This window comes from Gobio gobio (genome assembly GCF_949357685.1).
Source record: "Gobio gobio genome assembly, chromosome: 4".
NCBI lineage: Eukaryota > Metazoa > Chordata > Actinopteri > Cypriniformes > Gobionidae > Gobio > Gobio gobio.
Genome location: NC_137100.1, coordinates 48,797,102 through 48,869,190, shown reverse-complemented (window position 1 = coordinate 48,869,190; position 72,089 = coordinate 48,797,102). Strand labels below are relative to the sequence as shown.

Genomic DNA, 72,089 nt, shown 5'->3' with positions numbered 1-72,089 from the left:
CCGTCATCCTTGTGATTTAACGTTACTTCAACAGGGTGAATAAAGTTTACATTGACTAATAGTTAGTGAAACGGGAAAAAAAGCTATTTTAATGTTCCTCTACCACTTTAATGAAAATTAGCTAAGCAGGAGGACTTTACGTTAACAGCAAACTATCTTAAAATACCGAAAAGTGAGGCAACACTGAAGACTGTCGGAGGTGTTCTGGAGTTATTTTCTGGCGGTGACCGTCATCTGAGGAAACTGGTAAGCAGAAGCTGGTGATTATGACGTTATATGACTCTTATATTAAAACGTTAACCTTATATCGTTAGCAGATGGTTTAAAAAAGCAACAGTCAAGATGGTTGCGCAGTTTGTGTGCAAACACTGCAAGTTCCCTTACGAGAGTACTCTCGTATTGCGTTTTGCTGAAACGCTATGGGGGAATTCCTTTCCTCGAGATATTGAAGCAAATTTTTATCCAAAAATACCATGTGCACGCAGTGCAGCTACACAACTCTCAGCAGAAAGCAGCTGCGTGCTGATTGGCTGTGCCGCTGCAACTGCAGCAACCTATGGCGAGACCGTGGGGCGGGACGGACCAATCAGGTCCTTCCAAATTCCCGCCACAAGGGGCAACAGAATTTGCATAGCCAAGGGTATATAAGACCCACTCTCGCAAGGTTAGTCAGATTAATTCTTCTTCAGCGACTTGCAATCGTTGAGCTCCGGATCGAAGCCCGCCGTCGACACGCACCCAGCGGAATTCCCTGCAGCCCTGAGGACGACGGATTCCAACCTGGTCTCCGCCTTCAGCCGCCTGCTGTTCCAGCTGAGCCATCCGGCGTTAAAATATCCTTTATACTATGTTTATGTGTGTTTATGATGTGTGCGTTGCTGCCAACGCCACTTCTAAGAGCTTCTAGCTCTCCACCTCTCTTCTCTCGTGCCCGCCGCGTGTTTACGCCGCGAACAGAGAACATTGGTCCTCCGCCGCTTCAAATAAAGCCGAGGACAGACGGAGCGCTCCTCTTCTCTCGTTCTGTCGCGCTAATGCGCCGCGGACAGAGAATGTGATACCCCCCGCCGCTCTATGGCGCCGCGGGCATACGGAGCTCTCCCTTTCTCTCGTTCCGTCGCGCTGAGAAGCGCCGCGGACGGAGAAGGGTTTTCCCCGCCGCACTGATGACGCCGCGGGCATACAGAGTTTCACTCCTTCCTCTCTCATCCCCACCGCTCTCAAATGGCCGTGGACAGAGAACGTTATATCCCCGCTGCGGACATACAGAGCTCTCCCTTCCTCTCATTCCGTTGCGCTGAAACGCGCCGCGGACCGAGAAGGTTATATCCTCGCTGCGCTGATGACGCCGCGGACATATGGAGCTCTCCACGCGCCTCCCTCTCGCTCCTCCGCCGCTCTAAATGGCCGTGGACAGAGAATGTTATTCCCGCCGTGCTAATGGCTCCGCGGGCATACGGGGCTTTTCACTCGCTCCTTCTCTTACTCCGCCGCCCTGAAATGGCCGCTGACAGAGAATGTGATACTGCCGCCACGCGGATGGAAGATGTGCACTTCTATACACGAGTGAACTCAACATAAGCTCTCCTCACTCTTCCTTCTCTCTCGCCCCGCCGCCCTGATATGCCGCGGGCAGAGAATGCTAGAGGAGAGGCATGCGAACTCAGGCTGCTGGATATACAGAGAACGCGCTTACGTCACAGCCATTCTCGTTGCAGCGCGCGCTTGCTGCCAAAGGTAAACAGCCTTATATGGCAGCCGCGCGCACTCTGCACAGCGCGTTCGCTGACTAGAGCGCGTCATAACACGTGCTCTCCGTCTAGAGCATAACGATGTCATAAAATGGCTGCCAAGCTTGCGCCTTTTTTCCCTCAAATATCACTTCTCCCAGTTCCCCTATTCAGGCGGCTGGAGTGGTTCAACACTGTAGGTAATGTGTCCACTACATAGTGTGCACTCCTGCATAAGCACTGTTAATTCAGTGCCACAAATCACTCAATAAACCTGATATTCTCCCAGTTCCCTTAGTTCAGGTGACTGGAGATGTAACATTGCAATAACTATCCTGTGGCCAAACATGCTCAGTTGCACATTGACGCTGTTATGCGTTTACCTCTGTGAATTCGCTCGCTGGCGTACGCCGCGAATACTCTAATGTAGTGGCGCCCATTATTCAGTGCACGCCACCACACATTATTTACAATGAATCAGAGCTTTTCTAGTGGCTAGGTAGACCCGCGCCTGCAGAGCACGCGCTATCCTTTAGCCCTGCCGCTAACGTGCACGTGGACTAATCCGCAAGAATGCGTCCACTTTACAGTAACACTATCTAAACACAGTGTTACGAGTTCATCTGTAGGCAGTGTGCCAACATCAAAGTTGTACCCCTACACTCAAGCACTTCCCTATGTTCCCCAGCTCCCTGCACTCAGGCGGCTGGAAACATTATTCCTACAATCGACGAGCCCGCAAACAAACGCGCTCGCCTGTACACATGCACCATTTCCCCGGCGACACAAAGCGTTCGCCGCTATTCTGCGTTCTTCGGCCCCCTGCACTCAGGCGGCTGGGAACACTATTTCCCTATTTACTATTTATGAGCCCGTGAGCAACGTGCTCTTCTGTACACAAACACAATCCCCTTGGTAAGCGCCACTTCCAAAGCGACCCAATAAGGCGTGCGTCACCATTCAGTGCATGCCGCCTCTCACAGTGCTACTAGCACAATGCATCCGGGCTAACAGGTCCCTGTTATTCAGTGACCCGCCCCACAAATTAATTCAACCCTTGGCTTCGATAACAAGGTTACTCGCTACAGTTCGCTCACAGACTGCGGTGAGTAGAGACAGCGGTGAGAAGCGACATGAGTCACGTGCTTCGAACCGAAATATCAAACTGTTAAATTAAGGGAGCGGTGGAAACCGTGCACCCCTCACAGAGCGAGTCAGGCTTTTACAGTCGCTACTTCCTTGTGCCAAAAGAAGGGTGGTGGTCTCAGGCCATTCTAGATTTCAGACATCTGAACAAAGCCCTTATGAAGTGCCCGTTCAGAATGTTGAGAATGAAACAAATCCTCGCGCACATCCGCCCGGGTGATTGGGTTTTCACTGTGGATCTAAAGGATGCCTTTTTCCACATACAAATAGCCCCTCATTACAGGCCATTCTTGAGATTCGCCTTCGAGGGGAAAGTTTACCAATACAAGGTGCTACCTTTTTGGTCTATCTCTGACTCCCCGCACGAAGTGCATGGAAGCGGCGCTAACCCCGCTGAGGCTTCGGGGAATGAGAATTCTCAATTATCTCGACGACTGGCTCAGAATAGCTCAGTCAGAGATACAGTTGTTAAACCACAGATCTTGGCTTCTCAACCATTTAGAATGCTTGGAACTCAGAATCAACGTGGCAAAGAGTTTATTGTCTCCCACACAGAAAGTTTCGTTTCTGGGAACAGTATTGGAGATCACTGCAGATGAGCGTGCGACTGACGTCACAGCGCGCGCTCTCTGTTCAGAACCGAGCGGTTTCCCTCAGGTCCGGTGCACACATTCCTCTCAAACACTTTCAGAGGATGCTGGGTCTCATGGCCTCGGCGGCACTAGTTCTCAGACTGGGTCTATTGCACATGCGCCCCCTACAGCACTGGCTGAATCGCCGCGTTCCAGCTCACGCATGGCTCTCGGGCCGATTGCAAATCAAGGTAGACCACAGCTGTGTGTTGGCTCTGGCTCCTTGGAAAAATCCCGTCTGGTACCAGACGGGCGTGAGTTTGGGCACTGTTACGAAGTGGAAAGTTATCTCGGCAGATGCATCCAACCTAGGTTGGGGAGCCCTTCACGAGGGCAGGCCAGTCTCCGGTCTCTGGTCAGACTCGGAGAGGAGCCTTTACATAAACTGTCTAGAGATGAAAGCGGTCACGCTATCGCTAAGAGCTTTCCTTCCGTACATAAAGCACCACCATGCCCTGGTCCGAACGGACAGCAGGTCGGTGGTAGCCTATATAAATCGCCAAGGCGGTCTGAAAATTATCGATCTGCACACAATGGCGTAAGAAGTCCTAATATGGGCAGAGCACAATACGCTGAGAGTGACTCATGTGCCAGGCATTCTGAATTTGGGTCCGGACATGCTGTCCAGGTGCAATTCAGACAATTGGGGCAGTTCTTGGAGAGGCAAAAGTGGATCTTTTCGCCTCACAAGACTATGCTCAATGCCGAATATAATTCTCCAAGCACAAGGATGCGTTGGCCCACGAATGGCCCAACCTTCTTCTTTATGCTTTTTCCCCAATCTCAATGTTACCTCAAGTCATAGAGAGGATTAGGGAGAGCAGATGCGCTGTGCTTTAATAGCCCCGCTTTGGAGAAATCAACCTTGGTTCTCACTACTGAGTCAGATGTCGGATACAGATTCGTGGCCGGTCCCGCTGAGGAGAGACCTCCTCATGCAGGCGGGACGGCAGATCTGGCATCCCCGTCCCGATCGATGGGCGCTTCATGTCTGGCCCATCAGCGGGTACATGAGAACCTCTCTGAAAATTTATTGAATACCATTACTGAAGCTAGAGCCCCCGCAACCAGGCGGCTCTATTCAGACAAATGGTCAGTCTTTTCGGACTGGTGTAAAGCGCGAAGTCTGACCCCACATGATTGTGAAGTGTCAGAAGTGCTTACATTTTACAAGAGCTTCTGGACGCTGGTCGTTCCCCCTCCACGCTCAAAATTATGTGGCTGCTATAGCAGCGTATCACATTCAAGTGAACGGACTAACATTGTTCGCTTCCTTAAAGGGGCTAGAAGGCTTCACCCACCTCGCCCCCTCTTCAGTCCCTATATGGGACTTGTCCAGTGTCTTGGATGTCATGAAGAGCTCTGCACTTGAGCCTCTGCATTCGGTGAGCTTTAAGCTCCTGTCACTAAAGACCGATTTTCTGCTGGCGATCGTCAGTTAAGCGAGTGGGTGATCTGCACGCGCTCTCTGTGAGCGCCTTCGTGTCTGGAATTGGGCCAAACGACTTCAAGTCGTCCTCAAACCAAGACATAGATATGTACCTAAGTGCTTTCAACTCCGTTCAGAGCACAGGTCATTTCACTCTCAACACTTTCATCACCGATAGATGAAGAAGATGCTAATTTGCTCTGTCCTGTCAGAGCGCTGAGGATATACATAGAGCGTTCCGCTGCTTAGGCAACTGAACAGCTCTTTGTATGCTTTGGCGGCCGCACCCGAGGGTGCGCGGTTACAAAGCAGACCTTGTCACGATGGATAGTAGATGCTATCTCGCTGGCTTATGAGTCTAAAGATCTCAGCTGCCCTTTAGGCATTAAAGCCCATTCTACTAGAGGCATGGCCTCTTCGTGGGCTCACGGGCTCACCTAGGTTGGCCTGGGTTTGGTGTCGTCGGCTTTAGAGCCGTTAAGCAAGCACGGCGTTTTGCATTGGTCCCCCATAGCGTTTTAGCAAAACGCAATACGAGAGTACTCTCGTAAGGGAACGTTTCAGTTACTAACGAAACCTCGGTTCCCTAAGATGAGGGAACGAGTATTGCATTTTGCTTGCCGTGCTTGCTCACTTGCTCAGGAGTCGCTTCAGTCGATTAACCTGACTAACCTTGCGAGAGTGGGTCTTATATACCCTTGGCTATGCAAATTCTGTTGCCCCTTGTGGCGGGAATTTGGAAGGACCTAATTGGTCCGTCCCGCCCTACGGTCTCGCCATAGGTTGCTGCAGTTGCAGCGGCACAGCCAATCAGCACGCAGCTGCTTCCTGCTGAGAGTTGTGCAGCTGCACTGCGTGTACATGGTATTTTTGGATAAAAATTTGCTTCAATATCTCGAGGAAAGGAATTCCCCCATAGCGTTTTAGCAAAACGCAATACTCGTTCCCTCATCTTAGGGAACCGAGGTTACGTTAGTAACCGAAACGTTATCTGTGCGAACGCATTGCAGATTTTACCATCATATCATAATACATAGGAACCTGGCTAATTTTAGGTTCAACTGTGGTTTGCCGACTTGTCCTTGTAGTTTTCAGACTCTGTTTGCACTAAAGTCACATATGCATCGTAAGCACACATACAAAAACAACACGATCTCATGACAATGCGTATCAATAGTATGAGTGTGCAATCTCATGGAATGTATACGCCAAATGAGTGTTGGCGTGCATATGCTACACAGTTTTTCGCGTGCATATGATACGCTTTTGGGTAGGGTGGGGGGTTCTTACGTATTATACGCCATAAGGTGCGTATCATATGCACACGAAAAACGGCGTACCATATGCACGCCAACACTCATTTTGGTATACATTCCATGAGATTCTCCCAATTTGTATAGCTTGTTTTCTTTCTTCTTGCTGATGTATGTATTAATGCTATTTGAACAGCTGATTCTAGAGAATACTGATTGTAATTAGTGTCATAGTTTCTTAAACAAGACATTTCTAAATTACTATTACAGTTTTTGTATTTATGTGTCATGCATTTGAAGTTCAATTTCATTTTCATAATCATTTATCATCAAACTTCTATTTTGCAAGATAGGCAGACATACTTGGTTAGTCAAGGGGTTGTATCATAAGATATGACAAAGTGACATATAAGCATAAACTTGATTGGAGAGCACATTGAGAAGTATTTTAAAACAAGATGCAAGTATGTTCTCTATATATGAAATTAATTTCTCCCAACCTTTTGTTAATTGCTCTACTTTTAGGTCACTGCAACTCCAGTAGATGTAGAGGGAAGCCTCTCTCTGCCCAGTACCCCAAGACTGATTGCACTTGGTAAGTCTATTAAAATGCTTTTTTTAATTGATATGCTGTGATTAAAGTTGGCCAAGTCCAACATCTACCAGCAGACCGACACACGAGCTGAACGTCTGCTCTTGCGTCAACACAGATTATTATGGATATGTATCAGGTATAATACATGGAACATTTTCTTAAAGGGTTAGTTCACCCAAAAATGAAAATTCTGTCATTAATTACTCACCCTCATGTCGTTCGACACCCGTAAGACCGTTCATATTTGGAACACAAATGAAGATATTTTAGTTGAAAGCTGATGGCTGAGAAAGGCTTCAGATAGGCCTCCATTGGCATTCAGTACATTAATACTCCCAAGACCCATAAAAGGCACTTAAAACGTTGTTACAAAGTCCATCTCACCACAGTGACTCTACAATCATTTTACGATGCGATGACAATAATTTTTGTGCGCAAAAAACAAAACAAAATAACACCTTTATCCAACTTGTTCTTGTCTTCCGTGTATGCCTCCACGACGCATGCGTGAGAATATGACGTAGCGCCGGGTTTCGGGAAACCATGAAATGCACACATAAGCCCCATTTTGAGAACTACGCCGAGACCTAAAGCACGATCAATGTAGAATTCAACAGCTTACACACGCGCGTCTTCCTCTGCCTGTAAACAAATCGCTTCTGGGTCATGTGTCCGAACGCCGGATCTGCGTCATATTCTCATGCGTCGTGGAGGCACACATGGAAGACAAGAACAATTTGGATAAAGGTGTTATTTTTTGCGCACAAAAACTATTGTCGTCGCATCGTAAAATTATTGTACATTTTCTAGCTGACTAACGAGTTTATGGACACTGGATATGGTTTTTCTGAGGAAAATGTGACGTTACATAACATTTACAAGCCGTTTTACTTACATCTTTCTGCGGTTGAAACACTGATTGAGCTATTCTATGTGACATGATACAGATTTCGGTAAGTTGTACTGTATCTTTTAACACACTTTCAGAAGCTTATTCGTGTTTATTTCGTGCTGTTACTGGTATAAGGCCGAAGAGAAGATCCGTTCATGTTTGCTCCGCACTGCCGCTTCTCTTGAGCTGATCTGCGGCAGAGCGATATCACGCCACAGCGCCAAAACAGTATATGTTTTGGAATTTTGTAAAAAAATAGACGTAATTTGAAATCTGAAACATAACTCGTGGCCATGAGAAATAGATGTCGTTCTCTCAAAATATGAAGTTGAGGCCACGACATCATGATGTCGTCAACTCAACAAAATTATCTCGTGGCCACGATTAATTATCACGTTCACACGACTTAATATGACATTCCCACGAATTATTATATCGTGGCAACCACATATTATCACGTTCCCACGAGTTTATATGTTGTGGCCACGACAAAACTAAGTGAAGCGAACATGTCCCCTCCCGGTCACCGTACTGAATCACATAAGTGTTTCCCGATAAATTATCTTCATTCACAAACCACTGTTAATTTTAACAGAAAATCAAGCGTAGGCTACTGGATGTTTGAGTTGGCATGGCAGAAAGCACGCAAAGAGCTGTCCCTTTATAATCACTAAAAATGTGTCCCTCGTTTTAATTGCAATCTCGCAAAGTTCCATTATAATCTCTCTACACTGTACAATTAATTATTTATTTATATAGTACATATTGCTTTTATTAACATCAAAGTGCATACAGCACCATGTTATGACTGTTGGGAAAGCATTGGTTTGATAAATGTCTTTTTTCTTGTGCTTGCAGGTTCATTCTGAGAATAAACCCTGATGGCACCAAATGCCAATCAAAATCACAGATCAGCCGGACATCTGGAAAAAGGGTCCAGAGAAAAATCGCCAGCCTAAATCCCCTGGTTGCCCCTTTAGTTTTTTATAATAATATCTTCAGTATTACTCAGAAGTCTAGTTTTAAATATAATTCCTATAAATAATATAATATATAGTGCTTTATGTAACGTTATGTAGTGTACATGATAAAACCCGTTTAACATTTGTGTTAGCTACTTTATACAGGCCACCAGGGCACAATACAGACTTTATCAAAGAATTTGCTGATTTTCTATCAGAGTTAGTACTGGCCGTAGATATATTACTAATTGTTGGTGATTTTAATATCCGTGTAGACAACGAAAAAGACGCATTGGGATTAGCATTTAAAGACATTCTAAACTCTATTGGAGTTAGGCAACACGTGTTAGGACCCACTCATCGCCATAATCATACTTTAGACCTAATATTGTCACATGGAATAAATGTTGATACCGTTGAAATTCTGCAGCAGAGCGATGACATCTCAGATCATTACCTAGTATCATGTATACTTAATTTAGCTAAGGTTGAAAAGCCGCCCCCTCGTTTCAAAAATGGCAGGACAATCACTGCCGCCACTAAAGATTGCTTTTTAAATAATCTTCCTCATCAGTATCATCTCCTCAGCATCCCAGATAGCTTAGAAGAACTTGATGTTGCAACAGAAACTATTGACTCTCTCTTTTCCAGTACTTTAGACACAGTTGCTCCCCTGCGCTTAAAGAAGATTAAAGAAAATAGTTCAACACCGTGGTACAACGTGCACACCAGGGCCCTTAAAACAGCAGCCAGAAAAATGGAGCGCAGCTGGAAGAAAACAAAACTAGAGGTCTTTCGCAATTCGTGGAAAGAGTGCACGATGGCATACAGAAAGGCCGTAAAAACTGCTAGATCTGCTTATTTCTCGACTCTCTTGGAAGAAAACAAACACAACCCGAGGTATTTATTTGATACAGTAGCTAAATTAACCAAAAATAAAGCTTCAACCTCTGATGTTTGTAAACAGCACAGCAGTAATGACTTTATGAACTTCTTTACACGTAAGATTGATAATATTAGGAAGAAAATTTTAACCATGTAGCCGTCTAATACAGTATCACATCAGACAGAGCATTGTAGTGTCACTGAGGAAAAATTACACTCATTCACTGCTATAGGAGAAGAAGAATTGGCTAAACTCGTTAAATCATCAAAATCAACAACATGTATGCTCGACCCTGTACCGACTAGGCTATTAAAAGAGATGCTACCAGAGGTCAAAGATCCTCTTCTTAATATCATTAATTCATCTTTGTCATTAGGATATGTATCGAAAACTTTTAAGTTGGCTATTAATATACCACTTATTAAAAAAACGCAACTTGATCCTACAGAATTAGTCAATTACAGGCCAATCTCAAATCTACCCTTTCTGTCAAAAATACTTGAAAAGGCAGTGTCTTCACAATTATGTTCCTTTTTAGAAAGAAATGGTATCTGTGAGGATTTCCAGTCAGGATTTAGACCGTATCATAGTACTGAGACTGCTCTCATCAGAGTTACAAATGATTTACTCTTATCATCCGATCGTGGCTGTATCTCTCTATTAGTGCTACTCGATCTTTGCGCTGCATTCGATACTATCGACCACAACATTATTTTGAATAGACTCAAAAATGATGTAGGCATCATTGGAATTGCATTGGTATGGTTTAAATCATACCTATGTGACCGTTATCAGTTTTTAGCAGTAAATGAAGAGATGTCACACCGATCACAAGTTCAGTATGGAGTATCGCAGGGCTCAGTGCTAGGACCTTTGCCCTTCACCCTGTACATGCTACCACTGGGAGATATAATTAGGAAGCATGGCGTTAGTTTTCATTGTTATGCTGACGATACTCAGCTCTATATTTCTTCACGCCCTGACAAAACTTACCAATTCACAAGATTAACGGAATGCATAGCTGATATAAAACATTGGATGACCAGTCATTTCCTGCAACTCAATTCAGAAAAAAAATTATTTTTTAATTATTGGACAAAAAAGCTCCACAAGTAGTAACCTAGAATACTGTCTAACACTTGATGGCTGCTCTGTCAAGTCCTCATCATCAGTGAGGAACCTGGTTGTGCTCTTTGATACCAATCTTTCGTTTGAAAGCCACGTTTCTAGCATCTGTAAAACTGCATTCTACCATCTTAAAAATATATCTAAATTACAGCACATGCTCTCAATGCAAAATGCTGAACAGTTAGTTCATGCATTCATGACCTCAAGGCTAGATTTGTCAGGAGGTGAGAGAAAGGATCCAAAGGCGAAGGCAAGTTAACAGTCTTTTATTAGAGAATTAGCAAGTCGGCCACTGAGCCGTCAAACAAAGTCTTTCTCAAACAAATGCAAAACAGGCGGTAGACCCGGGTGGATGATCGGTCCGTAGAATAGAACAAAGGAGACTGGCTGATGGCCGTAGATAGTGGTGCCCACTGAGAGTCCTGGTCACAGCATTCAACGGCAGGCGAGCTGGGTAGAGCATAGACTTAACATAAGCACCTGTAGTTGGTTAGATCGGTTCGATAGCGTGAACCAGACAGGACGAGACAAGATACGAGAGGATGATAAGGAGGCGACACATCTGCAAACAGAATTAATAATCTGGCAGAGAACCAAGGATAGACAAGGACTAGAAATAGAGACTCTAATCAGAGGGGAAAGGAGGGACAGGTGTGGAATGAATGAGTCTAGCAGTAGTAACGAGGAACAGCTGAGACTAAGTGTATGCGTGCAAGTGCCCGGAGGGGAGCGTGAGTGTGAGAATGACCAGCAGAGGGGGAAAGAGAGGGAGTGACAGGATCATGACAAGATTATTGTATTGCTCTACTGGGTGGTTTCCCTGCTTGCTTAATAAACAAACTCCAGCTGGTCCAAAACGCAGCAGCTCGAGTTCTAATGCTGCGTTCACACCAAACGCGAATTGAGCGTCTGGCGCGAGTGATTTCAATGTTAAGTCAATGGAAAGGCGCGTTGACGCGCGTCTGGAGGTCCCGCGGCGCGGAAGGCGCGTTACGCGCGGCGCGAATGACGCGAATCCGCCTCATTCGCGCGTCCAGTTTGCGCGAATGGCGCGAATTGGACGCGAATTGAGCGTCTTGCGCGATACGCGCGTTACACGCGAATGGTGCTTTTGTGCATTCACGCGTTTGAAGCGAATTCGCGTCTGACGCCCGAGTTGAAAAATTTGAACTTTGGCGTCAATTCGCGCCGCGTTAACCAATCAGGAGCCTGCTCGCTGCTGTCACGTGGTAAAGTGACGTGTATGAGAAACCCTGCATAAATTAAAAACAGTACTATTGTGTCACAAAATGTAGTTTTAAGACGTTTTCAGGTGGGAATGTAGTTGTGTAAAGCTCAAATCTGTGGTTTATTTATAAAGAGAGCGCCTATTTAAAAAAAATAATCTTGTGTTTTTGGAGTTGTGAGATCCAGGCTATCACCGGGCAATCACTGCTCATAACCCCAGCGAAGGCAGCCTTTCCTCGGCCAGTCCTTCTGGCGTCTGCCGCTGGCTCTGATGTCCTGTAGTGGTTCGTCTTGTGTGGATCTAACGGGCGATCTTTGCTCTCATGAATATATAATTTGTTGTCTGCCAAATCGTTTTGACTGAGGGCAAAGAGAAGTTTCATAACTTTATATTTTAAGGATATTTAAACATACATGCAGTGAAGATAATGTAGGAGTTGCCTGGACCACATTTGTGTGGCTATTAATGCTTAATATATATGTTTAATGAAAATGAAAAGAGGCAGAGTGGTGTTTTATGACATATTTCTCCTGGAGTGCCTTGAACGCGCGTCAATTTTGCTTCCAGCGCTCGATTTCTACGCGCGTCCAATTCTCTGCTGACGCGCGAATGCATTCAAAATGTACGCGCGTGAAACTAGACGCGGTAGACGCGATTTTGACGCTCAATTCGCGTTTGGTGTGAACGCAGCATTACTAGAACCAGGAAGTATGACCATATTAGCCCGGTTCTGTCAACACTGCACTAGCTCCCTATTAAACATCGCATACATTTTAAAATCTTGCTTGTTACTTACAAAGAACTAAATGGTTTAGCTCTAAAGTACTTGAGCGGAGCTCTTAACACATTATACTCCATCACGTCTACTGCGGCCTCAAAATTCTGGCCAGTTGATAATACAGAGAATATCCAAATCAACTGCAGGCGGTCGATGCTTTTCCTATTTAGCTCCGAAACTCTGGAACAGTCTTCCTAACATTGTACAGGAAGCAGACACGCTCTGTCAGTTTAAATCTAGACTAAAAACACATCTCTTTACTATGGCATACACATAAAATACTTTTTCAATTAAATTATTGTTAGGCTGCATTAACTAGGTCAGCTGGAACCGGGAACACTTCCCATTACACCTGATGTACTCGTTAAATCATCAGAAGAATGGCATCTACGCTAATGATAGTCTCTCTGTTTTATCCAGAGGTTTACTGCAGTCAGCCGGATCCAGGCCGTATCCAGATAAGATATTGGACGTGCGCCCAGACAAGACCAACGCATGACCCTGAAGTGTCTGCAGAGACCATGTCAAGTAGACTCCCCCTAAAATTGCCTCATCGACACGGCATCCTCAATAAACCCGTCTCCGGCGTGATGACTCTGATTGTTCGAATATTACAATTTAATAATTGTTAAATCGATATGTCATCCTCAATAAACCCGTCTCTGGCGTGTTGCCTCCGATCTTTCGAATTTTGCACTTTAATAATTGTTTCATCAATACGGCATCCTCAATAAACCCGTCTCCAGCGGGATGACTCCGATCTTTCGAATATTGCAATTTAATAATTTTTTTATCAATATGGCATCCACAATAAACCCGTCTCCGGCATGATGACTCTGATATTTCGATTATTCCTATTAAATAATTATTTAATCGACACATCATCCTCAATAAACCCGTCTCCGGCTTGCTGCCTCTGATCTTTCGAATATTCCGATCTTACATGACCTGTAAAGTTGCCAGAATAATAATCATACGCTCTTTGTTAATTGGCCAGAGGAGAACTGGCGCCCCGACTGAGCCTGGTTTCTCCCAAGGTTTATTTTTCTCCATTAGGTCACCTGATGGGGTTTTGGTTTCCTTGCCACTGTCGCCTCTAGCTTGGCTTGCTCAGTTGGGGACACTAAATTTTTCAACTAAATATCCAAATCAATCTAATTATTAAACTAAATTAACCATATAAACTAAATTACTGATCTAATTACTGTTCTAATGCCCACATTGTCACTGTATGATAATTTAAATGAGCTGATGACATCACCGTTTTCTCCAGAACGGCTATACGGCTGAATAAAATTCTGTTGCATTATTTTGCTGTTTAACACTGTGAAGCTGCTTTGAAACAATCTGCATTGTTAAAAGCGCTACATAAATAAAGTTGACTTGACTTGACTTGGGTTATTGTGAACAAGTACTATACAGTATTATATATGTTTGGAATCATTTGAAACATCTCAGTGCAACTGGTACAAAGGTCTCATTTCCACAGAAGTAAAGCAAAAGGTAACAAAAGTTAAGAGTTTAGAGATATTTTGCTTATTGTGGTGGGTGTGTGTTCTGCCAATTGGTCTTTACCTCCTGTCCTCAATAAGGTGTAAATTACAGGTCTACAGGACTTGATTAATGCTAATTCCCATTGTGAACTCATGTTTACTTTTGAAAGTGGTTTCTGTCTTGGTCTGAGTATTTAAGGGATGTTGCAGAAGGGTCAGGGCGCAATCCTTTACTCAGATCAGCCTGTAATGCTGAGTGTCTTCTAGACACTGTCTACTAGACACTCAGTGTTATGTAATTGTCAGGTATCCATCTTTTACTCTTTACTTCAGAGCATTTGATGTTATGTATTGATTATCTTTGAATTGATTATGTAATTGGCATAATACATTTACCTGACTAATATAATAAATAGTTACATTTGATTTCATTCTGACTTATTCTGAAATCATTGACTCTTTGTTACCGCTGTTGGGGTAACAGCTTAGGACCCAGGACCAATAGTGAAAAATGAAGACCAAGAGTCAGGAGTGTAATTAATTAAAGAAATTTTTTACTGAAGAATAGTTTGCAGTTTCATCAGCAGAAGCCAGCTTCAAGTCTCACAAGGAGTTTGTAGGCCGCGCTCCCTCTACCAGCCTACCCGCCTCTGCCTATCGTACATACAATTTCTGAACAGTTATACTGTTTTCAAGGTCTAGCCACGTCATTACTGCAAGTTGAATGATTCTGATTGGCTCAGAGAAAATGGACAGTCATGGTAAATTTCCACACATTGTCAGTTAATCAGATTCACGTGTACAGATATCACTTGTTGATGCTTTCACCCCGCTTTCATTCGGCACGTAATGAACTTCCAGATTCTAGAGCAGGCGCCAGCTTGTCCAGAACAACAAGCCCCTCATCTTTTAGGATGCCCGTAATCCACCTCCAATACTGATCTTTAATACCGAATACTGCGCACATACACAGATAAACAGTCTCTCCAAGGTTGGTTGGTTGAGCTCTGGTCCAAACCAGAGAAAGTTTTCCAAAACACTGATAACATGTACTTTTCTCTCAATGAGAGATACAGACAATAGTTTAGACCATATTCATCTTGATTCTTTAAGGTTTCAGTAAAAGGAAATATAAAATAAAATAAAATGAAAGACAAATCCATATTTCATCTCTCGAAGCCGGGCTAAATGAGCAATCACTGTTACTGCATTCCTGTCGAGTTAGAGGAGTGTGATGCCTTCAAAATACAAACACACGACAACATGTTCTGAAATCAAGTGTTTTGGCGAAACATCACACACGCCCAGGACAGACCCTCAGTCACCACTCGGAGACCAAATACAAACTTTAGAAAATATAAAGGAAGAAACAATCATTGGTCCTATTGATTAATCAAAATCATAACTGGAAATAATCATTAAAATCATAATAATTATATAGGAGGATGAATATTGATTGAGGCTTTGATTATGAATTTAAGTACACTGAAAAAAATGGGTTGTTGGATTTACATGATTTAATGATGTACATCGGTTCCACATGAATCAATTAAGTTAAGCAAACATAATTTGTTCACATAATTTCAACACAATGGAATTAATTTTTAAGTAATCGAATTGAGTAGTCTCACAATGATTTTAATATGTCTCCTTAACAACAGTGGTGCACACGGGGGCTTGAGATCCTGCCTCATTAATCAAAACACATGTTTTTTTTTTATATTTTTGTTGTCACTTGACTGATCTATTATGCCGTTCTCAGTAGCTTTTATTATATTTGCCAGAAATAGCACATCATATGTGCTAAGTGTAAAATGCTCTTTAATGATGTGCTGAGTCAGTCCACAGCCTAAGCAATCGTTCGGCTCTTCTCCACTATGTTAACCCAGTGTAATTTAAATGGTTCGAATAATTCCAACATAATTAAACATTAAACACTAATAAACAATATAAAGTCTCCCCCTTTTTCTCATTTTGCCCAAAAACACATAAAATAACACTTAATTTTCAACAATTTTACTCTATTCGTCAAGTCCCAAGCAAAGCATGCTGGGAACTAGTTTCAGCAAAAATAATTTTCGAGTACTTAATTGGTTCACATTCACCCCAAATAATTGAATCTAGTAGATTGCACATTTTAGAGAATTACATGAATCGAAAGCAATGAAATCATGTTTAGAAGAGAAACACAAATTTGTTGCATAGATCACAAATAATACGATTAAGTAAATTGGACAACATGTGTTTTCCTGTTTTTTCAGTGTATAACTTGGTATTCAACCCAATTTAAACAGAGTAACAAATAATATATGGGAAAACCAATATGAGCAATGATTGTTCGTTCTACTGATGGTTCTGTTAACAAATTGACCAAAGTTAACTGACCATTTTCTGTTAATGTATTTTTTTCACGTGGGATCATGTACCTGTGCTTTTATTTGATAATTTTTTCCTTTTTCTCTTTTGTGTGTGTTATATATGATGCTCTGTTCTTGTTTTTAGGTTGACTTTTTTAACATTCCTTTCAAGGGTCTACAGATGAAAAATAGCCCTTTGGGCTAATTCAGGCACATTTACATTCATGTTTATTAATGTGCACAGCCCCTGTACACAAACAAACGTAAACTTAAAGGACCAAAGGAAAGCAGTCTTCATAACTTCTTAATATTTTTTTTGTAAAACTACAAACAAGAAGAGAAAATATGTATGAATATTATGTTCACATGCATACACATATCCAGTTTAACATTATTGATTTTGTACCTTTGTATTATTTTAAGCAATATTCATATCAAGAAATTATATTCAAATGAGATATAAATACAAATAGCCTAGAAGTGAAATTAACGCTCTGGTTACTGACGTAACCTTGGTTCCCTGAGATAACGGGAACGAGCATTACATCGATGTTTGACGCATATGGGAAAACTCAGTTTTCTCCGAAAACTGAAGCCTGATTGGTTCACATATGTGCACCTGCACCTCAAGGGCCGGGACATCCAGGTTTTAGAACCTGATAAAGGTAGACGTGTAAGGGCTGCCCAATAGCCCCAATGACGGCTTCCGATGAGCGGATTAAGGTTTCTGCGCATTCTCTCTTTTCAGCGGGGCAAAGTAATTTAATTCCAATTTACTTTTAACTGACTCCATTTTATCATGACCTGGAATTTAGGTTAGAATGTCGTTTGGTTATTTGGTCTCTTGTATAAAAATGTAACTACATATTTGATTATTAAATTCAACTCTTTACTCTTATTGAAAGCATTCATTCGGTTCTCAGAGTCGCACAGGGTCCTTGCACAGTCGCACCGGCCGTTATGTGGGCCCACGATCACAAACTCACCAGTCTGATCATTAACCAGAGGTGATGGCTAAAGCGATTTAACAATGCCACCCATGCTTGCTATTGCTAAAAAGTACCCATGTAGCCCCCTACAGTCGCCTATATAACAACTTAAACAGTAACCAGAGGTTATGACCAGTACCATAAAATAATACCATATTATTTTAATAGTATCTCCTCTGGCCCCCTATAGTGAATGCGGCTGCATAACAACTTAGTTAAAGTCAAGGAGTTAGTCAGAAATCTAGAATCTCGTCAGATGTGCCTCAAGCTCCATACAATCCGAAATCTATTATGTACTTAACCCTGGTCGCAGATTTGAGGTGAAAGATGCTGGAATCTACCGCCGCTTCAATATAATTATGTGTGTATATATATATATATATATATATATATATATATATATATATATATATATATATATATATATAAGAAAAAAATGCTTTTCTTAAAACAAATAAGCAAATGTATTCAGAATTTTTCTAGTAACTTCTAAAACCTCATCAACCTCAAAAAATGGCACGTGATCCCATAGTAATGTCAGTATTCATACACAAAATTTGGTTTTCGAACACATGTATTTTTTTGCATTGCACATATTTTTGCAATGTACTTTGTACATTATTAACTTTATTACATTAACATTTAATTATTGACATTAAATACGTTCACTCTCAACGCTTTTATTTAACAAAATTCAGCATGGTTAATTGTCACTGTACATTTACCCATTATATAATTTTGATGTTATTAGCTCAAAAATAAATCTAGCAAAAAGTTTATTTATGTTAAAAATATATTTATATATATTTAAAAAAATTTTTTTGGCAGATTTTGTTCCTGGTGCCACATACCAACATTAGGCTCATAATTGTCTGTGATTTTGGTGGCAGATGTCAACTTCCCTCATGTCACTATTACTTGTGGAAAGACTTGAGATTCTCAATGTCTTTCGGTAGGCCTGTGAGAACACATGTCAGCTGAATGCTGGCAACAGCTGCTACACGTTTGGGCGAACTTCTGCATTGTTTTTAGCTACGTGAGAGAAGCGAATTATTTTCACTTGGCCTACACTTATATTGATGTCCCGCCACAAATATTCAGGAGAGAGAACTTTACTAGGTTTGTTATAAACGAAATACTTGTTCAAGTGAGACTCCTCGTGCCATATCGCCTCAATGGAGTTTGCCGCATCAATGTTCAGCTGTTTCCGGCAGGTTTTGGTGAGATGATGTACATCCGCCAATGAGCCACCAAATGCAGCAGCAGTGTAATAATAGTCACCTTCCCCAGCTGGAATGAATGCTTGAGACTCTTGTCTACGCTCATATGTGAATTGATCCCTTGGATAATCAAAGAACCAAGGATGTAGCACACCGACCAGACGACCCAAAGTCTCCACCCCCCAGCGGCCATAGAACTTTGTATCCACGTCCAGGCAGAAAATATAGTCTGCTTTATTGGCCAGTTCGTTCTCCATTAATGTTTCCAGTATTTCCATCCTGCCCATACTGATGTCCTGCCATCGGTCCATACTCGGAACAATCCGAACTGTCAAATGATGATTTTCACCCATCTTTACTTCAGGAACTGCTTCTGGTTGATCCGTAAACAAATAGTAATGCACTTGAAATCCAACAAAGTAATGCTCCTCCGCTGACTCCAGAAAATCTTTTAGGAAACGTGTGTATCTAACAAACAGACACAGGGAGATGTATCATGGTTAGTTTATCACTTTATCCTTTACTCATTTCTATTTTCAAAAACAAAGAAAGAAATACATGAGGAGGGGATAGAAATGAGAAATATTGAAACATGAAAGGAATCACGAGGAGCTCACTTTCCCAAAGCGAAGAGAGTGGTCGCTATGGTGAGATTATGATGTTTGTGGATAGAATCAATCAGTTTTGGGTCAAAGGTTCCTTCCCAAATGATTGGGGCTAACCATGGTGTCATAGATACAACGTCTGTCCGACTGTATTAAAAACACAAATCATACACAGCTCAGTAATCATTCCATTCATGGGTGGATATGGGCAAAAACAAGTTAAAACTAAAAAAATAATACTCACCCTACCAGCACGCTGGGCTGGTTGTACATAAACCTGTAACACAAATTACATTTAATCTGACCAGAACCATAAAGTCAAGTCAAGTCAAGTCAACTTTATTTATATAGCGCTTTTAACAATGTAGATTGTTTCAAAGCAGCTTTACAGTGTTAAACATGAAAATAATGCAGCATAATTTTATTCAGCTGTATAGCCATTCTGGAAAAATTTCAAGTATCATACAGTGACAGTGTGGGCTTTAGATCAATAATTTGATCAGTAATTTAGTTTAAATGGTTAATTTAGTTTATTATTTAGATGTATTTCGATGTTTAGTTGAAAAATTTAGTGTCCCCAACTGAGCACGCCAAGCCAGAGGCAACAGTGGCAAGGAAACCAAAACCCCATTAGGTGACCTAATGGAGAAAAATAAACCTTGGGAGAAACCAGGCTCAGTCGGGGTGCCAGTTCTCCTCTGGCCAATTAACAAACAGCGTATTATTATTATTATTCTGGCAGTTTTACAGCTCGGAGGTCATAATAGATCAGAATATTCGAGGGACCGGGGGCAACATGAATCAAGAATGAATCAAGAATAAACAACCATGAATCAAGAATGTTTGAGTCCTCAATAATATGGATCAAATTCACTTTCATTGGATTAGAGTTTGTACTTGAACAAGATAGGAAGTAAAACAACTTGCATAAAAATGTTTTTTTGATTGTGTGTCCATACCAAGTATACTAAGTATACCAAGTATAATCAGAGAATATGAAATAAAGTTTTACAGACCCCGGAGATGAGCGCAATCCAAAGTTCCTAAGCTTCTCTTCTGGCCTGATAAATAACAGAATCAATCTCTTACTCATTTGAATTATGATGGTGTGCGTGTTGAAACATTAGCATACTGTATACAGTAAGTCTACATAATTACAAATTGCGCATGTGTTTTTTGTGTTTGTATGTGTTAAGGAGAAAGATCGGATGTATATGTATGCATTACAACATTACTTACATTCTGAAGACTTGTTCTATGATCTGTGGTCCGCAACTGGAAGAAAAAAATACAACAATGCAATCTTGCCAAATCAAGAGGACAACATCTGCATATGCACCATGATTTTGTAGTGGATATGTCTGTACTAAACTCACCTGTTCTGGTTGGTGCTTATGTAAATGAGCCTGTGAAGAAAGACATAACTTTATGAGGAGACATTTGTAAATATGTGCTGCTGTTTTAGCTGTTTAGTCCTCTTCTCAGAGCTCAACTTAGATTTCTCATGTTTGTCATATACACAGAAAATGCAGAGTAATGAAATCCTTGGTTAAAGGATCATATTTGAAAATTAATTAATGCACAATTTAAGACAAAGCACAAAAATGAAACACAGAAAATTCAAGGATCTGGATAGGGGACTACAATGGAGCCCCTAAAGTATGGAGCCCATAAAGCTTGGTTCGCTTGAGCGCGAAGGTTCCTGCAGCAAAAATGACTTCATCGCGGATTGGGCGGTAGTGCTCATTGAGAGCGCGAGACCCCATTTCGTGTGGCGGTGTACAGCGCATTTTTTGTAACTTTCCGCGCAGCTCTGCATCCGAAAATGCACGAGTTTGAGGCGAATCTAGCCGAGCATGATGTCTCATCACACCGGCACCCAGTTTGCATGTACAAATTAGTTGCTTATATTTACAAAATGAGCCCTTTTATTGAAAATAAAGATCCATTTTTAATAAAAAAAATTCACGAAACTAAATGAAAATGTTTAATGAAATTAGGAAATATTTAAGAGATCGTTTATTTAGTTGTATACATGTGTACATACATTTTGTTCTAATGTCACAAGTAATAATATCGAGGTTTACTGAGTTTTACACAATTCTTCTGTAGTGTTTTTATTTTTTTATTCAAAGAACAATAACATATAATGTATCAAGAAACAGTAGAAAAAGAAACAATTTACAATAAATAAAAAAGTTGCCAGGGGGGAAAAATCTGAGCAAAAACAGAAAATAGGGGAGCGCGGGGCACAACCTAACGCGCCGCCCTGGCCGCCTGAACTCTGCAGGCCGCCCGGGCCGCCTGAACTCTGCGGGCCGCCTGAACTCTTTGTTTCCCCTGTCCCTCCCGTCCCTCCCTGGTCTGTCCCTCACTGGTCTGTCTCCACCAGGGAAGGACGGGAGGGCCAGGAGGGACTGACCAGGGAGGGACGGGAGGGACAGGGGAAACAAAGAGTTCAGGCGGCCCGCAGAGTTCAGGCGGCCAGGGCGGCGCGGGCAGAGGCAGGAGCCTGGGTGGCACGTCCGGCACAGCAGCGACCACCGGAACATGATCCACCACCGGAACTGGGTCCACGATCCACCGGAACATGATCCACCGGAACTGGGACCACTGGAACACGATCCACCACCGGAATTGGGACCAACGGAACTGGGACCAAGATCCACCGGAACTGGGACAACCGGAACACGATCCACCGGAACTGGGATCACAGGAACCACCTTCGGAGCTTTGGAGAAAGCCGTGCTCCTCCCAAGCACGCAGGACTGCCACCACGAAACATCCCATCACAGCCCTCCAGGCCGTGTCCAGACTCAGGACCACCGGAACAGTTACCACCGCAACGGAGACCACCGGAACAGGGACCACCGGAACACGGACCTCCGGGTAGGTGGCGGATGTGGTGACCCCGTTCTTCCTCCTCCTTCTCCCCGAAGGGATCATCGAAGGACTGGGGAGTTGGCAGTCTGTGGGGAAAAATGGGGGAGGCCCAAGAGGTGGAACACCACCCCTCCAGGGCACTCCTCCACCATCACGATTGTAAACATACCCCACAAACTGCCAAAATGATAGCGTCCCCAGCATTCCCAATAAAAATGTCCTTGAGCTCTGCCTGACTGATGTTGAGCCCCTCTGCTGCAAACAGGAACCGGTAAGAAAACTCCTTTATGCTGGTTCCCTCCTGCCGGAGGGAAAGGAGTATGCTGTGTTGTGCTTCCCTCGATGCAGCGGAAGGGCAGGGAGATGGGAATAGGAAGATGCCCATTCTGCTGAGTCCTCTGAAGGTCGGATCGTTTTGTCACGTCCAAACAAGAAGAAACTGCTGCGAGGACTCAAGTGCAGAAATAAAGGATTTATTTAAAAAAAATAAACATAAATACAAAACAAAACCCAAAGGGGCAACATAAACTAGAAATAACAAAAACACCACATGTGCTACACGAGACAGGAAAGGCATGTGACAAATCTAGTGTTTGATCATATCTACAAATTTATTAAAATGCAAAACTGCAATACTTTTTTAAGCAACTAGATTAGATACATGTATATTTATTAAAAAGCCATAAAGGCCCCTACTGGGTAATGGCATTACAAATGAAAATTATTATTTTTCTAGCCACAAAATAACTCTAATCTACCTCAATATCTTGCAATATAAATAATACAAATATTAGAAGAAAAATATTTTAAGTGGTCATTAATTGACAATTATTGCACAAATACAAAAGATCTCCTCAAAATATTCAATAAATATTATTGAATTAAAATATAGAACATTTATTTAATTGAAAAATAGTTAAGGTGTATGGTCACATTTGACCATCAATGAGTATGAGTGTGACCCATTAGTAAGGAATACCTGAGGGCTAAATACAAGAAAAACATTAACATTAATGTTAACAATGTTGCATCTCCATCACCATTATAAAATGATCCTGTAAATATGGTTGACGTAATTATCGATGCACACTATGCTGTACTGTTTACCAAATCTTGCTGCAAATACCTGTATGTGAAGCTGTTGTGTATCCGCTTAAGCCATTTAAATGTATTGACACAGCGATAGAAGTATTGAGAGCTCATGAACCACGTGACCGCGCGCGCCGCAGGGAGATGAAAGCATGTCGCAACTTCGTCAACGCCTCTGACTTTAACTGTTATGCCACATTAGCGCCAAAACGCTACTTATTGTTTGAATTTCGCTTTAAAACTTAAAAAAAAAAACACTATGTAAAAGCTTAGACTTTGTTTAATATCAAAAGCAGGTTTGGCAATTTGGCGTGACATTAAGTTGGGATTGACTCCGCGAGACAGAGAAAGCGTGTGTCTCACGCCAAATGCGTGAGTTGGCAACCCTGCATTTATAGTTACACCCAGTCACCCACCAAAAGTGTAGCGTGCAAACTCTAAACACCCACAAAGTAACACACATCAGTTTAAGGCGAGACACGGCAGGTGAAAACATCGTTTTTTTCATGCAGTGGTCAATTTTGAGATTTTGGGCCAGTTTGCTCCCTTCCCAGCTGGCATTCGACCGACATTAAACGTTTAAATGTGGTTGAAATAATGTCCGTTTATGAAAAAACATTAATTCAACGTCAAAACAACGTTGGACACCAACTAGTTGAAGTGGTGTTGTGAACTCACTACGGATTCAACATAGAACTATATAAAAAAAAATTGACTTGTACGTCAAATCAACACTTTTTACAACCATGACTTTTAAACATTTTGTTGAAATATATCAGTAGAAAAAAGTAAATAAATAAAGTTTTTCCAACATCCAAACAATGTTAATCAATTAACTGTTGAAAAAGTGTAGATACATGAATAAGGCGTGTGGCTTGATTGGAGGACGGTGGTTGTCCATCACACAAAGGCGGTGACTAGAACTGGATTCTATTGGCTCTGACGGTTCCAGACAACACCCGCTTAAGCTTGCGCATGCGCGAAGTGGGTCTGTGTCGTCATCGTCAGGCTAGCAGATTCTTCTGACGACCTGGACCGGTTCGGCTCGGACTGTATTTGGGGGTAACAGCTCAAAAGTCACATTTTATGAATAAAAAATTACTAAATAAATTTTGAGTGTGCCTGACTCTGGCCCATATATTAATACGTATTGTGTTAATTAATATTGTGTGTATGGGCAGACTAGTTTAACCGCGAACCGCCGTTAGTGCTAGCTAAAGGCCCGGGTATACTTCACTTACCGCAGCCCTGTCCGCGCGTCTTTCAAAGTATACTACACAACGGATGCGCGCGGATGATCGCGTTCGACACATGCGCGGTAAAAAATTTTCTATGCTCTACCAGACATCGGAGGGCAGCACTGAGTCCTGTCATCAACGGGACATTCGCTGGGCATGATCGGAGAAGAACTGTAGTGCATAGACCGCCAACCGCTGTTCTGTAGCTGTGTCCCAAAGTGAAGGGCGCGCACTTCGAAGGCCGCATTTGAAGTGCGATTGCGTCATAGCGGCACTACGAAGGGTGTCCCAATGGGAGAATTTGAACCGGTTCTTTTTAGGGAACCGAACCAGTTCACCAAATCGGACTGAATCGTTCTAAACGGTTCGCGTCTCCAGTCAGCGCTGATCCATAATTTACTAAAGTTACTAACTTTCTGACATGAGTGACAGTCCCTCCGACTAGAAATAGACTAATAACCTGAAGTATATGCTGTAACTACAACTGATCTGAGACTGACAGAACTGATGTGAAGTGAACTCTGGTCCATCCGTCTCTCAGCAGCTGGTGCCTGCTCGTGCCTCGTAGACCTCGTTAAACCACGCCCCCTCCCCCCTGTCAGCCAATCACAACAGTGGCCGTTTTTACTGAAGTCTCACAGCAGACACGCCTCTTGTAACAGGGCATTCAGCCACAGGGCAAACATCAGTATTGAAAAAATGCCTTTTATTTCTAAATTATGACATTTTATGATGTAAAAATCATACTAACAATATAAGTACACCTCAGGAAACATTATAAAATAATAGAAAAATGCCATGCCATGGGACCTTTAAACAAAACTGCAATGCAAAATGATCATTGCCACTCATATCATCGTGTGCCTGCTTTGTGGAGGTCTGGACTTCACTGACCACTTTTTCTGGTTATATTTTTAATTTCTTGTTGCTCCTTTTCAGAGTAAACATCGGAAGAGATTGGGAGGCGTTGATACTGCAGACCATGTGAATATGTCAATGGCTGCGTAAGTAACTTTGTTCCTTTTTTGCATTAGTTTATAGTAGGGTTGTAACGGTACACGTATTCATACCGAACCGTTTCGGTACAGGGCTTTCAGTTCGGTGCACGTGCCGAACGGTTACGGATGCAATCTTTAACAGTTCACAGTCGGGTTGTTTTAAGCACGGAACACACTTCAATCCGAGTTCCCACACAAACATATTAAGTATTCAGTCCATTTTTTCCACGAAATTCAAACGTTAAATGCCGTTTTAACGCTCTTTAATGTGTCGACTGATCACCGTATAGGCGTGTCAATTCAAGCGCCCGCGGCATGCAACGCAATCCTCTCTTCCAGAAGAATAAACATGAATTAATATCTTAAGGTATGTAGAGGATAACACTTACTGAAACGTATCATATGTCGTGTAATCGCTCAATCAGTGTTTCAATCATGGAAAGACGTCAAACAGCTTATAAACAATGTCCTGTAGCATCATTTACCTCAGAGTCAGAAGTGATTCAGCCCACAGCTGTTAATTCACTAGAGAAATCAACTCTTTCACTAAATATATGAACTATATTAGCTTATATATATATATATATATATATATATATATATATAATTCTACTTAACGTCTTGATTATTTAATGCTATGTTTAGATAAATCTGTCATGAAAATGACAGTCACTAAGATTATATTTCAACAACGAATTGGAGAAAAAACAATTTTATTTAGGAGTTAATGCAAAAACTGCCGAATGTGAAGTTTACATGTTTGCACACTGTGTTATTTGAGTGTTGATTATCCTATAACTAAACATGAATATCAGCTGAATATAGACTCATAGTTTGGGCTCTGTTGTTAACCTTTAATATTATAGTAATAATGTGCAAGTAAGGGCTCCCTATATAGTTTACAGCATTATCTTTAAGAAACTTTTAGTTATAATTTAATTAATTTAATGACAGACACACAAATTTTTCAGTAAACCACTGTTTAATAAAAAATAAGCCATTTTGTAAAACTGCTGTACCGAACCCGTACCGAACCGTGACTTCAAAACCGAGGTACGTACGGAACAGTCAGTTTTGTGTCCCGTTACACCCCTAGTTTATAGTGCTTATGTTTACTGTGATGCATTCCCCCTACACACCCACTTACTCACTCTTTGCTACATTTTCATAATGAACTTGACTGCAATATAATATTCTAATATAAATCTGTTTTACCATGGCAGAACTATCACCAATACAATGACGGCCATAATGAGCCTCAGAGGAAGAAGTGGGAAGGTTGCTTTCATGAAGACCCGTCTCTACAAGATAATCTGTGGTGAGTTTGCTTTAACATAATAGTTTTGTAACAATGTTTTAAATAATTGAATATAGTAAGCAGAATAATAATTCAAAATAAATTATTTTAGTTGGATGACTCTACAGAGCATGCTCTAATATTATATATAATACTCCATTCTGGGTTCTAGACTAACTCTACCGGCAGCACTGGTTACTACCAACTGCATTTTGTTGCTCGCTCCAGCACATGATTATAAATGACCTTGCATGTTGATAAATACTTATTATATTTATATACTTGAAACATTGGCCACAAAAGTTGATATTTGCTAAATATTTTAATATTTAGGTTAGCGTTTGCTAATACTGATCTGTTGTTGTTGTTTTTTCCCCCTCATCAGACGCTGTCTTGAGCTCATTTGATACAACTACAACAAAAGTAGACGAATACATGGCCAAATACTTGAAATATGCACCAGAGAGGATGGGTGGCGGTGACAGATAGAAGTCACAAGAAGGGAAGATGTAACCAGCCGTGTTCAATGTTTGGGCCGTGTTTCTAAAGGTTAAAGTTCGACATGTGTAAAATTGTTGTTTGAAATGTTGGCACACTTGCAGCCATGTAATAAAGCATGTTTCTTACGTCAGTGGAGGGGGGAGGGGGGGGGGGCACTCAGTTTCAGTCAGTCTCATGTCAATCTTGAGTACCTATAGAGTAGCATTGCATCCTGCATATCTCCGAAAAGTCTTTATTTTTATTATAATTATAAAAGGAAGATGCGCTGTTCCGAGTCTTTCCGAAAAAAGCTGTGCGGCTGGGGGCGTATCGTGTGGGCGGAGCTAAAGAATGTCGAGCGCGCGCCGCTGTTACTGTGTTGAGTGCGTCTGAAAGCTGCGTCATCCCTAAAAGCGGGAAAAAACTTTATTCAACATAAAAAATGGCTTTTAATCAGATACAGTCATACATCTATGATCCGGAATCAGACCCAGAGGCTGAAGTTGAACAGGAGCAACATCAAAAACGACTAGAGCAGGACATCTCTATGTGGTATAAGTTACACTAACTATATAATATGCTTAGTAGCGGCTTGTGTTATTTACACATTTAGGGCCCTATCTTGCACCCAGCGCAATTGACTTTGTACACCGACGCATGTGTCATTCCTATTTTGCACCCGCGCAAAGCGCGCTTTTCCCTCCACAGAATCACGTCGCTAAACCAGTGAATGAACTTGCGCTCCCTGGGCGGTTCAGCGCAAAAAAGGAGGCGTGTTCCGGCGCAAACAATCCCTGGTGCTATTTTGCTGTTCCATTAAACAATTGCGCCACTGACCAGAAAAAACCTAGTCTAAAGTCAGTGGCGCGCATACACTTTGCTCATGTAACCTACACAGATGCAACAGTTATTTTTGCAAATCATAAATTGTTACACTAAAAAAATATTAACACGAGATGACGGAAATCATTGTGGTGTGCCACGAAGATGTGAAAAAATAGGCATAAATCTAGCTTACAAATGATTCAGGCTAATTGTAATAATTAAGGATAAGACCTGTTTGCCCAATAGTGGCAAGACATAGGCTATATGTATATAAGGACATCTGACAAATTGGTTTGTCCGTCAAGAACCAGGAAAAAAAATCGACTGAAAAACTGAAAAAACTGAAAGACTGAAAAAAAAAGACTGTGAAATCACCTTTACCATAATGTACAACATTACAACTTCACTTCTCTGTCTTTCACTGCTCTTACAAGCACATCAGTCTCCTCGGCTGTGAACCGCTCCTGGCGTGCGCCTGGTAAATAGCCTACGCCATAATAATAGCAATCCATAATGGAACTTGCCCACCTGCTTTTAAAGGGAATGTTGGATGACGCTCGGATTGGTTTATTCACGTTACGCCCAAACCACACCTATGAATAATGAAGCTACTTCAGACCAACCCATTTTAGATTTGCGCCGGGCGCAAGAGCCATTTATCCCGCAAGGAAAATAGCAACAGCGCCGAGACCCGCCCACAAAGTTACTTGCGCTTCGCGCGTTGACACTTTCGTTTCAGATCGTTAAAATAGGGCCCTTATACTTTAATTATATCGTGTGTGTGTGTGTGTGTGTTTACGCGTGGTTTGTGTAGACATGATTTGTGGTAAGCGGACTGGTTTTGCGCCTCAGGCTAGTGTTTACATAGAAAGACATGGAATAGTAGCGCATTTGAATGAACCCAGCAAACATTAGGACGTTTAATGACCGTTGAAAAGACGTCCCTCCGACACGTCCCGTCATGGTTGAAAAATAGTTCCAAAATGAAAGTTGAACGGACGTCTTCGACGTCATCTGGCCGTGAATACCACGTCTTTTCTGCGCGTCCCTGGACGTCTAAATGCGTCGTCTTCTGGATGTTTAAATGTGTCGTCTTCTGGATGTTTAAATGTGTTGCTGCATAATTTAAGTGTGTATATATAAGCCTGCATATAAAATAATCACACACCCATTGTGTAACATCGTGAAATGCAATCAATTATGTCTTGGTTTACACCTTTTCACAGGTTCTAAAAAGGTTCAAAATCGGTCCAGTCAGACCTGAACGTCCATGAAACGTTTTAATCACGTGTACATCACAGACAAGAACACATTTGTGGACATAAGCAAAAAGAAGCATGTTCTGATTTAGAAAAACATTTTATTGTTTTTGAACAGCCACAGATTTTCTTCTTTCATTAATGTTTAACATCCATTAACCAAACTAAAATAACAATTACAAAATACTGAATTATCATTATATAAAGGGATAGTTCACCCAAAAATTAAAACTAATTTACTCACCCTCACGTTTCAAACCTATGAATTCCACATTTCTATGTTCTGCTGAACACAAAGATGTTTTAAAAATTGTTTGTAACCAAGCAGGTCCCGCCTCCCATTAACTACCATTGTAGGGAAAAATGATTATGGTAGGTAATGGGAGGTGAGAACTACTTGGTTACAAACATTCTTCTAGGGTCTTTTCTGATCCCAAGGGACGTTTGCTCAAATAAAAATAAAAATGTTCCCTTTGTGCAAATGGCATGAGACTTTGTACGGTTGTCAACACTCTCTAAATCTACAAATAAAAACAATTAATTGGATTGATATTTGTTTTTATGTTCGTGTGACAAAAAAAGTCACACTCAGGCCGCTTAGAAAATGGACAAAATTCATCCTCAAAAACAACACAGAACACGCATACAGAAATGAAGTGGCACACTTCCAACTATGCATAAAACATCCACAATGCAAAATGATCATGCTCAAACACACACTTACAGGAATATTTGTTCAATTTGTTATTGTTGTTCAGTTCATTGCATTTTGATGTTCATGTTGTGTATTTTTTACTCAATATGTAATATAACTTAATTTCTGTAAATTTTTGTTCTGTTACAGTTAGTAACTGAAGTGTACATTCAATTTGTAGAATTATAAGAAAATCAGATGTTTGAAATAAAATGACAAATTATAAAGACTCTGGTTTGATTCTAGTCATAATGTAACATTGAAAAAAAAAATTTCAGTCAAAAAAAAAACTAAACTTTGACAAAATTAATTAATTTTAATTGTTATAATTGTGATTTCATAACATTTAGATATGAATCCAACTGAAAAATGTCTTTCAGTCAGTCAAATAGTAAGCAAATAGTGGAGCTTTGCAGCCATTTACTGGTAAAAGTCTTTTTTTTGTATTATTATAAAACTGTATTTTCCAAAGGATGGGCAAAAATCTTACACTAAACAATGTCAAATTATCCATGTTATCCCCACGAATGAAAGTTAGAAATTTGGGTCTTTTATAAAGTGAATTTTACATAAACTGATTTTGTGTTTTAATTTATTTATATAAATTTAACAATTATTATAAATTCTCCAAAAACTGTACAGATGTTGAGTAAAAACATTAATAAACAGAGTAAAATTACAATTTTGTTACAAAATTACATTTTGTTGCCTGGGGTGTAGACCCTGAGTGACCCTGAGTGTAATTCCCAAATGAAGAGGGTTAAACAAGGGTTAAAGGGTTAGTTCACCCAAAAATGAAAATTCTGTCATTAATTACTCATGAAGCTTCGAAGCGTTATGAATCAGTGAGCCGAATCATGATTCGGATCGCGTGTCAAACCGCCAAACTGCTGAAATTTGGCTCACTGATTCATAACGCTTTGAAGCTTCATGATGGCGTGTTTTGAAATCGTCATCACTATGCAAGTCGTTATTTAGGGTTTTTTTGCGCACAAAAACTATTCTCGCCGATTCATAAAGTTATTTTAGAACCACTGTAGTGAGATGGACTTTGTAACGACGTCTTTAGTACCTTTTAAGGGTCTTGAGAGTGAACCGTGCCATTGAGCCAATGGAGGCCTTTCTGAGCCATCAGATTTACACTACAATATCTTAATTTGTGTTCCGAAGATGAACGGAGGTCTGACGGGTGTCGAACGACATCAGGGTAAGTAATTAATGACAGAATTTTCATTTTTGGGTGAACTAACCCTTTAAACATCTTTATGTTCAGCAGAACATAGAAAGGTATACAGGTTTGAAACACGAGGGTGAGTAAATGACGACAATTTTCATTTTTGGGAGAACTATCCCTTAAACACATTAAAGTAGTTATTTTGTTTGTAATTTTTTGTAACCATCACCAACAGTTCGTCCTGGAGAGGGATTCGGGTGTTCTGCCATTGCTGCATCAATCTAAGAGTCCACCTATTCACAGCATCTGAGGGAAGAGAATATATTTATTTTTTTAAATAACAGGAAAATTTTGAGGTAAATGACATGCACTTATTTTCAAAATGTATTGAAAAAATGATCTCACAGCTCAATAAAAAAATAAAAAAACATGGAACAAGATGAATGAATCATGAGTTAAACATTAGAAAAATGTAATCAACATGCATTACATATTATTTTACTCTATAAAAGATGTTCTGGTCTAAATGGGTGTTAGTGGGGGATGGAAGCATTACTTTCTGAAAGAAACTCTCAAAAGGCTACATTAATAGGTTACAGTAATAACTTGTACTGTATCATTAAACGTGTTTAAGTTGAAAGTAACGTTTAGCCTACTAGCTAATTCTAGACAAACCTCAAAGTAATTCTCTGTTGACAACGTGGGCATCATTTCTCTCGGTTCCTTCATGTTAAACAAGTAAAACTCAAGTAAATTTATCAAATACTACAAAATGTACTTACCCAACAGTAGATTTTTAATAATATATCAAACTCTCTCCTCAAGTCCTCCTCGTGGTTGTAGACAGGAACGGGAGAACGCTATCTCGCGAGATAAGAAGCGCGCTTATTTAGTTCAACATATTTCCCCACTCTTTGTGTATTGTTGTTTGGAGTGCTTTTACAATACACAAACATACACATATAGTGGCCAGCTAAACAAATGTACACACTATACATCGCATGCTCCATTGATCAATACCTGATCATGTTTGGGCTACTTGATGGGCATAGGCAAAAACAGACATTTGAAGCAGTCTTACTCACTGCCTGCGGTTCCAACGTTGGGACCTTTATCGTTGGGACCGCTCCATCCTTCAGTATTAGGCGATTTGAAAATGAGAGAGAAAATTGAAAAGAGTTCACATGTTCCCTTGAACAATGTTCGCTCTAATTTCTTTTCTCGCTGAGCAAAACTTTTCTCTGGCGGACATTTTGGTCACCTGAGCAAAAACATTCTTTACCTGTACAGCGTATGTAAATGCACACAAAAAAAGTGGATTCATCATGCAATTATAACTTTTAACTTTAATGTGCCATTTTTTATTTAACCATTTATGTAACTTAGTGAAATATTAGATACAAAAATTAAATAAAAAACAGTTAATTCAGAAGTCACTAAATTAAGCACATTTTATAGTGCTGTTAACTGTAGTCTTCTTTACCAAGAAATACTATTAAAATCTCCCAGGACAGTTTAATTCTTTATAATATAATATAATATGAAAAAAATTAAGTGGTTACACTGAGATGGTTCTTAATGTGTTTTTGTACAGTAATTTATTGGCGACAGGCAGCATTAAACCAACTCTATTAAATGTTTTTTTATTGCTGATGAATTTCCAAGTATAATAGCTAAATATGTTCAAGGCAGGGCTCTCTACAGTACCACGAGAGCAAACCTATAAAGAGGCATCAAAGATGCTAAGCTGGTCTACAAGAAGAAGATAGAGAAACACTTTACTGGCAGCGACACAAGGTGGGTGTGGCAGGGAGTGCAGCACCTGTGTAAGGAGAACTCTCCCCTTTAGGAGCTGCCAGGAGTTGAGTTTCCTTTTAGTTTGATCAATTATGGGTTTAAAGGTCTTTAACAATAATGATCCCTAAGTAAGTTACACTATCTTTTACAGGAATGTTACAAATACTTGCTAGTTCACATTTATTCATTTTAAGATAAAGGCCAGAAACACTAGAAAAATTATTAATATTAATTTGCAATTGGAATTTGGTCACTGTTTTTCAAAAAAAGGGTTATATCATCGGCTAATTGACTTGGCTCAGATGAGCCGATCTGGAATCTTTTCTGTATGTCGTCATACGGGGAAAGGTTACCTCCCCTTCCTCTGCTTTGCCAGCCCAGAGAATTTGGAGAAAATTGATTCCGTTTCACAATGTCAGCACAGGCTTTACATACAGACCTTTACCATATGGATTCGACAGCACCGCCACAAACAGTGAGTAACGGTGTTCATTAATCCCTGATCTGTGATCAGTGATTTCTGGGTAGGGTTGCACCAGTTCTTTCTTAAATTGGAACGTAAAGTCCACACTAGAGGCTTAGTAACTCTAGATAGTTTGTAACTCTTTTTCGGTTGCACCATTTGTTCTTAAGGCAGAACGTAACAAGTAGGTCGTCCATAAAGTAATGCAGTCGCATAATATGACGTTTACCCTCGATTATCCAATAGCAGCTTTTAAATACGTGAGCAGAAGTTGTGTTGAAATACCGTGAATTTCAGTGTCCTTCATTATTATAACTTATTTTGCCTCAAGTAACCAACGGTAAAAATAAGTTTCCATTAAATATACTTAATCATGAATAACATAAGTGCTTTTATATAAATAACATTCAGAAGCATTCAGTATATGAAACGACATTAACAAGGATCAATAAATAAATACTGAAACAAAAAAAAACATACGAAATTACATTTATTGTTTATGACTGATTTTATTTGACATCATGACATGCCAGATGCACGCAGCGGCGCACAGTTTTGGATGGTTTCGTGTTGAAGAGCTGCAAATAAAGTAATCTATTCACATAATGTTTTCTCTCTTAAAATGTAAGTGTAAATGTCAGCATTATCATATATGTGTAAAGAATTGAAGTCTGTCATGTAAAACAAGAGCTTATTATGCAGTTCAGTCAGTCTGCTTTATTATTCCAACCACTACTCCTGATCGGAGGCTTCCGTAAATATTTAGTTTATACGTAGAGTTACGCTTCAACTAAGTTTAATGGTGCAACGCAAAAATATTTAGTAGTGCGTTAGTTGTAACTTAGTGCCCATTTACGTCAAAACTAGGCTAAGTTCTAACTTACGCACAACTGGTGCAACCGGCCCTTGATGTGTAGCTAATTATACAAGTTCACACAGACTTTCTTTCTAAATCGTTTAATAGGCTACTGTTTATGCATCAGTGAATCAAGCCAGTGAGTAACGTTAAACGATCAACTTCACATCGTTTCTGTTAGTAGCATTAAACAAATCTGTTATTTAAATGATTACAGAGAGTGATCAAACAACACTGTCTTTATAATGGCTGAAGCTGTCAGTCACACGTTGCGAGTATATCTGCAGTGCACACTTGTCCAAACTGCCATAAAAACGAATGACACTTATGCTGCACAACAAAGTTCTTACTGTATTCATATCTATGTCGTGTTTGCTGTTAGTTGTGGTGGAAGCATTTTGTGAGAGAAAATGCGTTGCAATGACGAGATCACTGCATTTACGCGATCAACAGACTGCCTGTTAACTCAATGCTCGTCACTGCAGCTTTTCATGTGATGGGAAAAGATCGAAAAATAATGCTACACTACAATAATCAACACTTTCACGATTCGTTCATCTCGACAGCTGTAATGGTAAAAAAACGTAGTCAAAGTATTCGAGAGGGGTTCCACATATTTACAAAGTTTGTAGAATAAGGTGGAAGAAGACAGAGTCGGCGTGACTGGAACTCGTGTTTATTCAGAACTCTCAGATACGAACAAAATAAACTCGCGCTCACAGCGCTCTCAATAACTCAGTACAATATAACTTTCTCAGCAATCTTTCTCCAGCTCTCCGTCTCTCTCTGGCAACGCTTGCAGACCTCGCTAAACCACGCCCCCTCTACCACATAAGCTAATACTCATTTCAAATGCAAAGATGTCAGCCAATCACAACAGTGGGCGTTTACACTGAAGTCTCACAGCAGACATGCCCCTTGAAACAGAGCATTCAAGCCAGAGGGCTAATTTCAAGATAGAAAAAATGTATTTTATTTCAAAATTATGACATTTTGTGATGTACATTTAGTCATTTAGCAGACGCTTTTATCCAAAGCGACTTACAAATGTAGTATGTAAAAATCATACTAACAATATAACCTCAGGAAACATTATCAAATAAAAAAAAAATTGGGCCGTGGGACCTTTAAGTCAAGAGAGTGAACGCACATTAAGAAAGGAATGTTATTTCACTATTTAAGATTTTAAGGCCGAGCTTACGTTTTGGTAGCCCGTCTGAAAAACACATAGCCCTGGGACGTTGGGCTTTGCGAGCCCTAGCCCATACATGTCCGAGTCTGATCCCGAATCGCAATGAACCAACAAAACCACAAATAAAGGATTCTCCAGCCTTTGACGGCATGCTAATGTTCAGTTAGACACGTACACATAATCAATAGATATCAAACGATCTGTAACAATGCAATTATATCACATATAAAAAACATTTTTACTGGCCTTTATCTTAAAACGAATAAATGTGAAGTATTTGTAACATTCCTGTAAAAGATAGTGTAATATACTTAGGGATCATTATTGTTAAAGACCTTCAAACCCATAATTGATCAAACTAAAAGGAAACTCAACTCAAAGGCTGAAGGTATAGCCGACTGATATATGCCTCTTTAACTTTATATCTTGAGGAATAAAGAATGAAGCAACATAGAGACGGTTCTGCGTTTAAATAAACAAAATTCTTTGGCCGCGGCCACCCCATAGCTCCGCCCCTAAGAAGGAGATATCGGACAACCCTGTCAACCCTGTAATAGCCTACCTCTTTTTAGTTCAAATCTAGACGTAGTTCCATGTTTAAATTTGATTGAGAAATTTCATTTATAATCACTAATATAAAGACTAATTGGCCACCAATTATTAATAATAGTAAAACATTTTTAGGCTTAGGGATAAAGGTAGGCCTAATTAATCCTTGAGTCATAGATGGGAGGTTGGAATTAGATAAACGTTCACAAAAAACTATAATAATTAATTTGTTAAGCTTGTTTGCCCCTGTGTATTTAAACCCCTGTGGTTCCTGTGTTCTTTGTCAGGTCTTGTCCTTCTATGGATGTTACGTGTGCACGCTTGTTGTCAGTTGTGTTTGCGTTCTTTGATCGTGTCTGGATTTATTAGTTTTGCCCATAGACTGTAAAAAAAATGGACGTAGTGTCTGTGACGTCACCCATAGAATTTTGATGAGCAGTTTTGAAGCGTAAAGTAGGGACGAGCTGGCTGTTGCCATCTTGGCAGCGCGTCATCACTCGTCACTCCCGGATAACAGAAAATTGGCAAAAAGGCGGGCCGTGGGCGGAGCTGAAGTTACAGCAGATAAATGTCTATCCACCTGTCACTCGAAGTGGCCAGGCCCTTAATTATGCAGAACTTTAATGCTTTATATAATGTAAACGAATGAGTTATAAAAAAAATCACCCCCCTCACAGTTGTCATGAAGGGCAAAATTAGCTGTATAGACCAAAACCACAATTTAATTTGTACCAGACTGTAAATACACTCTTAGAAGAGATTGAACCTTTGGAGTTCAAAAAGGAACTTTAAAGTGCAAATATGAACTTCTAACTACAATAAAGGTTCAAAGTTGAACCTATAGGTTCTATAATGATCCACTGATTATTTGGCACATGTTGTCGGTTCATTTTAGAACCTTTGTTCTGGCAGAAGGGTTCATATAAGAACCTGGCCTGTTATCAAGGTTCCTTTATGAACCTTAGATGGACTGTAAAGATTGAACTATTTTGGTTTGCTTTTAGCCCCTGAACATACTGAACATGCACAAGAATGAACTTTTTTAATAGTTTCAGATTTAAAAAATTGCCTTGAAGCACTTGAATCATTTAAGCCACTCCATAATTGTTTACCTGTTAGTTTACAAAAAGACTTTAAGCAACACTACAGCCCTGAAACAAAAACACTGCTTTCAGGTTGCTAAATGCAACATTTTTGTAGAGAAGTCAATACATTATAAATCAGTAAACCTTAAAAGAAGTAAAAGAAGATTTTAACTGTAAATTATAAAGTGTAACTACAAACTATAGGGATACAAGTCCCAGTTCAATACATACCTTGGTTTTTAACCACGGTTTTCGGTTCGGTTCTAATGGCTTGACACATCAGTTTTTTACTATTCTATTCTTAGGCGACAGGAACAGCAAGAGGTTAAGGAGAAAAAATAAAAAAATTTATTGCAATACTCTATAAAATATACATTGATTCTTATTAAAGTTACTGTATTAAAGTTTTTCAGTCAAGAGCAGTGAGTGATTTTCTCTTTGTCTTTTGTTGTTGTATTAACATGAAAGGGATAGTTCACTCAAAAATGAAAATGCTGTCATCGATTACTCACGCTCAAGTTGTTTTACACCTAAATAAAGTTATTTCTTCTGTTGGACATAAAATATATTTTGAAGAATGTTGGAAACCAAACAGATCTGGCCCCCTTTGTAGGAAATAATAATATGAAGTCAATGCCTACCATCAACTGTCTGGTATTCAACTGTCTGTGTTCAACAGGAGAAATGAATACAGGTTTGGAACAATATTAGAGTGAGTAAATAATGACATCATTTTAGAGGTGAACTGTCCCTTTAAGGACCGCGTGTTCACCCCAGCTGTCAATTTTAGACCTGCCCGCATCACAGAGACACGCGCCGATTTTACTTTCACTTTAGACATAACCGACTGTGTTTATGTTAACTTTGTGTGTATTTGACAGTATTAGCGCAGTAAGACGACTATTAGTCCAGTAATCACGTGTTTGACAGGCGTTTAGTGTGCCAGCTCGGAAAAGAGCATGATAACCGGCAAGTTGTTAAAACGCATTCAAATAATGAACTTTCGTGATTGTGAATAACTATAGTGTTCCGTGAGTATAACTCTACCACTAACGTGCAAAACGCAAATGCAAAACCGAAAAAAACGCAATTCACAAGCTCGTATTGAACCGTGAATGCCGTACCGAACGGTTCAATATTATATTGAGAATTGTGGCATCCCTACTACAAACCTTCGCTCTTTTACATTGTTTAAATTTTTTACAGTGTTTTATATAAAGATATAGCATAGTCTATTGCAACATCATGCTATTAATTAAAGAATAATCCACACAATTTTGGATTATTCTAGCAAAATGCCATCCAAGAAAGTAGTAATAATAGGCCTATCAAAAATAATAATAGGGTAGCCTAATAATAATAATTATTAGGCCTATTATTAATATTATTCTGCCTATTATTAATATTATTATTATTATCAATAATAATTGTTATTATTATTTGTATTATGCATAACGAAAACAATATTGTTCTGGTTATTTGAAACAAAAAAAAAATTGTTACATTTTCAATAATAATAATAATAATAATAATAATATTATGTATATACCCATTATTATTATTATGAAAAGTTTTGAAAATTGAAACAATTAAATTTTTTGTTTGTAGCCTATAACACATAAACCTTAATAACCTTTCCATCTTTGTTTTTTAGCCACTTTAATTCTGCCAATACTGACATAATTCATTAGCAATTTAATTTCACTTAAGTTTCTAAATGTGATTCAAATTAAATTCATGTTATTTTCTTTTTGCTAATTAAATTGTGAAAGCTTTTCTGTCTGTGCAACGTAAATCACTGAATCTTCAATGGTCTGTCTCGCGCAAAAACCGTTACTTTGATGCGTGTGACGTCAGCAGATGGACGAGAGGATCGACTGGAATATATAGGTAAGACAAAATAAAGTGTCAAAATATCTATAAACCTTCTTGATATCTGTGATAATATAATGTGTAGTGTAATAATAAGGTTGGAGCTCATTATGTGACTCTTAGCAGTAAGATATATTTATTTAAATAACAAGATAGTAGGCTAATAGGCCAACGAGTTATGATTTGGCTTATGGATAGCCTATAACTGAAGGCCTAAGATAGGCTACAAGTGGTTCTCAACTAAAATTATTAACTAATTTACTTTATTCATTTTAATTGTAAACACCTTAGCGTTATTTTTGCGCAATTGCTCAGGGAAAATTACACCATAGAGCCATAAAGTCCAACCAGTATTAGCCTACGTCTTTTTCTGTAGGACTTAATTTGGTATTTCACATGGGTCTCAACATCTCAACACATAACATTGCCCAAACAGTGTGGCCAGCAAATTATCAGCTATACCCAAATTTCCTATGGCAATAAAAAATGTTTTTCTTCAACAGGACGGAGCAAATGGAGATAAAAAATTATTCAAACACTGTTTAATCATATGTGCACATATATATGGTAATTGTATATAGCATAATTAATTATTAATTTAGCATAATAAACTAAATTAATTAACTTATTTAGCATACTTATTCATTTTAGAGCATGATGGATGACAATTTTTATCTCTCTTTTTCCCCAGGTCTCCAACAAGTGAACAATATAACAAGGTGTGTTCAGCCCTTGTTACCAAATACCAATTCTTGAGAGACAGGACAAGAAGGGGATATGTAAGAACATGATAGAGTTTTTTAATACTTCCTTGATATTGTTATCTGGAAGGTGATACATATTTAATTATTAAATGTTTTTAATTTAAGGAGTCATGGCATGAGATGCTTAAGAACAAATTCAAGAAAGAAAGATCACCCTTGGTTGACATTGAAGAGATAAGTCTGCTGCAGATTCAGCAAAGCACCATATGATTTTTGAAAACATCCAACAGACATGTAACACTATGAAGGCAACTAATAGAGAAGTATGCCACATTATATGACACCTTAATAGAAATTTATAGCAATGGATGTCTTTATTTTATTTTATTTTTTAGACTGAGGATCTATCTGTAATCCAAGACATGTATCAAAAGAGACCAAGGTTTGAAGAGGTAATAGTCACAAACAGAAAAATCGAATTAAAATAATTTAAGAATAGGTTAAAGTATACAGTTATTAAATGAGTGCATGTGTTTTTGTTGATATAATCAGGAGAAGATGAATACAGCATATAGGGATCCACTTGGAGAGAATGAAAACAGAATGCTTGAAGAGGACACCAAATGTCAGACTTTTACAAGACTACATGGGACGGACAAGGAATGAGAGGACAGACATGAAACATCATTCCACAAAATAAATACTATCATGATATCCAGCCCTTTAAATCCCCTCTATTGTGAGTAGAATTGAATTCCAAATATGTATTCAAAGCAATGAACATTTGTACATTTTTGTTAATACTTTTGTTGTTGTTGTTGTTGTTGTTAATAGCTTGTATTAGAGTTGGAAAGCATATATGAAAACATTGAAAAGTACATTCTGACAAATCTTGCCCTGGTGGCACAGAAAGTTATCAATGAGTGCAACAGAAGAGAAGACGGGGTGGATATTTGAGCTGAGTTTGGCTGAAGCGGAAAAAAAAACCATGTTGATTTGAAGGTAATGATTATGAATATGAATGAAAATGTATACTGAATCTCTGTTTTATAATAAATATACAATTCACAATTAACATAATATCCATGGATATTTTCACAATTTTATATTTAAGGTCTCTCAATGGCTGTTGCTGTCCTGCTGCTTCCACTTTTATTCAAGGAGAGTCCGAGATCTCTATATCTTATCAATGAGGTAGCCTACACTATACCTATAAAAGTAGGTTTTTATGCCCTTTATCCTTGAATGTGTGCAGGTTCCACTATAGAGTGGTGCAGGTATGACGTCAAAACCCCACACCCTGGTTCCCTTGAGATTTTCTTATGGGGTTTTACAATGTTTGTTTTTTTCTTTTTTTCTGCAAATTACTCTTCTGGGTTCTGACGTCATACCTGCACAGACTATAATAGGGTTCTTGCAACCAAAACATTCATTATTAGTTTTTGACAAAAACATTCTAACATTGGGCAAATTTAACCAGTTATGATGTCACAAAGTCATATATTTCTTAATGACCTTTTTTTTTGTTTACTTTTTTTTTTCAATGTTTTTTTTTACAGATGGTATTTTAACTGCTATATCGTTATATCTAATATAACATTATCCTCTCTTTGTTTAGGAATCCCGTAAACCCAACCCTGTGCTGTACATAAAGGGACGTGTCTTGGGTGGAAGGGGCGAAGGTCTGTGAAGTGGATGATTGACCATGGCTCTTGTTTTTTTTAATGGCAATACACTTCATCTTCAACATTGAGTATGCTGCAAAGATGAGAAACACCCTGATATTTGTTGAAAAGTTTTTTAATGTGGCATAACGCAGAAACCAAAATACCACCCACCGTGATTAAAATGGCCATTTTTTTGTTTGACTGAATATATATATATATATATATATATATATATATATATATATATATATATATATATATATATATATATATATATATATATATATATATATATATATATATATATATATATATATATATTGGAATATATAAATACATGGAATGGGTTGTTGTAAGCATTAATATTTTCTGAATATATATAAATATATAACCAAAAGTGTGTGGGTGTGTAAATGCATGTAAATACATGAAATGGGTTGTATTTTTCCCCTAAATACTGTGAATATTCAGTTCCATTCAATTATTTTTTTTATTTATTTTTTTTCATGAAAGAATATTCTATATTCTATATTAGTTTTAATAAGTCTTCGTTTGTACTTTGTATCCAGTGCTAAAAATTGTATATGCCTATATAAAATAAATATTTAATGGAGAATAATATGTTTGGTATGTGTTGTGAAATGAGATTAAAGTAATGGATAATAATAATAATAATAATAATAATAATAATAATAATAATAATAACAACAACAAACATGCATGCATGCTAAAAGCGTGTCTAAAAAGGTTCAAAATGGAACCCATGCGGTTCATTAATGCACCTTTAAGTGAAGGTTCCAATTAGAACCTTTTCCAAAAGGTTCAAAAATGAACCTTTAAGGTTCCCCCACAGTTGCAATTTCCAGGAACCTCAAAAGGTTCATTTTTGAACCTTTTCTTCTTAGAGTGTATGTTTTATTCTGCTGTAAAGTTGGCCATTCTAACATGGGGCTCAATGAGATTCTGCTCCCTTCTGGAGCATGTCCCTAGTGGCCAGTTGATGAATTGCAGTATATGTCACTTCCGTATTGGTTTCAAGAGAAACTGCGGGAGGTTGCTGCTTGGTTTTGCCTAGATTTACTTTTATTATGTTTGTTTGAATTAATATTTGCTGCATATATGGATCCTACTCTCTTTCCTCTGAAACAGCCACCGTTACAGTCACATATATCCTTATCTAAATTGTAGTGTGGTTTTTGGTGAAGTGTACTAAAATAAATATCATCAGATTCGTCACACATAACTTAAAGGGTTAGTTCACCCAAAAATGAAAATAATGTAATTTATTTCTCACCCTCATGCCGTTCCACACCCGTAAGATTTTTCAACAGGCTACTTGCACATTTTACACATAACATTTACTATCAGAAATATTCAATAATATTGAAGCAAGATTATCTTGTTCCGAATATCAGCTGATATTCATACAAACAACATGACTGAAAGTGAGTGTGACATCATCTTCATGAAACAGCTCAATAATTTAAATATAAGTTAATATTGAGCAACTTATATTTTAGACAAGTTATTGACAGTTTTTATTTTTGCTCCGCCAACGAACAAGTGAAACAAAGCCACAACCGAACTGACAGCTTGCGTCTCTATTGTCTCTATGCAGAACAGAACACAGTTCTTGTATGAATAAGTAAATGATTCAAAGACTCATAAAGACAGTCGTTTGTCGTCACATACTGGCGCATCGGTGTAACCTACAGAAAGAAAAATCCCTGCCACCAATCAAATCATGGCACATACTGGCCATTAATAACAAATTTATTTACAAAGCAAATATGAGCACAATTAGGCTTCAGTTCATCTTCGATGCACTCTAAAAACTTTTACTATGATTTACTCAATTTACTCAGATTTGTAACATCTTTAGTTGATTGGAACTTCTTAAATATTGCCATTATGGTGAAATGGGGATTTTCAATGCTTTAGCTATTTTCTTACAGCCACTTTCTATTTTGTGCGGCTCAATCTTTTGCTGCACATCAGAACTATATTCTTTGGTTTTACTCATTGTGATGAAAGATGGCCTTTGTGTTTCCTCATATTAGTACTGGAACAGGAAGTCATGGCTGGACAATTATATGCTCCTAGTTGTTACATGTCTAGTCTGTTTTGCTTGTCTTTGAGTTAGTTCCCTTGTTCAGTTTTGCCATCACCGCCATCTCCTCACCTTTGTCATCATGAGTTCATTCCATCACCTGTGTCTTGTTAATTAGTAATGTAATTCACCTGGTTATCCTTGTCTGCCCTGTGTATTTACTCTTGAGTTCTCCTTCAGTGTTTGTCGGTTCTCTTTCCCATATACTGGTGTTTCTGAGTGTTCCCTGTGAGTTCTGTCATTAAAGTTCCTGTTCCAAGTTTTCCTTCTCCTTCGCGAGTTTGATCAACACTAGTATTGTAACACTAGTCACCCTAGTGTGCTTAAAAAAACGTAAATATGAATGGAATATGGGGAGAGCGGGGCACAACATGTTTTGTTTTTCCCACATTAATTGCACACATGTCTAGTACAAATATGTGGTTTTGTTTCATTAATACAGGGTATACTTTTTTTCTTGATTTATCCCGAAAGAATGGAAGTGAAATGTGACAACATGCCCCATAGGTGGGAAACATTAAAGGTCCCATGGCATGGCATTTTTCTATTATTTTATAATGTTTCCTGAGGTGTACTTATATTGTTAGTATGATTTTTACATCATAAAATGTCATAATTTAGAAATAAAAGGCATTTTTTCAATACTGATGTTTGCCCTGTGGCTGAATGCCCTGTTACAAGAGGCGTGTCTGCTGTGAGACTTCAGTAAAAACGCCCACTGTTGTGATTGGCTGACAGGGGGGAGGGGGCGTGGTTTAACGAGGTCTACGAGGCACGAGCAGGCACCAGCTGCTGACATACCCCTATTCCACCAAGGCAGAGCTAGAGCTAGATCGGAGCCAGAGCCTAGTTTCAAATTGGTTCTTTGTGTTTCCACAGCCAAAGCCCCATCTCCGAGCCTGGAAAAGTGGTTCTTAAGTAGCACCAAAACATTGCTGGGCTAGAACAGGGCTAGAAGTAAGAACCGATTACGTCAGGCGCTGGGGGCGGTGTCAACAAGACCAACACAAACTTGAGATCCGCCATTGTTGAAATAGCAGCTAATGGAGCTAACAGCTGCTGCTCGTTTGTAATCTCCGTCTATACAAATTACGGCGAACTGCATGAATCCGTTGGATCCGCTGTGTTTTCGTTGTGTTTTGATGCCGATGTAGGATCGTAAAGCCATGGGAATCAACAGTAACGCAACGTTTGCATTGTTGATGGAAGGCTTGTTCGCAGCGGTGCTGTGCAGAGACCGATCGCCGTATGATAACGAGTCCAGCGAGAGCATACGACTCCTTATGCTTTTGATTCACTCATGCGTTTTTTATCACACGTGGATCGGTGTGCGCAGCGGCGATGCATCTCGAACAAGCCTGGGGTGTTTGTGTTTCCCGCTGCCCAGGGTTGCCAGGTTTTCACAACAAAACCCGCCCAATTGCTACTCAAAACAAGCCCAATCGCGTTTCAGGTGGGCTTCCCCGGTAAAAATCACATTTGGGGGTAAAATATGTGTTTTTTTGGCATGGTTGCCTACTAAAATTCGCATTCCCGGGGCTAAATATTACACAATTGGGGTCGCTTCAAGCCGCGGTCATGAAAAAAAGCCTGTGGCATAACCGCAGACATGGCAACACTGCCGCTGCCTCGCTAGCGTTGCTGAGAAAGATGAGACGTACACAGTGACGTAAGACCTGGCTCTGTTGTGGCTCTCAGCATGTGGAAAAGCAAACGGTTCTTAGAAGGCTCCTCAGTCGAATCAACTATGAACTGGGACTAGCTCTGGCTCTGGACTAGCTCTAGCACTGCCTTGGTGGAAAAGGGGTACCAGAGAGACGGATGGACCAGAGTTCACTTCACATCAGTTCTGTCAGTCTCAGATCAGTGAACTGTTGTAGTTACAGCATATACTTCAGGTTATTAGTCTATTTCTAGTCGGAGGGACTGTCACTCATGTCAGAAAGTTAATTATGGATCAGCGCTGACTGGAGACGCGAATCGTTCAGAACGATTCAGTCCGATTTGGTGAATTGGTTCGGTTCACTAAAAAGAACCGGTTCAAAAGAAAGATCGTTCGCGAACCGGACATCACTAATGTACCAGAGACTGAGCACAGCGATTGCTAACAAAGTTATTTATAGTAACTACTGAGTTATGAGAGAGCTGTCAGCGCGAGTTTATTGTGTTTGTATTTGAGAGTTCTGAATAAACACGAGTCCCAGTCACACAGAGTCCGTCTTCATCATTATTACCAACTTTGTAACACATACAAAGTACCATTACAGCAGTCGAGATTAACGAGTTACAAGTAAGTGTTGATAATAGCATTATTTTTAGATATGTTCCTATCATATGAAAAGCGTCAGTGACGCGCATTGAGTACACAGCGCAAACAAAGACACAACAAAAGTAATCGAATGTAATCCAGTTTATTGTGGGGATAGCTGGCTAGCCCGTATACCCTCACGCTTACCCCCCTTCTGCTTAATCTCGCGCCGCGTTTGGTGCCTCCGCTGTGGGCGAGATGCAGTACTGGGGGTCGGGGATGTTGAAGGCCGACCGGCCAGTGCAGCCCGAGCTTCGGCGTGCGTGAGGTTAATCTCTAAAGAGATGTTACTCTGCTGATGTTGAGCAGAAACGACTGTATGCACATTTTAGAACAGATAGACGCGACGAGGACGTACAAAAACATTGACTCACAAGATAGAAAACACGAAAACACCGTTCTGTCTGGAGAGAGAGAAGCCGCTGCGTGTGCACGAATAATAAATAATTAGCTACACATCAGAAATCACTGATCGCAGATCAGAAGGAACTGAAAAAAGACTTCTGTTTTCATTTGTACATCCAAACACTGAGAAACTGCCAGCGTTCACTCGTTCATAAGCAATGATCGCTTGCATGGGCGTGCCAGATTCTCTGGGCGGAGGAAAGGGAGGTAACCGTTCCTGCTTGGACGTCAAACCAGGAGACTTCAGGATTGGCTAGTCTGGCCTGTCATTTTCTCAAAGGCAGAGAAAGACAGCCAGAACTCGGGTTTACACCGATCAACATTTCTATCCACTTGGGGACAATATTCAGGCTAGGGGAACTCATATTAATGTTGAAAAACCTCATTAAATGAAAATTTCATGCCATGGGACCTTTAACATGTGAGGGGCACAATGTAACATGACCAAATGACAGCTTAAAATGTTATCTGACATAATCAAAAAATTTGCAAGACAAACTAAAATATTTTGTCAACAAAATACATTTATTAACTTTTTAAAATAAAATAATAGCATTTTTTTGTCATTTAAAAATATACTCATTTTTGAGTTTGACAACAAACACATCGCTAAATACAGCTATACAGCATAGTTCAAAACATAATAATAATGAATAATTTCTGAACATTAACTCTGTGATTATTCACCTTTTTCTCATGGTTTCTCAAAAGAATTCATAAAAGTATAGAATATAGTGGCATATTTCTAATAGGGGCTCATTGTAACGCAGTGCTACAACGCACCCCATTTGCACAACTGGGATTTAAATCGCGTCTCGTGTCTTCTGCTGTTAGATCAGCATTAAAGAACGATCTCAACTGTTAAATAACATATATAAGATTAAAATAATATCGGATTTGTATTATTTTAAATAAACACAAAAAACAGAGATGGAAAAATAAACTTAAGTAAGAAATTTACTTTTGCTATGGTTAAATAAATGTTCAGTGATATCTTCCAGAGATTTTTTAATTTTGGCGCAATTTTTATATTCATATTTCATATTATACTCATATTTTCCAAGGGTGCCAATAGTAGTGATGGGCATTGTAGTATTTACACTATTTGTATCATGTGAATGAAACCGGCAGACAAAGATCGGTCTAGAACTGAACTGGTGTAACTAGCTAAGCAAGTTACATATGTCAGCAAACTTAAAAGTTTCCATTTGGATATGGCAACAACTGGAGATTTCTATATGCAAACATGTTATCTAACCTATTACACAAACTCCTGATCCAGTATAAAGGCATACATTAACCATTTTTTTTGTAAGGCTAAATGAAAATTTTTAAAAGACTTCCATGATGTTTCAACACACACAAAATTCAAAACAAATTTTAAACTTTATATATACTCATTTAAGATCATGTAAAATACGAACATGTATAATCTACAAATTAAATGATAATAGTGTATTTGTGTTTAATCAAACATTTAACATTTGTATTTTCAAGGGCATCACTTTTGTATTTGTTATGCATTTCTTATTTTGTTCTCTATGAAAAAAAAAACCCCATCAACATGTAGCCTACATACTACCCTGGGCCACTAGCAGTGTCTAGCAGTGGTAAAGTTACCAACTTCTGAAAAATTACTCAAGGGCTCAAACCAATACAAAGCCAAACCAACAAATAGTGATAAAGAGTCACTACATACCCACTCAATACCATCCCAAAGACTAGAAGAGTCATGAAAACAAGATTCTTATGGTGTGCCATTATTCCTGGTGTCCACAATGACATTAAGCTATAGACTAAAATGGAGGTTGAGTAAGAGGAAGAGAGATTTAGATCAGAGAAGGAGGAGTGTGTTACCATGGTGATTTCAGAGTCAAATAGACACACCATGTGGGGCTATAAGAGAAGTAAATGATGCTCAAATAGCAAACTTTGTCTGACAAATCTCAAAGCCAGTAGTCGACGAGAACATAATAAGCCCCAAAGTCTTCAGGGACAAGACTTTTTGTCTATTTGAACTCTCTTTTACTATTTTAACATATATACTGTGAAACTCATGAATATGAAAGGATTGAAAATAATCAAAGATATTTGATATTTGATATTTGAAATCCAACAAAGAAATGTGCTTTACTGTTTTCAACACATTTGCTTATCACAAGGACCTGGAAGACAAAAGGCAGGCCTGTAGGCCACATGAGGTGCCACACCTTTTTGTGTGACAGTGGGGGAAGTTTGGTCTGATTGGTCAGTTTAAAAGAATACATTTGGTTTCAGTCACATGGTCAAGGAATAGATAAAAGGATTGGAACTGTGTCTCTCTCTCTCTTTCTTTTCCTCTGGCTCTTGAAGTCATCTGGGCTTCTTGTCTTTGCTCTCTTCTTCTCTCTCCCCCACTCTCCCCCCCCCCCCCTCTCTCTCTCTCTCTCTCTATCTCTCAGGTAACATTGTATTCATGCTGTACGATTAATGGTATAAGTTTATCATCTCATCCATCCATTTTGAAACTATTTTAAGTGTAACCATAACCAGATTTTGTCATTAAATCCTTTCTATTACAAATACTTAGCTTTGATTTAGTGTTGACTTTGAAGTGCTCCCTATTGCAATACAATATAGTCATATTATAGCAACGCTCTCCCACATATTTTGCTATTGTAACTGCGCTTATCTCCGTCGTTGGTATGAGTTGCAGTGGGTGGAAATAGACAAGAAATGTACAGTTTTCTTCCATCTTTCTGATAACGTTTCTTTAGTCTCTGGCAACCCTGTAGATTGAACCATCTACAGGAGTCCACTCTTACAGATGGTGCTGAAACCCGGGATCCCTTGCAGTGAATTGTCTGAAATTTACTTTGATCTGTGTAAGAATGAGGACATTTTTTCACAGTTGATCTTGTGAATGGATTAAAGCTGACCTTCTTTGGGTAAGTCTGTTTTCATTGTTTAATGGTTGAAGGAATTGCATGAAACAGAATTTAGAAGGTTTTAAATAGCTTCAATAGTCCCATTACTGTACAATCTGTGAATATTCAGATAATCTCCTCGGGATGAAAGGGAAAATTTCTAGTGACGTATTGTTTGCTTTATGGAGTGAAAAAGTTGAGCCTACACTGTTAGACATTTCTGTAATTTGTACAGTTATTTACTATATATCACCCAGTATAATACTGTAAATTCTCTTTACAGTAAATAACTGTAATTCCCGTTGCATCATGGGTATTTTCTATGACGTCAAACACCAAATACAGTGATTTCCTGTATTTTTTAAAAATAAAGTATAATACTGTATTTACCACAACGGCCTATTTGGCACAATAGGGATCGACAGGATTTGCTTTAGATTTATATTAGGAACCATCAGTGCAGCGTGGAAAGTTTCACCCGAGGAGAGAGCTCACGGTTCCAGAGAACATGTGAGCTGTGTCCGGACACCCTGCGAAGATTTTTTCATCCCCCGTGAGAACGGCAAACAAGCAAGGTAAGTGTGATTTGTACTATCCGCGGTTGTCTGCACCCCAATTTTAGCTTGTCAGCATTGGTGCTAAAAACTGAGGTAAATCTAACGTTTTATGAATTTATTGAATTAGATTAGGAACCGGTGCAGCGTTGTAAGTTTTGCCCGAGGAGAGAGCTCACAGTCCGGACAACATACTTTACATAACGTTAGGTTATCATTTGCTTAAACTTTGCTGCTAAAAACTGAGGCAAACCTAATGTTTTATTTAAAAAAAAAAAGAGTTTATTGAATTAGATTAGGAACCAGTGCAGCCAGCGTTGTGTGTAACGTTACTGCCCGAGGAGAGAGCTCACGGCCCGGACAACATACTTTACATAACGTTAGGTTATCATTTGCTTAAACTTTGCTGTTAAAAACTGAGGCAAACCTAACGTTTTATTTAAAAAAAAATGAGTTTATTGAATTAGATTAGGAACCAGTGCAGCCAGCGTCGTGTGTAACGTTACTGCCCGAGGAGAGAGCTCACGGCCCGGACAACATACTTTACATAACGTTAGGTTATCATTTGCTTAAACTTTGCTGTTAAAAACTGAGGCAAACCTAACGTTTTATTTAAAAAAAATGAGTTTATTGAATTAGATTAGGAACCAGTGCAGCCAGCGTCGTGTGTAACGTTACTGCCCGAGGAGAGAGCTCACGGCCCGGACAACATACTTTACATAACGTTAGGTTATCATTTGCTTCAGCTTTGGTACTAAAACTGAGGTAACATAAACCTAACGTTTTATTTTTAAAAAGACTTAACGTTAGTGAGTTTATTGAATTAACTTTACCAATACCATGAAGATTTTGTTTATCGAGCATATTAAGCGTACATTTAGGACGACGTTAGTTAGTAAATTAACGTTGGCCACTAGTTGCAAAAATAATGTCGTTAACAAACAAAGTTTACATTTGGATTGACATTATTTATTTTACATTTTAGATAAGAATACCAGGAGCCTGCCTGTGCTGTGCGACACTGGAACTCATACAACGGTAAGTAACGTTAGTCCTCTTTGTTTCTCCACATATTACTGATAATTCAAAGTTTTTCTTGTATGTTTTAGTCGGGTCTGTTTAACAGAATCACAAAATTATTTAGTTTTTCCACCTCTTTTTAGCTGTAACTAGCCATGTACCATGTTTTTTTTTCATAAATTATATTATCTAAAATAATCCAAAACTGTGTTTGTCCAGGACTGACAGATTATAATTTTATTTTCTGGAATTGAAGCAGTCCTGGACAATTTTTGGATGATTTTGGCAGATGAAATATAATTTATGAAAAAAACATGGCAAAACTTTAGAATAATGTTGCTCAAGTGCAAACCTGAATACATTTCTGAACACAAAAGAAGATGAAGAATGTTTGTAACCTAACAGATTGAGGCACCATTCACTTCTATAGTAATTTTTTCCTACCATGGAAGTGAATGGTGCCTCAAAATTGTCTGTTTACAAACATTCTTTAAAAGATTTAGAACAACAGGGCGAGTAAATGACAGAATTTACTTTTTTTTTTTTTTGGTGAACTATCCGTTTAATGACGGACCATTATTCTAAAGTGTTACCAAAAACATTTAAAGCAAAGGCACTAAGGGTGATGAAATTTAAAATATCTTTATTCTCTTAATTTTCTCTTGCTTTAAGTTTTTTTCGTGAGGAAAAACCCAGAGGAGGGAACAAGATGCACCACCAAAACCAGAGTGAGTCGGAAGACCGGGGAAGTTGTGAACAGGAAGACAACTGTAATCAACAACAGAGTGTCATCCTTCCTTCGCCACCTAATGGAGTTTGAATGGAAAAACTTGGACTAGGTGAGACACTTTTTTAATAGGATATGTAATGTACACAGACACTTACGCTGCATTCACACAGGGCGTCATGCCGGTTAGAAACTTTGTCTGACCTGAGACAGCGCCAACGCCACGTGACAGTGACGTATGGCATCAAAGCACCTCGAGAGCGACTCGAGAGCAGTCGGCTAATACAGCCGGTGCAGTTTCTCCAGAGCGACTGCACGGACTTTGATGACACAGCTGTTCCACGATTGGCCAGATTCTCCGCATGACAGCGATCACATGTGTTTCGTGTTTATTCTAAAACCTTCAGTTCCTCTAATGCGCACAAATCTCTTTTTTTATAACAGTTAAATCTCTTTTCATGTAGTTGCGTTGTTATATTGTCATGTTTATCAAAATAAAACAGATGAAAAACATAGACCCCCACTTCATTGATAGTTTAGGCTTGTATGTTAACTTTATTCTTGTACAAACACACGCTGTATTAAGTAGTGCATAAAGTATTACATGACAAAAAATGTCTCTGAAACATCTGTGCATTGACAAATATTGCATTTATTTCACTTCAGCTGATAAAGTGTGCAAACACAGTGCAAGCATCACTGCGGGAAGCAGAAAGTGTCAGACTTCACGTCTCCGTTTGCAGCTCCTCCCCGCCTGCACGCGGCTACTCTCGCCGATTGGTTGCATCCGGCCACAGCTGATGTCCAACACACCTTTCAACTTCTGCCGCTTGCAACGTGAGTGAAGCGACGCGACGGAACCCACAATTCAGTTCAGCAACGCATGACGTCAACCATTCAAAGTAAATGAGAAGCGTCCCGTGTGAATGCAGCATTAAGTTTGAGGATACCTTACTAAAGCTAATGCAGTACACATGTAATCCATCCTGCAATAAAAGGTTACATTGTTGTTTTTGATTAAATAGTTTGTGAAATCATGTTGAGGTGATTCAGTAATATTACTTTTTTGGAGCATGTAGTTTGTGCTGCTGCTACTATTATGTACTAACAGTTTTCTTTAGTTTTTTACTCAATATCAATTTTGTTAAGCTAATAACAGAGACACCTCTCTAATATGCAATCAGGTTCAGCATCACTACAAAGTACATTCTTCAAAATATTCATAACATTGAATCACCAGCTAAAACAAAAACTGAACATTTCATTTCACATCTTCATGAAGGCATTGCAGGACTGAATTAGACTAGACAGCATACGTTGAGCTAGGTGTACCTCAAAGTGTTAACTGTCTATAAAATAGTATTTTACCATTATGATGAATTGTAATGAGATTATTATTTTTTATTAAATTCCAACAGTGTAAAATGTTTGTGTATACTCAAATTGTATGACTAACTTCATATCATTCTTATCTAGAGGGACTTCTTGCCATAATGGAGCAGAATCCTGGTTCCTGTTTGAAATCATCCAATGTGGAAGATGACACAGATCGGTACAGACATGAAACTTGTGTTTGTGTTGTGTTGTGATAACTTGTTTCAGAATTAATTTGCTCTTTGTTTATATTTTATTCATGTATATGTGTATTTTGCACCAAAGTTACAGTATTCTTCAACCAACTATTTACAGTATTCTACCAACTATTTTCTGCAGAGTTTTTAAAATTGTAGCTCAAACAATAGTGTGTGGCGCTAGCAAGGTCATGGGTTCAATTCCCAGGGAAAGCAAGAACTGACAAAATGTAAAATGTGTATCTTGAATGCAATGCAAGTCGTCTGCCAAATGCATAAATGTAAATGTAAATAAAATGTAAAATAAGTGATACATGATTTTCTGAAAATAAGATTTGATTCGAGGATGTTTTAAAGTGAACTTTTTCCACACATTTACATGTTTAAGTTAAAGCACTTAAAATGTTTTAAATAAAGAATTTTATATTTCATAATAATTTTCTGTTTGGATTACTTCTGTAGGATAGATTAATGTAAGAATTAATGTAATTCAGTAAGTATTAATTATTGAATAGGATTAGGATTAATGCACTGTTAACCAAGGTTTACAGTAACAGTACTGTATTACAAAATTACAGTAACATGTAGTTACTGTAAACTGAAATGCGGTTATTGTACTGTAAATCTCAAATACAGTAACTTACTGGCAACAGTGTTGCCAGTAAGTTACTGTAAAATCTCTTATAAATGTCTAACAGTGTACCTTGTCCAAACTCAAGAAAGAGTATATTGGAATTAAAAGTTCAGATGATGAAATGTTCAGATATTGGGAATTAAATGGCAGACATCAAAAGAAATCAAAACATGGTGAAATAATTGAGGCGTTAAACTTCATAAGTTGTAAAAGGCTACGTGATGTGACAACACATCTATTTTCAAGTAGATGCGAAATGTAAAGAAGTGGATTCTAAAAATGAAGAAGCAGAAAAGTCTGAGGCAAAGATTCAAGATCTTCAAACGCAGTTAGATAACTTTGAAGGGATTGAAAATAATCAAAGATATTTGATATTTGAAATCCAACAAAGAAATTTGCTTTACTGTTGTCAACACATTTGCTTATCACAAGGACCTGGAAGACAAAAGGCAGGCCTGTAGGCCACATGAGGTGCCACACCTTTATGTGTGACAGTGGGGGAAGTTTGGTCTGATTGGTCAGTTTAAAAGAATACATTTGGTTTCAGTCACATGGTCAAGGAATAGATAAAAGGATTGGAACTGTGGCTCTCTCTCTCTTTCTTTTCCTCTGGCTCTTGAAGTCATCTGGGCTTCTTGTCTTTGCTCTCTTCTTCTCTCTCCCCCACTCTCCCCCCCCCCCTCTCTCTCTCTCTATCTCTCTCTCTCCCCCCTCTCTCTCCCTCTCTCTCTCTCTCTCTCTCTCTATCTCTCAGGTAACATTGTATTCATGCTGTGTACGATTAATGTTATAAGTTTATCATCTCATCCATCCATTTTGAAACTATTTTAAGTGTAACCATAACCAGATTTTGTCATTAAATCCTTTCTATTACAAATACTGTGCTAACTAGTTTTGATTTAGTATTGACTTTGAAGTGCTCCCTATTGCAATACAATATAGTCATATTATAGCAACGCTCTCCCACATATTTTGCTATTGTAACTGCGCTTATCTCCGTCGTTGGTATGAGTTGCAGTGGGTGGAAATAGACAAGAAATGTACAGTTTTCTTCCATCTTTCTGATAACGTTTTTTAGTCTAATGGCAACCCTGTAGATTGAACCATCTACAGGAGTCCACTCTTACACTTACTAGCTGAGCAGTTAGCCCTGACTGAAAAGTGTAAAAAGCACAAAGAAACCATTGCAGATCTCAAGGCTAAGCTAAATGCTAAAAAGCGCATGCCTCCCATAATGCTTAACAGCGATGGGATTAAAAAGCATGTTCACTTCATAGATGAGGTGACTTGCTCTAATGAATCTGAAACGTTTAGTTCAGAAAATGCGCAAGAAAGTGTGCCTATTTCAGTTCTTAAGCGGGTGCAGCAACGGAATAGCGCAGTGTCGTGTACCAGAACGCATGGTTTGCAATTATTAGAAGGTCATTATCCTCATACTCCAGGAGAACCTAGCAAACAACCCCATGACAAAGAGAACAGGTTTTGCAGATCCTGTCAGAAAATAGGTCATGGCGATTTAAAATGCTGGTCGCTGGGTCGAGGTCGGCCTCCGCCGTATTTTCTGAAAAATAGGAAATTACTTTCTAAGGGAAAAGATCAGCGCTCATTTGCAGGTAAGACTCTCAGTGAGCTAACTGCAGTGTTCATGCAAGGCCTTCAGCTATTAACTTCACTCGCAAGCGGGCTAGCAGCCTCTTAGCAAGGAGTTTAATAGTAAAACATTCAGATTGCAATGATCCTGTCTGTATTTTCGAATTTGTAATTGTATAACACATTGTGCGCATTGATTACATCTTATGGTTGTTTGTGCTACAAGATACACATAGACTAGTCAAGTTTATTCTTTAAAACACAGGATTGCTTTACTGTAAGTGATGAAACACTTAGGATAAAGATGCTTAGGATAAAGATGCTGTAGATGCTGTGCATTCTAGGCCATGTATCTTGTGTAAATTGGAATAACTTTAATACTGGAATTGTACAGCAATTTCAAGTTGCATGTGTGTCTATGTTGAATTTGTTAGTCTCCGAATTGGAAACTCTGCTATTCCCGATATAGCTGCAGTTAAACCATGTACAGGAGCACAGAATTGCCATGTGGCTACAGTGTGAATTACAATTGCATTAACCATGAGAATGTTTTCATCACAGCGCAGGATTCAAGAACTCCAAACTTTGCATTTTATCATGCTCCTTAACAAAAACATTGGTGTGAGAGGAATTTTGAGCCAGGTCACATCTCATACTCACATTCACATACTGGCTGCCTGTTTTACAACAGGGCTAAATTTGCATCACTATTGTAAACCTCCTCACCAGGGTTTGGACATGATTTACACATAGCCACAGCTAAATTCAGTCACATAAATTTGATTTTCACACAAAGTCAAATCTCCATCTGCCTCACAAAATGTCTTTACATCTAGACTGTATTCCAACTGTGAATTTCTTCAAGTTATTGTTTGTTTTGTTTCTTTCTTTTGATTTACTAAATCAGGTATTATTTGTCTCACCAATTTAAATATCAAAAGGGTATTTCTCATCCTTACCTAGTGAAAAATATTATTTTATCAGTGTATTGTAAAAATGCATTTTATTTTCAATTTTGTTGATTTTGATTTTGAGTTCTGAGTCTTTGTATTTTGTCCATTTTACAATGTAACAATGGTTTTGGACATGAATTCAATTGAATTTCTGTATTTGGTTACACAATATTTTGCTGATACTCTAAATGAAAGAGGGGTGTAAACCCAACAATGTGATTGTTGTTTTGTTATGATGCAGATTATTTAAATGTTTCTAGAAATAATGTAAGAGCTTGTGAGATCTTCTTTTTATTCTAAACCTTGACCACTTTATTAAGTACATCGATTTAAAGGCTTATTGCCAGAGAATATTTTAATCTGACCATATCAAACTTCTGACCAATGACAAATGCCAATGACCAAATGACAAATGACAAAAGTGTATGCTATTTTGTTGTTTGTTGGGCTATTTGTTACAGATTCCTGCTGCTCGAATTCACCTCCTGTGTTCTGCCTCAGAAAGAGAGACAAGCGTTTGTTCTCATCTTCAGTGACTGTTCTTGAGGTGTGAGGTATTCAATGGACGTTTTGCATATCAGTGATCAAAGAGATTGCACCACACCATTTCATGAAGTTCTCAAGCAGGGCTGTAAGGACTGACAAACTGCTTTTCCAACATGCCTGGACGACAAGTCTGAAGATGACATCTACACAACTGAAAGCATGTCTTTGTTGACTGTGTCACCTCTGGACATTTTATGAATGTGGCCAAATGTGCCAAGGGGGGACTGAAAGGATTGAAAATAATCAAAGATATTTGATATTTGATATTTGAAATCCAACAAAGAAATTTGCTTTACTGTTTTCAACACATTTGCTTATCACAAGGACCTGGAAGACAAAAGGCAGGCCTGTAGGCCACATGAGGTGCCACACCTTTATGTGTGACAGTGGGGGAAGTTTGGTCTGATTGGTCAGTTTAAAAGAATACATTTGGTTTCAGTCACATGGTCAAGGAATAGATAAAAGGATTGGAACTGTGGCTCTCTCTCTCTCTTTCTTTTCCTCTGGCTCTTGAAGTCATCTGGGCTTCTTGTCTTTGCTCTCTTCTTCTCTCTGGCAACCCTGTAGATTGAACCATCTACAGGAGTCCACTCTTACAAATATTCATTATAGATTTTGAACTCTTGAAAATAAAATATAACTTTGTTGTAGCTACTGAATTATCGCGAAACCAACCTCAGCTCAAATATCCACAATGGGAAGAAAAAGGAGTCAAGAAATAGCCTAACAGATAGAAATAACATACCTGAAAGGAGGAAGAGAACAAAGAACCAAACCTGTTACACAGGAAATTAAAAACCAGGTAATACATACGAGAAGCCACTCCTGATTTAAACTCTGGCACACTCTGGATATACATACGTGTCCTGTTTGAGGAAGGTTCTTTAATGTCCTTTGATGATTTAGTCATAAAACCTTTTTTTTTTTTTTTTAAAGATTTGTACAATTCAGATACTCTCAATTCTATTCACATTCATTTGTAGCACTGTTCACAATACATATATAGTTTCAAAGTAGCTTTACAGAAAATATCTACATTACAATATAGAGTGCTCTGTTATCAGAGGTGACTGTGGCAGTGTCCATATGTCTTTGAGACATTTTGACATTTGAGCCATTGTCTCTAGAGACAGAAGGATGCCATACAGTTCTAAGATAATCTGACTGTGATCAAAACTAAATACAGATAGCAAAGTGACATTGATACAATGATGAGTTTGTATATCATGAAAGCATATCTTTGTGGAATGCTAGTGGGTGTTACCCAATCAGTGAGGCGTTTTCAAAGCACGATGGGCATTTCGGCGGTTGAAGCGGTTAGAAAAACACTTCAGGTTTGAAAATACCCAATGATTAAGAAACACCCATTCTGGTTTTGCATGTGAATTTCTCAGTAGTAGTCTGATAGTTGCTTTCTCATTAGAGAGAGAGAGAAAAAAAACACATAATATTGACACATGCATCATATGTGACTCTGGACCACAAAAACAGTCATTGTCACACGGGTATATTTGTGGCAATAGCCAACAATACATTGTATGGGTCAAAATTATCGATTTTTCTTGCATGCCAAAAATCATTAGGATATTTAGTAAAGATCATGTTCCATGAAAATATTTTGTAAATTTCCTACCGTAAATATATCAAAAATGTATTATTAGTAGTAGTAATATACATTGCTAAGGACTTCATTTGGCCAACTTTAAAGGCGATTCTCTCAATATGTTGTTTTTGCACCCTCAGATTCCAGATTTTCAAAAAGTTGTATCTCGGCCTATCCTTGTCCTATCCTAACAAACCATACATCAATTGAAAGTTTATTTCAAAAATTGACCCTTATAACTGGTTTTGTGGTCTAGGGTCACATATACAGAATGCATTTATTTCTCTATTCCTTTGTTTTGCATATTGGTTTTGTTTTATTTGTGCTTGATTTGTATTGTTACTGACTGTAATTAGATGCATTAATTAAAAAAGTTATTAAAGTGTTTGAATAAACCATAATTTTTTTCTATACTTAAGTGCATCTTGCTTTAGTAATATTAAAGAGCACCTATTATGGCATTTAAAATGTTCCAAATATTGTTTTAGAAGTCCCCAACAACAGTTTTGCATGCATGCAATGACAAAAAAAACTTTAGTTTTCTTATAATATGCATTTATTTTGACCTGTTTTGACAGCGATTCTCAAATGATTCCTTTAGTGATTCACTTTTCAAAACCCGCCTTTACGTGACGCTAATCTGCGTTGATAGGTCCGATGTCCCAGTCAGTTGTGATTGGTATAGTCTGTGCAGATATTTTCGGAAACGGAACGCCCATCAAAGTCTTATAGTGACAGAGTAATTTGTTAATATGTGTCAGGAGTTATGAATACGAAAACCGCATTGGTACCGTTTGATTGTAATATGAGCCTCAGCTGATCTCTTTCATAAAAAAACTGCTCTATTCTCCTCACGAAGACTCGCGACAAATCAACATCCCTCAGGGCTTTTAGTTCAAAAGTGTGCAGATGAGGAGAAATAAGGCGTTTCTCAATGTCAAAGAAGGATCCTCGGAAGCCAGAATTCCGAGGATGCTACGTCATCGTCGTCCGTCGAAGGGCTGTTCCAATGTCGAGGATCCTCGGAATTTCAACCAAGGTCTGAGTCCTTCGTTCGAAAGATATGCCATATACAGGAAAGGATGCATACGAGTAGACTTCGCGCACTTAGCGTTCTCAAATCATCCACAATCCTATGCGCGCAGCTTTGCTATCTTGTTCAAAAAATACAAAATATCGGACGTTGGCGGAGTGTTAACGGGGCAATATGCTTTCAAGTGTAAGTATTTACGTTACCAAACATTAGTTATAACCGTAGTAAATGTAAGTAAAGTTTAACTTTTAAATGCCAGTACAAATTACAACCGTTATACAAATGACGTTATTGATGGCTAACGGACCTTTTCACTGGCGTAATGAGGCTGACGCGCACTTGCTAGCCTGTTCCATTTACCTGTTCTCCGAATGCTAAAGAGGAGCCTCGCCTAGCCTCTGAAGGAAGTGACTTGGAAGGACCAGTCCTGCAGAGGAAGGATCCTTGACATTGAGAAACACCTATAGTGCGTCATCGAGCCACCGTTTTAGCCCCGCCCAGAAAATCCTGAACACAGCAACGGTGAAAAACTGTTTAACGGTCTAACTTCTGAATTCAGTACTTCATAGTTCACAGTCTTTGTAATGTGTTTCAGCAATACATTTCTAACATTTATAATGTGTTTAGAAACAAATCTCAGAATTGCCTTTACAGGGACTTTAATAGATTCTCATATGTGTGTGTAAAATTTCTAAACAGAGGAGTATTTTTTATTCAATACTTCCTCAAAATGCGCAGATATAGCCTAATCATGAGCGATTGAGTCTCTTGTTGTTTTCAATTCATACTGGCTGCCGGAGGGCGCTCTGTGCAGATGTAGTCCATATATGGTACAGACAGACGAAGAAGATACCATGTGCCATAATAGAAGTCCATAATAAAAGCTTCCTGAGATCGCGAAACATGCAAATAGAGACATTTGAAGACTAATAAACACTCAATCGTGACGATGTATGGTTTGTCTTCAAGCCACTTAGTCTTCAAATGCTCATCCTTGGGCAGATGAAAAAAGTTTGCTTCTCTTACGAGAGGTTCTCTCGTATTGCGTAAGTTCCTTACGCTACGGGAAAGTATTCTTTCTTCGAGATTTCTGAAAAACCCAAAATTATCCTTAATTTTGTAACATTGTCAACGCAGTGCGGCAGCCTGGCAGACCATAGCAGGCTATTCCAGCGTGCTATTGGCTGCTCTGCTGGCAACTGCAGCAGCCTATCGGTGAGCCCGCGTGACGTGGCGACCAATGAGGGCGCTTCGCGCCCACCTGGCTTCATTTGCCTACAGGTGGGGCGTGGCCACGTGTATATAAGCAGGGCTCACGGGCTGCATATTCGATTTTCTTTTCTTCAGCGAAGCCCTTCGCATCGCTGGATCTGGAACCCGCCGCCGTTGAACGTGCAGACGAGCAAGCAGAGGACAGCGCCTGAAGAAGCCGGCAGCATCGCGCCACCTTCAGCCATCCGTGCCTGCTCTGCTATCCGGCAGCATTATATCCTTTTATTGCTCAGTGTTGTCGCCGCTGCGTCACACTTTCACAAAAAGAGCCGAGCGTTTTTCTAAAAATGTCTCGTTCCACCTGCGGCTCGTGTCACGCGCAGCTCAGTTCCGGAGACCGCCATGTGATCTGCGCTCTCTGCCTGGGCCGTGATCACGCCGCCGCCGCACTTCTCGCCGGCGGATGCCCGGAGTGCGAAGAACTAACGATGTCGACCCTGCGGGCTCGACTCGATCAGTTCGAAGATGACATCCCTCCAGTCTCTGCTAAGCCGCGCAGGAAAAAGCGCCGCTCGCAGCGGACTCCGGAGTTGGCCGAGAGAAGCTCGCCGGAACCCTTCCCGCCCGCTTCACTCTCGCCTTCCCCGCCCCCACCCCAGGCCGCCATTTCTGTTGCCGCCTCTGGGGATGAGGCGGATGCGGCCGCGGAACGCGCCGACAGCTGCTCCATCATGGCTTCCGACAGCGAGGAATGGTCTTCCGCGACCTCTTCAGTCCGAGCCTCCGGACGCTCTCGAGCGGGTGAGGACGCCGAACTGTTGCGCCTTCTCACCCGGGCTGTCGAGCAGCTAGGCCTCGAATGGGCCCCGCCTAAGGTGGCAGCGCCGAATCGGCTCGACGGATGCTTCCTGAACAGTCGCCGCCGTGCGCCCACCGCCAGGACTGCACCCTTTCTGCCAGAGCTTCACGAGGAGCTCGCGAAGTCCTGGAACGCGCCATTCTCCGCGAGGGTCTCGTCTCAGGCTTCTTCGACGCTCTCACAAGTTGACGGCGCGGCTGAGAAAGGCTACAACGCTATCCCTCCGGTGGAAGAGGCGGTCGCAGCGCACCTTTGCCCGCCTTCTGGTTGGCGCTCAAAGGCTGCCCTCCCGTCTAAGGCCTGCAGAGTGACGTCATCGCTGATCAGCCGCGCTTTCGCTGCCTCCGGTCAAGCTGCGTCTGCTCTGCACTCTATGGCCGTGCTGCAAATCCTCCAAGCCAATCTCCTCCGTGATCTGGACGAGAGGAGCTGTGACGCTGAGCTGATCACGGATTTGCGAAGCGCGACGGATCTCTCCCTCCGCGCTACCAAGACCGCAGCACAGGCCCTCGGACGCTCTATGGCCTCCCTCACGGTAGCTGAGCGCCACCTCTGGCTCACGCTCGCGGACATGCGAGAAACAGAGCGCGCGGCCTTCTTAAACGCCCCGCTCTCTCCATCTGGGCTCTTCGGACCAGCGGTCAAGGGGATCGTCGACCGTTTCTCCGAAGTACAGAAGACGACGCAGGCCATGAACCTCTTCCTGCCTCGACCCCCAGGCGCCAGCGGTAGCTCCGTTGCTCGCCGTCCTCGCGACCAGCCAGCACCGAGCTCCGCGCAGCGCCCAGCGCGGCCCCCTTCGTCTCAGCGAAGACCGAGCGGCCGCCCCAGATCGCGCTCCTCCAGCCACGGTAAGCCGCCTCCCCCTCGGGGCCCCCGGCCTAGGATCGTGCTGAAGTCCGAGCCTCCAAAGCCCTCCTAGCCAGAGGCAAGAAACGACGGTTAAGTCCCGCTGCGGCCGGACCACCGTCAAAACTCTTTTTCCTGTCAGCCCCCACCACTGTGGCTGCTGCAGAGGAATTTCACGCAGCCAACGAGCCGGCAAAAACGCCCTCTCGCCTGTCAACCACCGCCGTTTTTACAGCGAACCAGAGAAATCACAAAAGTTGCATTATTTCTGGTTGCACGGCTCACGCCGTATGTGTTTCAAATGCAGTAAATGTGCCCACTTTTCTGTGTTCACCCCTGCACATAAGCACTATAAACCCCGTGTCCCCCACTCACATAAAGCGGCCTCCGGCCGCTCGAGTGCTAGAGTTAGGTCACGTGTCCGCTTGTCTGCGTCCACGCCTAGCCACCACACGCGCTGTCACACAGCCACTCTTAACCGGTCATGTTCCACGCGTAAGAGTTGTGCCCGCTCAAACGCGCTAGCACATTTTCGCGAACATTATGCCCCAGGCGCTACGCGCCGCGCCACACACCATTTGTTTTCCGCCCAAGGTGGCCGAAGCGATGAGTGTAGGGCCACACACAAGACATTCCCCGCTCAAAGCGGTAAAGACACAGTGTGTAAGGCGGCCAGCCACCGAAAGCGAGCGGCTGGCCCACAGCACAGAGAGCGCGCGCACCGCGCCCGCCCCTCTTATACGGGCCGTCAAACCCGCGAAACGCGGCGTTTCGAGCCCAGAGGCCGTTCTGTCCCGTTTGGCACACGCGAAAGCGTGGGAAGCCATTCCAGGTGTATCAGAATGGGTGCTGAGAACAGTGAAGCACGGCTACACTCTGCAGTTCGCTCGCCGCCCTCCGCGCTTCTGTGCGCGTATAGAGACGAGAGTGAGCGAAGAAGTAGCACATCTACTTCGAGCGGAGATAGCCACGCTGCTGTGCAAAGGGGCTATAGAACCGGTTCCCCATTCTATGAGCGAGTCAGGCTTTTACAGCCGATATTTTCTCGTGCCAAAAAGGGACGGGTCGCTCAGACCGATTCTGGATCTGAGGCGTCTGAACAAAGCTCTTTTGAGGAGATCGTTCAAGATGCTTACGACCAAGCAGATCCTCGCGCATATTCGCCCGAGAGACTGGCTAATTTCCCTAGATTTGAAAGACGCATATTTTCAAATCAAGATAACGCCGCGTCACAGGCCATTCTTACGATTCGCCTTCGACGGCCAGGCTTATCAATACACCGTCCTTCCGTTCGGCCTGTCACTAGCACCCCGTACATTTACGAAGTGCATGGACGCGGCCCTCGCTCCCCTGAGAAACCGGGGGATGCGAATATTGAACTACTTGGACGACTGGCTCATCCTGGCGCAGTCAGAGGCCGAGCTCCTCGCCCACAGGGCAATGCTGCTCAGCCATTTGGACAGCCTGGGGCTCACGGTCAACTGGACCAAGAGCTCATTAGTGCCCACGCAATCAACCTCATTTCTGGGTTTGAATCTGGACACTGTGGCTATGTCTGCCCGCCTGTCACCACAACGCACACGCCAAGTTCGGCGCATGGCTGCGTACTTCCGGCCGGGCAAAATCGCACCTCTCAAGCTTTTTCAGAGGATGCTGGGACGTATGGCCTCAGCTGCAGCTGTGCTCCAGCTGGGCTTAATGCGCATGCGCCCGCTGCAACGCTGGTTAAACGCCCGAGTGCCTCACAGAGCCTGGGCTGCCGGAGGTTTCAGGATCAGAGTGACTCAGGGCTGTGTTGCAGCCCTAGAGCCCTGGTTAGTAGCCGACTGGTACCAGCGGGGAGTGACAATGGGAGCCATCTCACACCGCAAAGTCATCTCGACGGACGCCTCCACCTCGGGTTGGGGCGCCGTTTTCGAGGGCAGACCGGCCTCGGGCCTCTGGTCGAGCGGAGAAAAACTCCTACACATAAACTGTTTGGAGATGATAGCGGTAGAGAACGCGCTCAAGCAGTTTCTCCCGTTTATACGGGGACACCATGTGTTGGTCCGGTCGGACAATACCACGGTGGTGTCCTACGTGAACCGGCAGGGCGGTGTCAGGTCCAGGTGTCTGGGCAATCTGACGGAACGCCTGCTCGTGTGGGCACACAGCTCGCTGCGCTCGCTGAGAGCGGCGCACGTTCCGGGCCACCTCAACGTGGGCCCGGACAAGCTGTCCAGGGGCCTCATTCTCCCAGGAGAATGGTCCCTGCACCCCCAGACAGTCCAGCTGGTATGGCGCCTATTCGGCAGAGCGGAGCTCGACCTCTTTGCAACAAAAGAGAACGCCCGCTGCTCGACGTTCTTGTCCAAAAGCGAGGATGCGCTGTCCCAACTTTGGCCCAGCCTCCCGCTGTATGCTTTCCCGCCGATTTCCCTATTGACCCAGGTTATAGCGAAAATCAGGGAAACGCGCCGCCCGGTGCTCCTTATAGCGCCGCGCTGGGAGAACCAGATTTGGTACCCAGAGCTGGTGAAGCTGTCGCACTCACCCCCCTGGCCAGTTCCGCTGAGAGCAGACCTCCTCTCTCAAGCAGGAGGGTCAGTTTGGCATCCCCATCCAGAGCGATGGTCTCTGCATGTATGGGTGACCAACGGATACCCGTTGACCTGCCCGAAGGGGTTATGAACACGATCTCACACTCTAGAGCCCCCTCGACGAGGCGGTTATATAGTTCTAAGTGGTCGGTGTTCACTGAGTGGTGTGCTTCCAAGGGATTGGATCCGCAGCAATGTGGGGTCCAGCGGGTGCTCTCCTTCCTCCAGGAGCTCTTGGAACTGGGCAGGTCCCCTTCCACGCTCAAAGTGTATGTAGCGGCTATAACAGCGTTCGCCCAGACGACGCTAGGCAGCACGCTAGGAAGGAACGAGCTCATCATCCGTTTCCTCAGAGGAGCTAGACGGATGAATCCCCCGCGGCTCCCATCGGTTCCTATTTGGGATCTGGCCTTGGTCCTAGAGGCCATGAAGGCTCATCCCTTTGAACCGCTCGAGACTGTGGAACCAAGGTTCCTTTCGCTAAAAACCGCGTTCCTGATAGCTCTGGCTTCAGTGAAACGCGTGGGGGATCTACACGCGCTCTCAGTGAGCCCCACGTGTATGGAGTTCGGTCCTAATGACTCTAAGGTCATTCTCAGACCGAGGCATGGTTATGTCCCCAAAGCGATCGGCACTCCTTTCAGGGCGCAGATTATCTCCCTCTCGGCTCTGCCAGCATCCGACGAGGGGGACGGTGGCAATATCCTCTGCCCTGTCAGGGCATTGAGGGTTTATGTCACACGCTCCGCCGCCTTCAGGCGTTCTGAGCAGCTATTTGTTTCATTCGGAGGGCGCGCTAAAGGTCTCGCCTCCTCGAAACAGACCCTGTCCAGGTGGATAGTGGACGCGATTGCAACTGCATACGCTTCCAAACTGTTGCAGTGCCCGCTAGGTGTCAGAGCACACTCCACCAGAGGCATGGCCTCTTCGTGGGCTTGGGCCAGAGGGATTTCCATCCACGATATTTGCGTGGCGGCAGGCTGGGCCTCCCCGTCTACGTTCGTGAGATTTTACAATCTGGAAGTTCCTGCCTTACAGGCGAAAGTGTTATCAGTTCAATAAGGCTGTTGGTTCTGCCCGGTGATTCTGCGCAGACATAGCTCACATACTGGTAGTAAGTTCGGTACAAGGCTTATGTAAATTTGAAGGAGACCGGCGGTACCGTTCCCTCATTTACGAAAAGAGCTGTTGTGAGTTTGAAGGTGACCGGCGGTGCCATTACCTCACTCATATGACAAGATATTGTGAATTTGAAGGCGACCGGCCTTGCCGTTCCCTCATTCATGAGACAAGGTGTGGTGAATTTGAAGGCGACCGGCAGGTGCCGTTCCCTCATTCATAAGGCAGGGTGTTGTAACCACCCGTTGTAACCACCCGTCAGTTCAAACGAAGTGTCCGTATATGTGGTGGCCCGTTTCCTTTACCGGCCACCCTGCCCGAGCAGTGTTATGGTCCCCAGTTCCCTGGGATACATATGCTGTATGCGAGGCGCGCACGGCGTTGACAATATGTTCCCGTAGCGTAAGGAACTTACGCAATACGAGAGAACCTCTCGTAAGAGAACGATACTCGGTTACTTAACGTAACCTCGGTTCTCTCTAGAAGAGGGAACGAGTATTGCGTTCCTTGCCGTGCGCCCCGCGGGCTTTTACGCTTCAGAACTATGAAAACCGAATATGCAGCCCGTGAGCCCTGCTTATATACACGTGGCCACGCCCCACCTGTAGGCAAATGAAGCCAGGTGGGCGCGAAGCGCCCTCATTGGTCGCCACGTCACGCGGGCTCACCGATAGGCTGCTGCAGTTGCCAGCAGAGCAGCCAATAGCACGCTGGAATAGCCTGCTATGGTCTGCCAGGCTGCCGCACTGCGTTGACAATGTTACAAAATTAAGGATAATTTTGGGTTTTTCAGAAATCTCGAAGAAAGAATACTTTCCCGTAGCGTAAGGAACTTACGCAATACTCGTTCCCTCTTCTAGAGAGAACCGAGGTTACGTTAAGTAACCGAGTATCGTTTTGAGTCGCACTTAGGGTGACCACCATCAAACAAACCAAATGTGGGACGATTACTAAGTTTGTGTGGGACAATGTGGGACATGTTACCAACACTAAAACATAACCTGAAACTGTTGTATAATCTTAAATTCAACATCACTGAGCCCAAAGGCAGCAGGCATCATGCAGATAACTACTTTTGAAACAGTTCTGACCAAGTGCAACTAAAATCCAAAAAATAAACAATGAAACAAATAAAACACCATTAAATTAGTTAATCTTATATATTAATTAATTAATATATATATATATATATATATATATATATATATATATATATATATATATATATATATATATATATATATATATATATATATATATACACACTCATTTATATACAGAACTATCCATTCATTTTTGTTCAACTGAAATTTCTTGAAAAGTCTCTCATAATCTTTTGTAAGCAGAACAATCCAAAAATGCATTAAATAACAGAACAACCCACTGAAAAGATATGTCTACAGTCTATCCCTTACAGCCTTGATTTCATTCCCGTTAAAAATAAAAGACGACGCTGCTGTAAATAAGGTATCAACATAAGCACTCAAGCCACCGGCCACTCAAAAGTGGCACTTTCTGGTTTCTGGTTGTTTCTGGTTGTTTCTATCCAGTTATTCAGAATAGAAAGAATGCATGCTGTAGCCTACGTGTGAATGTGAGGGATGAGAGAGAGAGAGAGAGAGAGAGAGAGAGAGAGAGAGAGATACTATACTATACTATACTATACTATACTATACTATACTATACTATACTATACTATATACTATACTATACTATACTATACTATACTATACTATACTATACTATACTATACTATACCATACTATATTCCAAACGTCATGCCAATAAAATAACTTTGCCCACCATCGAAGGCATCATATTAGGTAGTTTGTCATGCAGAGATTGTGTGTGTATGTATCTGTGTGTGTTTGTGAGAGAGAGAGATACAGAGCGAGAAAGAACGAGAGAGAGAGAGAGTCTGCTTTGCCAATATGTACCTAAAGCCCTATTCGGATGGGATTAGTTTTATACAAGGGCAGATGGAGTAATGCAATTTTACCACAGGACGTCTGTGATATTAATTGCCAATTCACATGGGATAGGAAATCTCAGTAAAACTCGCAGAAGGGAGGGGTAACTCGATTTATGCACCACCGTCACCTACCTGTCATTATGTGCGTATTAAGTTGCTTCCTGATATCATGTGCTCAAACGCATTTACTCTATATATGACCTATATCCTATATATAGAAGTTAGGTCTGGTCTAATGATTTATTAATTAAATTCATTAAATTCTGATTGAATTCTGTTGGTAATAGGTACTTACCTAAAGCTAAAAGAAGTTCTGTGCCTCTGACAAGTGCTTTCAACCTTTTTTTTTTTATCTGAATGATAAGCAGAAATCACTTGAGGTTTGCCACAAACTTGTCCCACCGCCTAGAACACAACTGAAAGCTTTTTCAAGCACCTCCATACTTGAAAGACTACTTTTAAACACGAAATGAAAGAATATTTACGTACATATTTACAGCGGGTCTATTTGCCCAGGATTAGTTTTACCTGGGGTAATTTTTCCAGACCTTTTTACAGAAGGTAAAGGTCGCCATAATCTTTACTGACATTGTCCGTAATGATTACTGAGATGGCACATTCGGACAGGACTAAAATCACTAAGAAGCTCTGGTAATAACTACTTTACCCAAAACTTCCATGTTACAGTTTTTCTCAAATGCTAAAACACAAAAGCCAATCCTCTAAACCTAATGACCAGTTGTCTAAACACATTTACTAAATCTAGCCATCATTTTCCAATATCATAAACACATTTCACATGAAGACACAATTCACAAAACACAATCCTCCGTTCTCATAAATCTTAACACATTTTTCCTTGCTAAAACACAAGTTGCAAAATAACTCTGCTCATATTCTCAAATGAAAGCTCATGTGATGCAAAATGCTTGCCACAGTCAGCAATATTTGAACACAATGAACACACCTGCCGTCATTCATTACACACAACGACTCAAAATTGAACACTTGTTGCTAATGCTGTGACCACATGTATAAAAGCAAGTTCAGAGTGCACAGTTTGCTGAAGATTCCAAACAAACACAATGGATGAAGGCAGAGTCAGGGGAAGAGGAATTTGAGTCAGAGGAGGGAGAAGAGCTGGCCATGGAAGAAGAGGAGCAGGCCAACAAGGGAGAGGAGAAGGTCCAGGAGGGAGAGCAAGACAACCTCGCACCATCATTACGGACGAGATGCGAGCAACAGTCATTGACCATCTCATTGTCCATGGCATGACAATGGCTGAAGCAGGACTAAGCGTCCATCCAAACCTGAGTAGGTTCACCGTGGCCACCATTATCAGGGCATTCAGACAACACAACAGGTATTGTACTCTATTGCTTTCTATGTCACAATACAATTTTACAAGCCTGTGAAAGTAGTCTATTGGTTTCAAATCAGTTGTTACTGTATTGTAAAACATGTCAATTGACAACACCTGTTTCTTTCTTTAAAGTTGAAAGAATGCCACATAGAGGTGGGAGGGTTACCATATTTACAGCGGCACAAGAAACCCTCATTGTGGATATGTGAGAACAACCTCATCAGACTACGGGAGATCAGAGACAAAGTCATTGCCGATAATGTCAACTTTAGAGCATTGATGATGTCAGCTTGGCCACAATAGACCGAGTTCTCCATAGGGTTCCCTTTGAGCTCAACTCTGCGCGACACAAAGACCTACGTTACGAGTATGTGCAAGTAAGTATACATCCATGTTCACAGTACAGTTAGTGGACATACTGTGTTGCTCAGTGGCCTACATTACTTCTGGACAATACTGTGCTACCTGATTGACTGTTGTTCTGAACACCTGTGCACTTTCACATTTTCACAGAGGATATTACAGTTGGACGCGATGGCCAGACCTCATGAGTACCTCTTCCTGGATGAGGCTGGCTTCAACCTGCAGAAACGAAGGCAAAGAGGCCGTAACATCATTGGCCAAAGAGCCATCACTGAGGTTCCTGGCCAACGGGGGGTAATATTACTCTTTGTGCGGCCATGGGTTTGGAGGGGCTTGCCCACCGGCATGCTGTCCTTGGGTCTTACAACACCCAACCTTCCTAGAGGAGCTAAAAGACATCCTCCTGGACCGCCAACAACACCATCCTGGGCCCGCACATCACATTTATGTGATCATTTGGGACAATGTACGCTTCCACAGAACAAACCAAATCAGAGAGTGGTTCACCACCAACAGCAACCACTTTTTAAACGTCTGTCTGCCACCCTACTCCCCTTTCCTGAACCCTATAGAGAAGTTCTTCTCATCGTGGAGATGGAAGGTTTATGACAGACAACCATACACTAGAGAGAACCTCCTAAGGGCAATGGAGCTGGCCTGTTTTGACATCCCAGTGGAGGTCTTCCAAGGATGGATTCGCCATTCCAGGGCGTTTTTCCCGCGGTGCCTGGCAAGAGACAATATAGCCTGCGATGTGGATGAGGTGATTTGGCCCGATGCAGCTCAGCGACATGATGCCGCACAGTGATTGTGGTGTGAATAAAGTAAATAAAAAAACTTCACACCCTGATCATGTTTTCAAGAGTACTGTTGTGTGCAATAGATTCTGTTTTTGCATTGAGTTGTGTTACAGTAGTGTACATGCATAATTTACTATAGATTTATACTCTTCATATGAAACTCACAAATCTAAATGCCTAATCCTCTGCAGAGATCTAAGAAGATCCATTACTGTAAAGTTTCTAAAAATATGCATTGGCAGTTATGAAACAAAGATCCTTCTCACAAATTGAGCATTGTGTTTTCAATTGTTTTGCTGTAGTGTGTAATGATGTTTATAGTGTTTACATTTTTGAAAGCTTCGAGCTGCTCTTTTGGTGTGAAAGTTTGAGTTTTGAAGTGAGAAGGTGTGGTTGTGTTTATGTAGCTTTAGAAAAGGGTGTTGTGTTTAGACATTGGGGAACATGGAGGAAACGTTTGTGAAATGTGTTTTAGCATTTGAGAAAAACTGTAATATATATTATATTATATATCTCGTATGTTATACCTTTTGTACCCTTCTGTCATTGTATTCATCGTTTTTATTGTTAACAAACAAACCACATCCATCCCCCACACTTTTGAAAAGCTTGCTACGCCTCTGGTGGTGTGAATAAAGTAAATAAAAAAACGTCACACCCTGATCATGTTTTCAAGAGTACTGTTGTGTGCAATAGATTCTGTTTTTGCATTGAGTTGTGTTACAGTAGTGTACATGCATAATTTACTATAAATGTATACTCTTCATATGAAACTCACAAATCTAAATGCCTAATCCTCTGCAGAGATCTAAGAAGATCCATTACTGTAAAGTTTCTAAAAATATGCATTGGCAGTTATGAAACAAAGATCCTTCTCACAAATTGAGCATTGTGTTTTCAATTGTTTTGCTGTAGTGTGTAATGATGTTTATAGTGTTTACATTTTTGAAAGCTTCGAGCTGCTCTTTTGGTGTGAAAGTTTGAGTTTTGAAGTGAGAAGGTGTGGTTGTGTTTATGTAGCTTTAGAAAAGGGTGTTGTGTTTAGACATTGGGGAACATGGAGGAAACGTTTGTGAAATGTGTTTTAGCATTTGAGAAAAACTGTAATATATATATATATACAGTGGCGGTTCTAGACCACGGTAACTATGGGGGCCAGGCAGGGGCCACTTGTGCTTTTAGGGGGCACACGTTAACATTTATCTTAACCAGTAGATAATTAGGTAGTTCACCTGAAAATTCTATCACCATTTACTCACCCCCATGTCGTTCCAAATAGGACTTTCTTATGTTGAACACATTTTATTTATAACTTATAACATTTATAACTTATTTATTTTATTAAACTGTTGTATAAGATCAGTAGGCCTATCGCATTTGCACTCATGCTATTCTGGGTAGAAAAACAGAACTTGTGTGATATTGCACTCGTTACTCATGTTATATTGCTTAGTCTATATCATGATGTAAATGTGAGGGCGTTTTCACACTGGCAGTTTAGTTTGAATAATTGGTAATGTGAAAGTTGTCATGCGGACCCGGGTGAGCTGAGCTCAGGGGAACTGAAT

The 72,089-nt window shown here is 40.7% G+C and overlaps 1 protein-coding gene and 1 long non-coding RNA gene across 2 annotated transcripts; one reads left to right on the top strand and one right to left on the bottom strand.

Moving 5' to 3' along the window:
* Positions 1–18,094: 18,094 nt before the first annotated feature.
* LOC307124504 (histo-blood group ABO system transferase 2-like) lies at positions 18,095–48,053 on the bottom strand (the record flags this gene model as incomplete). Its single annotated transcript, XM_079813736.1, has 7 exons — positions 18,095–19,186; positions 19,336–19,470; positions 19,568–19,600; positions 20,340–20,384; positions 20,563–20,598; positions 20,700–20,729; positions 47,968–48,053. The coding sequence occupies 7 exons, from the start codon at positions 48,051–48,053 to the stop codon at positions 18,496–18,498; spliced, it is 1,056 nt and encodes a 351-aa protein (XP_079669862.1). The 3' UTR covers positions 18,095–18,495.
* A 540-nt stretch (positions 48,054–48,593) lies between these two features.
* Positions 48,594–53,478, top strand: LOC307125749. Its single transcript, XR_013816418.1, has 6 exons — positions 48,594–49,195; positions 49,612–49,749; positions 50,714–50,766; positions 51,421–51,587; positions 52,142–52,377; positions 52,952–53,478. It is a non-coding gene; the product is annotated as an uncharacterized lncRNA (long non-coding RNA).
* Positions 53,479–72,089: the final 18,611 nt, after the last annotated feature.